Source organism: Sorghum bicolor, chromosome 9, assembly GCF_000003195.3.
Source record: "Sorghum bicolor cultivar BTx623 chromosome 9, Sorghum_bicolor_NCBIv3, whole genome shotgun sequence".
Taxonomy (NCBI): Eukaryota; Viridiplantae; Streptophyta; class Magnoliopsida; order Poales; family Poaceae; genus Sorghum; species Sorghum bicolor.
This window is the reverse complement of record NC_012878.2, coordinates 12,978,698-13,050,269: the sequence shown is the minus strand read 5'-3', so window position 1 is coordinate 13,050,269 and position 71,572 is coordinate 12,978,698. Positions and strand designations below refer to the sequence as shown.

The 71,572-nt window shown below is 41.9% G+C and overlaps 1 protein-coding gene across 2 annotated transcripts; it reads right to left on the bottom strand.

Annotated features, from left to right (window-relative positions):
• Positions 11,414 to 30,254, bottom strand: LOC8058269 (DNA (cytosine-5)-methyltransferase CMT2). Of its 2 annotated transcripts, none has more exons than XM_021446859.1 (21): positions 28,165 to 30,254; positions 21,014 to 21,045; positions 20,828 to 20,921; positions 20,138 to 20,245; positions 19,834 to 19,953; positions 19,655 to 19,748; positions 19,187 to 19,380; positions 19,033 to 19,098; positions 18,571 to 18,807; positions 18,235 to 18,293; positions 18,104 to 18,170; positions 15,590 to 15,919; positions 15,446 to 15,514; positions 15,170 to 15,256; positions 14,840 to 14,927; positions 13,511 to 13,626; positions 13,328 to 13,432; positions 13,199 to 13,242; positions 13,038 to 13,107; positions 12,843 to 12,946; positions 11,414 to 12,161 (listed from the first exon to the last, which is right to left on the bottom strand). In XM_021446859.1, the coding sequence occupies exons 1-21, from the start codon at positions 30,175 to 30,177 to the stop codon at positions 11,975 to 11,977; spliced, it is 4,284 nt and encodes a 1,427-aa protein (XP_021302534.1). In that variant the 5' UTR covers positions 30,178 to 30,254; the 3' UTR covers positions 11,414 to 11,974. The 2 variants fall into 2 exon arrangements, with proteins under 2 accessions (XP_021302534.1, XP_021302533.1); XM_021446858.1 differs by having other exon boundaries at positions 13,511 to 13,629; positions 28,165 to 30,253.

The following is a 71,572-nucleotide window of genomic DNA, read 5'->3' as shown; positions in this document are numbered from 1 at the left end:
TGAACTTGCGGTTTGCCTTAAGTAGAGATGGTATGAATCCTTTCGGCGAGCAGAGCAGTAGTCACAACACTTGGCCAGTTACTCTATGTATCTACAACCTTCCTCCATGGCTATGTATGAAGCGGAAGTTTATTATGATGCCCGTGCTTATCCAAGGACCGAAGCAACCTGGCAATGACATAGATGTCTACCTAAGGCCATTAGTTGAGGAACTTCAACTTTTATGGAGCAAACCAGGAGTTCGCGTGTGGGATGAGTACAAACAAGAGCACTTTGACCTGCGAGCATTGCTGTTTGTAACAATCAATGATTGGCCAGCTCTGAGTAATCTTTCAGGCCAGTCAAACAAGGGATATAATGCATGCACACATTGTTATGAAGACCTTGACTGTGAATTTTTGAAAAAATGTCGAAAGGTCGTGTACCTTGGCCACCGTCGGTTTCTTCCTGTGAACCACCCAGTACGAAAGAAAGGCAAGCATTTTAAAGGCAAGGCAGACCACCGGACCAAACCTCTCAATCGAACCGGGGATGATGTACTCGAAATGGTCAAGGATATAAAAGTGGTATTTGGAAAGGGACGAGGCAGCGAACCTATTCCCAAGGATGCTAAGGGACACGTACCCATGTGGAAGAAGAAATCCATATTTTGGGAGCTACCTTACTGGAATGTCCTAGAGGTCCGCAACGCGATTGACGTGATGCATCTGACAAAGAATCTTTGTGTGAACTTGCTCGGATTCATGGGAGTCTACGAGAAGTCCAAGGATTCACTTGAAGCACGACAAGACTTGCAGCGCATGAAAGAACGAGACAACCTGCATCCAGAAAAGACAGATGATGGACGCCATTACTTAAGCCCTGCTAGCTACACTCTGAGCAAAGAAGAGAAGGAAAGCATGTTTGAATGTCTTAGCAGCATCAAGGTCCCATCTGGATTCTCCTCCAATATCAAGGGAATAATTAATGTGCCAGAGAAGAAATTTCCGAACTTGAAGTCCCATGACTATCACGTTCTAATGATGCAATTGTTGCCGATGGTTTTAAGAGGAATTTTACCTCCACACGTATGTCTAGCCACCGTAAAGCTATGTGCATTCCTCAATGCAATTTCTCAGAAGGCAATCAATCCAGAGCAACTAGCTACTCTGCAGAATGATGTCGTTCAATGTCTCGTCAGCTTTGAGTTGGTGTTCCCTCCATCCTTCTTCGATATCATGACACACCTCCTAATTCATCTGATCAAAAATATTCGTATTCTCGGTCCTGTGTTCCTACACAACATGTTCCCCTTCGAGAGATTCATGGGTGTCCTAAAGAAATATGTCCATAGTCATTCTCGGACAGAAGGAAGCATTGCCAAGGGCTACGGAACAGAGGAGGTCATAGAGTTCTGTGTTGACTTTATTCCAGACCTTGACCCAATTGGCATTCCTGAATCTCGACACAAGGGCAGACTCAGCGGAAAGGGAACACTTGGGAAGAAAACATATATTGGTACGGGCGACGATTACTTCAATAAAGCACACTACATAGTTCTCCAGAACTCCTCATTGGTGGAACCATATGTTGAGGTACACAAAGATTTCCTACGGTCCCAGTGGCCCGGGAAGAATGAAGCTTGGATAATGCGTCAGCACATGGAAACTTTTGGCGATTGGTTGCGCAAAAAATGTCAAGGTGATGAAAACATTGATGAGCAGCTTTATTTGTTGGCCAGGCAACCATCATGGCATGTCATCACGTACAAAGGGTACGAGATAAATGGTAACACATTTTACACACTTGGCCAAGATAAAAGGAGCACCAACCAAAATAGTGGTGTACGCGTGGATGCCACGGATCCAAATGGGAACAGACAAACATATTATGGACGCATAGAAGACATATGGGAACTAGTCTATGCAGCTAATTTTAAAGTTCCTTTGTTCCGGTGCCAATGGGTGAAGATGACCGGAGGTGGGGTAACAATCGACAAGGAGTATGGGATGACAACCGTGGACCTTAACAATAGTGGGTTCAAAGACAAACGATTCGTCCTTGCTGCAGACGTGAGTGAGGTGTTCTATGTCAAAGATATGTCTACGAAACCAAAGAGAGGAAAAAATGATGACCACTCAATCATCAATGAGCCAAAGCGCCACATTGTCCTTTCTGGGAAAAGAAACATTGTCGGAATTGAGGACAAGTCAGACATGTCAGGCGATTACAAAAGGGATGATCGAATTCCGCCCTTCATAGTCAACAAAGACCCAAGCATTCTGTTAAACAATGAGGATACTCCATGGTTACGGCAGGATCATAACCAAGGGTCATGCGTCAAGAAGAAGTTCATTGTTGTGTCGGCTTAACATAAAGTCATGTTTAATAGTATGTGTTGTAACAAACTTTGTATGAAACTATATTTGAGAATTGTGAATTTTGATGAGTGTAACAAACTTTGTATTCATGACTTTTCCATTCGAGACCATCTAGGGTTCTGAAACCGCTGCGTGGCTATGAATTCTTTGAAAATTTAAAATTTAGTATTTCAAACTTTTCCAAAAGAAAAGTTGACCATTAGACAAAATGTAGAACTTGATGAGTGTAACAAACTTTGTATTCATGACTTTTCCATTTGGGACAATCTAGGGTTCGGTCAAAGGGTGTTTTTGTAAAAACCAATTCTTTGACTTTGGTCAAACTTGATCAAATGGCCCATTTGATGACTTCAAATGAAAAAATTTTGAATACAAAGTTGTTAGAGATTATTCAAGATCTACATTTTATATATTGTCCATTTTTCTATTTGGATAATTTTGAGCTAATCCTAATCACATTTCTATAAAATCCAAGACGGGTTTTGGTCAAACTTGGTCAAATGACAAACTAAATTACTTAAAATGAAAAAATTTTGAATACCAAGTTGTTAGATATCATCAAGATCTAAACTTTTTATAAACATAACTTTTCCATTTGAGAAAGTTTAAGTTAACAATACCCACCAATTCTTGAATCTCACACAAACTATATGAAACTATATGTGTCAATTGTGGATTTTCAACTATACCTTCCCAAAACTTTGTCAAATGCAAAAATGGTCTATATATGAAATGTAGATTTTGATGAGTGGAACAATATTAGTATTCATGACTTTTTCCATTCGAGACCATCTAGGGTTCCGAAACCGCTCCGTGGCTATGAATTCTCTGAAAATTTAAAATTCAGTGGTTCAAACTTTTCCAAAAGAAAAGTTGACCATTAGACAAAATGTAGAACTTGATGAGTGTAACAAACTTTGTATTCATGACTTTTCCATTTGGAACAATCTAGGGTTCGCTCAAAGGGTGTGTTCATCAAGATATATATTTTTATATGATAAATAGATTTTTTATTTGATGAAAACTATACCCTACTAGCATTCCGAGTAATAAATAACAAAAATAAAAAGTTTCACTTGAAAATAGATTTCCAGTTGATTGGATATAGTTTTTGTAAATTTATTGGAATAATATATTTTTGCATTAACAAAATACTAAACATTTCTTACAAAATTATTGCAAATTATAAAAATACAGTTAAAATTTTTCATGTGTACATTAAAAAAAATTACAATATATGTCACTGTTTAAAAAATATTATGCAAAATATTTAATTTACTATACAATTTATAATATAAATTGTATATATAAACAATTGAAAAACCCTAAAGTAAAAAACAGGGTCTTTAGCACCGGCCCATAGTGGGAACCGGTGCTAAAGGGTCCTGAAAATTTTCAGGACCCCGCCCGAGCCCGCCTAGGACCCTTTAGCACCGGTCCGTGGCTGGAACCGGTGCTAAAGGGTCTCTTTAACACCGACTGGTTTTACGCGCCAGTGCTAAGGGGTCACCCTTTAACACCGGCTCGTGTTACTAGCCGGTGTTAAAGACCCTTTAGCACCGGTTCCAGCCATGGACCGGTGCTAAAGGGTCCGCCCCTATATAAGCCGTGGGCGTCCTGAACAGTTTCTTCGTCTTCGTCGAGCAGAGCCCTTCGTCTTCGCCGCCGCCGTTCGTTCGTCGAGCAGAGAGCCCTTCCTCGTCGCCGCCGCCATCCACCACTGTCTCCGGCGCCGCCGTCCACCACCGTCTCCGGCCAGCGCTACTGCCGCGCGCCGCCGTCCACCACCGCGCGTCTTCAGCCCGCCGTCGTCCGGCCACACGTATAGACGACTCTCTCTCTCCGCCGATCCAAAACCGAGATAATCACTGCGCAGTTTATATATATATATATATATATATATATATATATATATATATATATATATATATATATATATATATATATATATATATATATATATATATATATATATATATATATATATATATATATATATATATATATATATAGCACTACTGCGTAGTTTATATATATATGGCACTCTACAATTTTAGTGATTTGTATATATATATACACTAAAAAATAATAATGAATGCTAGTATATGTAATAGTTCTAGTAATATAAACATTATAGTATACATAAAAATTATAGTATACATAAAAAATAATAATGAATTCTAGTAATAGTTTTTAGTATATTATTCTAGTATACATGTAGTGTTTTGAATTGTTATAAATTATAGTATATTTGTAGTATATTAATATTATTCTTGTATTATTTTGTAGTATTATATTTTAGTATATTATTCTAGTCTATTACTTGGCTTAATAGATTATAGTATTATTTTTTGGAGCACTCTAGCACTTTGTAGTAGTACTAGTAGTAGTATATAAGTCTCTAATATATATTTTATTTTCTAGTTTAGTATATTATTCTAGTGTATTTCTTATCTTATATAGAATATATATGTATGGTTACAGACATAGAAATGGCTGACCGTCCTCATGATGATCCTGAATTATATGGAAGATGCTATTCAAAATATGATCGACGATGGTAGTCAGTACTTTATTGATTACAACGAGATCATGCAAGGCAATCCGACTGAGCAACAAGAGGGCAATGTGCCTGAGCAACAACTTGTCGTACAACAAGAAGAAAATACTGGCGAGGTATGTAAATGTAAACATATATAATTAATGCATCTCTTACATTAGTTTTTAGACTTACTTGGTTATTAATTTAGTATTTTTGTTTCTATATCTACGTGTAGCCTTCTAGATCGACCTCTACGGGGAGAAGCGTACCTCCACGAGGGCCAAAGAAGTCGTTGGAGGGCCGCTATGTAATCTCTGAGTTTGAGATAGCTACAGGCAGACCACTTGGTGAACATGCAAATAAATATGTTAGTCACTGTGGATATCTTGTGAGAGATCAAATACCGATTAGTGCTCGTGAATGGAGAGAGAAGCGAGGTGCTCCTGAGATCAGTTTTGTCTCTGATCGTGACAAGGAGTTAGTTTGGAAAGCCGTCACAGATGTTTTCACCTTCGACACCAACGATGAAGAGTTGAAGGTGCGAATTTATGACTGGACTATCAAGAAGATGGTAGTACTGTTCTAGAATTGGAAGAAGACTTTGTACAATAAATTTGTCAAGAAAAACGAGACTCCAAATTTCAACTTCAAGCAATATGTAAAGCTGAGGGCCTTCTGGGATGACTTCGTGCAGTACAAAACATCATAAGAGGGCGAGAAACGAGCCATTAGAAACAAAGAGAATGCAAGTAAAAAGACATACCACCATCATATGGGATCACGTGGTTATAAGAGTGCTGTTCCCAAGTGGGACCGAATGGAATAGGAGATGCTTGCTAGGGGGGTAACACCCGAGACAATAGCAAAGCATTGGAGCGAGCGCTCCAAGCATTGGTTCTACGGTCATGGGGGAAGCGTGGACCCGGACACCGGAGCGCTAGTTTGGGGCCAAGAAATCTCTAGAGCAGCAGAGAGACTAGTCCGTACATGAGAGGCGGTTCAGTCTGGTGAGTTCAGACCTAACAGGGAGAAGAATGAACTCACCTATGCGCTTGAAAATCCTGAGCACGGTGGGCGTACGAAAGGCTATGGGGCAGTTCCGTGCCGCCAGAGAAAGAAGGATGAGGAGACAGAGCGGATCCGCTGCCTGGAAGCTTTTGTTCTGCAATCAGAAGAGCGCGAGAAAGCTCATGAAGAATGCATGCAGGCGGAGATTCAAAGGCAAGTGCAAGCAGCACTAAGTCAAATGACGAAAGGGCAAGGTACATCACAGCCTGAGGTCAACGTTAGCCCCCCAGACCAGTTGAAAAGCAGCTGCGCATCTACGGAAGTACCAACCATTCAGGATGACACGAAGCTACACTTCTCCGTGGATGATGTCACAGAGGCTTTTACTACCTGTGAGCTGCATGTACCAGATGGGAATGAAACAAAAAAGGTGGCTATCGCTGTTGTCAACCCTATCGACCGAACTCCAAGAATCCATAATCGACCAGTACCTGGTGGATATGCTAGCGTATCGGTTGATAGGGTTGAGAAAGGTTGTGGCAATGTGCCTCTAGACATAGAAGGGGGAGACGGAGAGAAGACCTTAGGTGAAGCTGAGAAGACATTTATTTGTTGGCGCAAGCGCTTCATAATTATTCCTCAACATAGGTTTGTGTGTGATTTTACTTCTTATATTATTTATTAAGTATTGAAATTAAAAAAAAGTTTGCTCACAAAACTTGTAATTGTTTTCTTTGCAGGGACTCCTCCAACCTAAGTCCAGTTCTCTCCCCAGCGTATCATAGTGCTGCGGGTGGTGACAATGCTGGATCTCCTCCAACACCTGCGGCGGCCACACCGACCCCGCCACCGCCTCCACCACGGTCTCCACCTCCTCCACCGAGGTCTCTAACTCCTCCACCGCGTTCTCCAACACCGAAAAGATCGGCCCCACCACCTCCACCGCCTGCACCGCCCTCTCCAAAGAGTACACGGTCGGTCCCCTCACCTCCAAAGCGAGGTAGTCAGAAGCGGTCCGCCCAAGAACGACCGAAGTCATCGGTCCCACCTCCAAAGAAGGCTGCCTCGGCAAAGAGAGCTAAGACACCAGAAAAATTACCTTACGAAAAGAGTGAAGAGGAGGTAATTGCTGCATCCAAAGCTGAGGTGAAACAATTTTTTGATAAATTGAAGGAGGATAGAAAAAAATGGCTAAACCCAGAAAAGCCGCACTTTTATGTAGAGTCATCGGAACTGAGGGCAGAAGGTGGCGGACCAGCAAAAGAAGCAACGCGAAGCTCAGAAAAAACCAGCACTTTCGGACTATGAGCGGTCTCTGGTCAAGTCTTCACAGCCTAGAAAGAGAGTAGGAAAGGAGGTCCCACAGCTCGGAGAAGTATCAAAACCGGTGCCTCCTTTGATTGTGCCAAATCAATACGGCTCAAATGAAGACTTGATGCCAAAGAAATCCTTAGCGTTGTCTGAGCTAGACTCGCTTGAGCGTTACTTTGGACAGAGCGGTTTAAATATGGAAGAAATTGCCGCCATTCTTGGATGCCAAATATTTGAAAAAGCTGAGGTAGTTGATCAATGGAGGGCAAGATATGAACCGGACAGGAGTCTATTCGACCCTCAGCGTTTACATGAGCTCGGCACACAAATGTTTGAAATAAACAAATGGTGCATTGAGACGTCTAAAAGGGGAGAGAACTGGATTTCTCTTCGTATTAGACAACATCACTACTTCCGTGGAGATGACCTCATATACGTGCAGTTCGAAGAATTGCACCAATTATGTCACCTCGACGCTCTCGACAAATCTCTTGTCAGCTGCTTTTGTCTGTAAGTATTTTTTTCTTTTTATTATACTTCTAACTTCTTTAATTACATGTATATAATCCTTACACACTTAGAATTTGTATGTATATATGCAGACACCAAATGAGAGAGCTCAGAATCACAAATAACAATAGTATTGGGTTCGTTGACCCTTATATTGTTTTCAAAGCTCCGCAGGTAGTGTGGACAGCAGCTCATGAGACAGAAGTCTGCACCAATCTTATGAGGTTCTTTATGAACCAAAAAGAAAAACAAAAAATACTCTTCCCCTTCAACTTCGAGTGAGTTATATAGTTATTAAGTGCATGCATATTTTATTTTAATAATTATTACTCGAGACAAGTTTTATATAGTTATATATAGGCCTGACTATATATATATATAAACAGCTTTCACTGGATACTCATGGTCATTGAAATTTCCAAGAACCGGTTGATAATCTTTGACTCAATGAGAAAACCACAAGAAAATTATCAACAAATGGTAAACATTATTCAAAGGTACGTAATGTCGATCTCAACTAGAAGAATATCATAATATGACTCTGTAATTATTAGTTTACGATCCACAATGGCTGTGTGTAGGGTTTGGGAAAGATTCATTGACCGTGAATATCTCAGTGGATGTAAAGCGCCGCTTAACATAATACATCCACAAGTAAGTTCTACTAGCTAGCAAACTTTCGCTAAGTTTTAGCCTTCTTATTGTCGTGGTCGTGAATATTATATATATATATATATATATATATATATATATATATATATATATCGTACAGTGGTGTTTAAGACAAGAAGGGGGAACAATCTATGTGCATATTACGTGTGCAAATTCATGATGGCACAAGTCAATCAAACACCCACAGATCTTTTCATTATCTCCTGAATTATATTGAATAACTTAGATAACTAATAACTTTTTTATTTATTTCAAATTAAAGACGGAATGGTTGAGGGAAAAGGGTCATACAAAAAGAACAAATCAAAGCTATACAAGAGATGATAGCAGGATTTCTCCGCGAGCAAGTGATCAATCCAAACGGCGAGTTTCACTTCAACGGCAACGAAACTCTTATTCCAAACAACGATGATCATTTGTAACGTGTGTAGACATTGGGAGAAAAAACTCTATGTATATATGTGTCACGAATTTTGTACATATAAAACTATATATATAAAGCTTTTTAAATATCTATTTAATTTTTTATGTGACCTATTCATTTTATTATAGGCAAAGCTTAATTATAAAGCTAAGCCTATAATTTTTATTTATATATGCTTAATATGCGTGTAATATAAATATACTATTGTATCAGCAAAAACATGTATTGAATATTAAATAAAAACAATAAACAGAACCGAAGAAGTGAACCAAAAAAAAAGAAACCCTTTAACACCGGTTGGTAACCGGTGTTAAAGAGTCCTGCAACGTGGCAGCTCTGGCAGGACCCTTTAACACCGGTTGGTATTACGAACCGGTGTTAAAGGGGATGCTTTAGCCCTGGTTCCCCGAACCGGGACTAAAGGGTGGGCCTTTAGTCCCGGAAGGGCAGCACCGGCTCGGGAACCGGGGCAACATGCCCTTCCCGACCGGTGCTAATGCCCGATCGTCCAGCAGTGCTAGGTTTATCACTTGGCATGGGAATTATAATTTCATGTCTACACACTTAGCACAATGATTATTTCTTAGATTTCATCAATTATCCAAAATTAAACTAGAGCTTTCAAGGGGCCCAAATGAGGATTAGAAGGAAGCGTGAGCTTCTCTATATCTTCAGAATAGATACCATCATCGATCAATGGGAGTTTACATCTCTAACCATTTAAGCCTCCACACTTACATTACTTTTTTAGGTTATGTGGTTATCTTTTCTAGTTTTGCTTACTAAGCTAGTTGATAGGATATATTAGCTAGAACTTAGGTTGCATAACACTTTTAATCGTACTACACATTTAGACAGAAATCTTGCATAGTTTTTTATAAGTAAAATTAGAGACCAAGTAGAGTTTTAAGAAGCTTAATTCAAAACCACCATTGCGAATAATTCAAAACCAAGAGTCGACCAACACCTTTAAAGGATTTTATTTAATTTGCAAATAATTTTATGGGGTTTGTTTTTTAAACAAGGTAAGGGAGGTGGATGTTTTACTTAGTTTGACTTCCAAACTACATGCGGCAACACAGTTCCGAGCAATGTTTAAGAAAAAAAATATCACGCCACACAGTTACCTGAAGAAGCCATATATATAGACTACCACGATCCTCAAAGCAAGTGCAGCTTTGCATCCTACCATTCAGCCAAAACCGGCATAGCTCAAGCAAGCTCAATCTACATTGTTTGGGTCCTTCCCCCGAAGTTTAGTCACTATCTCATCGAATGTTTGGACACATGTATAAAGTATTAAATATAAACTAAAAAATAACTAATTACACAGATTATGACTATTTTGCGAGACGAAACTTTTAAGTCTAACTAGTCCATGATCTGACAACGTAATGCTACAGTAAAGCTATAATAAACATATGCTAATAATGGATTAATTAGGCTTAATAAATTTGTCTCAGAAGTACTGAAAACTTCTGTAATTTATTTTATTATTAATTTATTTTATTATTACTATCTGAACACTTTCATGTAATACCCCAATATGACTATCAATATGACACCTCAAGACTTTAAACGCTGAATTTAAACAAGACCACATGCCAAATTCTATATATCGAGCTATGCGTCCTTCCTTCTACTCCTCTGTACAAGACGCAGAAACCAATCACATGTATAACACTGCATTGTATTTTTTTACTATGAAATGTGAATAAACAAATCTTTTAAAAATTCATGGAGAGATTAATATCACAATAAAATATTTGTTTTCTTAAACGAAACAGTAAAACATTTTTGAAATGTGAATCCATTAATACATCATCGTAAATATGCAAAAGTTTGATGATTCAACTTTATTAAATCACAATACCTTATATAGTTATATTATAAAAAAAATAAGAGAAGCTAATAGCATCGAGGTACAGATTCATGGTCTGAACAAACGGTAGTTTCACAGCAAGCCAGCAAGGGCTTCGTGAGTCCAAGAGACTAATGACATGTTTAGATCTGTTAGCACTAATAATTAGCTAGCTAAGAGCAACTCCAAGAGCTTGGCTAAAATTGGTAGCTAAATTTTATTGTTTAGCTATTTTATAAAGTAGAAAACTTATTGAAAAAGAAGATAAAAATGCCCTAAATGGCAAACCTAGTCTGTATAGTATAACACTAGCAAAAATGGCGAAACGCAGGGTCATGGGCGCACGTTTTCACTTCCACTTCCAACTATGGCATCAAAGATTCAATAAATATAATGGAGCCTACTGCACACCAATCAATTTACATAGTGTATAGACACTTCATCATATATTTTTTGCTAAAGTCGAGATCAATAAAAGAGGTGAACCAATTTAATAAAAAAAGTAGGTATACATAAAAAAATTCTATTGAAATTAAGATTCCTATTCCTATTTAGTTTAATCAAGCTCGGAGAGATATGCTTGTCCTAACTATCTAAGGTCATATAAGTCTATGCAGAAGAACCTCTCAACTACCGGCAGTTAGTGAGAGGTAGACGAAAAAATAGATGGACGAAAAAAATGACCAAAAATTTTGTCTCTTTATTATTAGGTATAAAGGTATAGATATAGATATGTGATCCCTTTAGAGAAATTCCATAAAATGTCAAATTACTAACCCTTTTGAAAGATCAGATTAACAATACATATCTGCGACTGAACGAATTTACTGCATTGTAGTTCTAGAGTCTAGATTCTAGAACAAAAAAAAAAAAGAAGATTTACTGAAGCTACTATACCCATGTCGACTCACTAGCCTAATACAGCAAATCAGATGATGTACAACATTTTGTTTCCCTGGTATACCCAGCGTTACACTACATCCTTTTGATTTTTTGAACAAGGGTCCCAGGGGACCTTCGTTCTGGGACCCTTCACCTACCTATCTAAGCTTCTGATAACTTAGTACAATGAATGATACAACTTACAACATGACAATCAAATGAATGAGAAAGAACAACAGACAGGATAACCCATTTGATTGGGGGACATCTAACTGGGGAATCCAGACTCCTTCCATCTGACTCCGGCAGATAAATGAGTATAGGTCCTATTGATATTCACAAAGCATGAGTCACTGAATTGGGCTAGCAGCTTTCCAACCGGAGCATGACTGGAAATGAACTCTTCAACCGATGGGCCTGCCATGCAGACCGTTCACACTTGAAAGACCTTGTACATCATGAGAGAATGCAAACTTGGGTGGAAGCACCATGAGAGGGTCATCTCCAGTCTTGTTCAGATAGGCCATGGCCAGGGCATACCCAAGCGCACGACCGACAGGTACAGCCACTGCATTTCCAATCTGGCGGTATCTGCAACCAGGTTCATCGCATTATAACTTAATCTACTTACTGAACAGCTGAAAGAAAACAAAACGGCCAATGCTACGGTTTTCCAGTTACCTATGTAATAAGTCAAAGCAATTTGAGCCATCGATTTATTAGATGAACACAAAAACGGGGTGTGTGTGTGTGAGTGGGGGGGGGGGGGCTCTTTTTCTGTTCATGCGTAGCTCAAAATGCAACATGGGCAGCAGCTAGCGCGCATGGTATGGGAACCAGTCATGTACAGCAGGAATGGAAAGTTACATGCTAAATCAAATTAAGGTGAGAACAAAAAGTTACATGTTAATAAAATTACTTTAGGTACTAAGCTGTCATGGCGATGGGAACGAAAAGTTAGATGGTAATCAAATTATTTAATGTATATATCTGTCATGACAGTTTATGCTAATCAAATTATGTCATGTCCAAAGTTACAAAATTAAAAGATTTACCATATCCAATAGATCACACATGTATCAATTAGATCTAGCAAAAAAATATATATCTATAACTTTTCTTATTTATCCTATTTTACAAAATTTAAAATTAAATAGGTATATATTTCACATATTACCTCCTATGAAGTAATAGATCCTAACCACCAGATCTAATTAAATAAATGGCTCACATTCATTTAAGAGTACCACAGCAAAGCCCAACCAAAAATACCTGTCTTTGACTGTTCCACGAAACCTGAAGCTGTCAGGAAAACCTTGCAAACGAGCACTTTCACGAATAGTTAGCAGTCTGTCTTGTGCAGGATGTATTAAGGCCTGGCAGTAATGTGTAAGAGTTATATTTTGAAATCATAAGCAAAATGAAAGAGGGGAGAGGGGGGAGGGGGATGTCAGAGTTACAGCTCACCTGCATGTGAGCATTTGGACATGTCAGCACAGTTCCCACTACCTCGTCCCACCAGAGTCGACCATATGGTCTGCAACATATTACAAAAGGGAACCACTAAAATATGAATGTGGAAACAGGCATATAAATATATAATATAAATTGAAATCCATGAAACTAACCTTAATGATTTACCATTCTTGTAGGCTAGGACACAATCAACCACCTAATGTACAAGGGAAATTTATCAAAACTTACATGTAAAGAAAAGTATAGTGCATCTCTGAGGTGTTTTGTCACAAGCATCTTACCAGAGGATTACCAGATGGCAATAGTATTCTCTCCTTAGTTGGATCTAATCTAGCTATGTTGTCAGGACCTACTATGACTCCTGGAAGGTCTCTAAAATTAGCTCCCTGAAAAAAGACTGATGAGATTGTAGAGATTTCTCTAACCCAGAGTTGAATTATGTTCATACAAGCATCTTAGACAACCTTTTTCTTGGGAATCTGCAGTACTCTTAAGTAGTTATCAACATCCAGTGCCCTTGGTCGATGGTCAAACAATTTTGATTTAGACACTTTTATGACATGAGCTCTGGATCCAAGCACTTCTGGGCATGGAAGAAACACGATTTCATGTGTGAGTTTTGCACCATAGCTATCATGAAGTAATGCCGACAAACATGGTCATTGAAGTTGAAAATAGCAGTGGTCACCCATGTTTTCAGATCGGACGACTAATCACGATTAATCGTGATTAGTCGTCCTTATCGTAACTGCGTGCTCGATAAGTTTCGTCGATTCGATCAGGTCGATCAGAAATCTTATCGTCCGATTAGATGCGATTAGTCACGATTAGTCGTCCGATAAGTATAGCAGGACGATAAGTTGGGCCAGTACAGGAATATTGTATTTAGGCCTGTAGGAAGAATTAGGCCCACCTTAAGCCAGCCAATTAGGGTAAGAAAAGAACAAAAGTGAGTGAATGAGTGTCCAGGAGGCAGGAGCTCATGTTTGCGGCCAAATCAGGCATCAGCAGGCTGGAATTACATGTAAGTGGCCAAATCACCATGATAATGATTCATTATGCCATGAATTCATATATTTACATCATATATATATAGTATATACATGGTCGATCAGGTTATCTAGGCATAAGGACGACTAAATGTCCGATCAGCCCGATCAGACCGATCAGACCGACTAATCGACCCTGATCGACGACTAATCGCGATTAATCGTCTGATCGGTGGTCAAACAACTAGATTCGATAATACGATCTGAAAACATGGGTGGTCACAAAAAGAAAGAAAGAAAAGGAGTCATTATATCTTTCTTTTTCAAAAATTTTGATACTTTTGACTAAAGTTTCTCCTCTTAGCACTTTATCAATCCAAGGAAATATTTCGTAAAAACCCAAATTGACATGTTAACAAAGAAAATTTTGGTAACACTTTTGGCAAAAGTTTGATTTCCTTGATATATGGTCACAGTAACAAGCACTTAGAACTGAGGTCATATCTCGTGCATGTTGTTTCCTGTTTCTTTTTCAACTATATTTATGAATTTATACTTATTTTATTAAACAAATTCCTACCATTTATAGTAAATAGGTTATGTTCAAAACAATTTTAGTAAATGCAAAATACCATTAGAAAAGCATACAAGCTAATTTATTGTCCCTCAAAAATGGAAACCGTCATCTTAATATTATTCTAGTGTACAAAATAAATATTTCTAGCCATCAGAACCTATTATTCAATGACACCGAATAAAAAGAAAATCCAAGTCCTTTCCACACCAATGTAAGCAATCACACACCAGAATTAAATGACCGAATATATCTTTGGAATTCTGTCTGAGGTCCCTTCATATATAGCATTTCTTCTCGTTTTTCTCCATTCTCCACCTACAAAAGATTTACACAACAGCTTCTGAATTAAAGGACTGTTAAATTAAGTGAAAATTGCTTATACCTAACCCAAAGTCAGCAAATGTACCCTCAAAAGTAAACTACCATTTAATGCTGGAACATAGTGTAGCCACAGGCCCCAGTCCTACCGACTTGATTTATTTTTCCTTTGGGTGACGTGGACAAGGCAAGGTAGAACATGGACTGATAGGTCTGAAATCTTTAAGAGTGTTACTTACTTCTGGAAGATCAGATAGAGCATCTTCGAGAACAATTGGTTTTTCTAGTTGCATTGGCATGCTGTCGGGCCATCCAACTAAATTACGCTACAAAAGAGATAATGATGGTATTGTTACTTCAGACATACTAATTCTCAGTATTAGGGGAAAATATTAGCATAAAGAAGTAGACTACAATAAACAGATCAAGTAGGAAATGAATTTTCAATAGAAATGGATGTCCAGAGCAGAAATAAGCCATCCCTGGATCGATCAAGTAAAGCAGGCCATATTTACCTCAAAAGCCAAGGGGCAACCATTCTTCACAATTGCCTCATGAGTAGGTAGAGGAAACGGGGGTAATTTCTACAGGGTAGAGGTATAGAAATAAGGGGAAAACAGAAGAAAGTGACTTCATAATACAGGGGAACTATTACTTGCCTCCTTTGGATGACAGCCCACCAAAAAGACACGCATTCGGAATTGTGGGAGGCCATAACATCCAGCAGCCATGACCCCTAGTTTTGCTTGATAATGCATAGAAACTAGCCGACTTAGAGCATATCTTGCAAGTGTTGCATCAGCAAACTTCAGTATATCAAGGACATTTTCCATGTAAATGTATTTGGGCTTCAAAAATTGCATTACATCCATGAAGACAATGATCTGCTTATTTCTCTCACAGTTGAATGGTGCATCAAATTCTCTATTGCGGTTGTAGCCACTAATTCCTTGGCATGGTGGTCCTCCACATATGACATCCACATCACCCTGAATTCATACAAGATATCAGAAGTGTTGAGTAACTGTAGCAAGTCACAACAGTACCACAACGGTGAGAAAATTGCAGATATAGGACTCCAATCAACGCGCTTCGCAAACATAGGACTCCAATCGTCGTCTTCGTAAAAATAACTCTCGAAACGTTGTCTTCTTATTTTCCATGACATTTAGTGTATTTTATCTCTTTTTAATTCCTAATACATGTATTTATGTCCAAAGTGACCTTTTTGCCCTTCTGTCATCTACACAGTTTTGATCGACGTTTTCTCTACCTCCCGACGCTTTATGTTCCCGGTCCTTCGTCTCCCTCCCGACGCCACCCTAACCCTCGACTCCGACGTTCCTCACGCCGCCGTTCGTCACGTCGCCCATGGATGGAAGGCCGCCGCCCGATGTAGATGATGGACGCGGCGCTCTGAGCCCTGTTCGCGGTGCCCTCAGCCCTAGCCGCGCGTCGTCCCTGTCTGCGGCACCCTCAGCCCTAGCCGCGCTGGCTTCTTCCGGCCTGGCCGTGCAGGTTACAGGGCTGGCCGTGGCGCCTTCAGGCTTGGCCACGCCGGCTTCTGTGTAGCTGCGCCATCATCTAGACTGGACGTGACAAATGCCTTATTTTTTATTAATTTTTATTATATATAAACCTGTGCATCTCAATATATGCCTGCAAGCCAAAGGCGGTGGCGGCAGCCAGCCAAGGCGGCCAGGCAACCAAGGCGACCGACCAGCCAGAGCCAGCCAAGGCAGGCGGCCATCCAGCCAACCAGGGGCGGCAGCGGCCAAGCCTGTGAGATGAGAAAAAAAAACGTAGCTAATCACCATGTAGATGATGAAATACACTAAATGTCATGAAAAACAAGAAGGCAACGTTTTGAGGGTTATTTTTATGAAGACAACGATTGGAGTCCTATGTTAGCGAAGCGTGTTGATTGGAGTCCTATGTTTGCGAAGCGCGTTGATTGGAGTCCTATATCTGCAATTTTCTCCACAACGGTAACATTAAATAACCAGTATTAACAAGAAAGACTATTTATGTAAGGAGTATTACTTCCATGCAGGAGGCAGCATGTTTCTGAACCCAACTCGGGGTGTCCGTTAGGGAGGGGCTTTTGGGGGCCCTGGTCAGAGGGGCTTTGGGGGGCCCTGGTCAGGTCCTTCCCTTGTCTCAGGCGTTTCTTTTCTGTCAGTTTTGTGAGTGGGGTTTAGATTGTGTCCTTGCGTGTGTGTGTGCGTGTGTGTCAATGTGAGAGAGAGTTTGTGTGTTGAGTGCTGAGTCTCTGTACGGTTCCTTTTTCCTTCTATTAATACAATGATACGCAGTCCTCCTGCGTATTCGAAAAAAAAGGAAGCAGCATGTTGGCAGCTTGATAACATCGACACAAGGAATATTATGGTCTATGACTGAACTGCCCCCCCCCCCCCCCCCCCCCCGCCCCGTGGCTGCATGGGTGGTGGCACCGATGCGGCAGCAGGGATCCTATGGTCAGATACGCTAGGTGATGCAGGTGGCGCTGGCAAGGAGAAAGTGTGCATTCATGGTACCATTAGTTCGCCTTGCATCTTCACTTTTAATTTATTTTAATCTACTTTCAACATGTGTGGAGGCGACTTCCAGTTTCCCACATATGATTTTTTTTTGTTCACATATACAAGTTTGTCACCATAAATATAGTAATATACTATTTGTCATGATTTTTGGTCAAAGAAATTTACATAATATTATCAATAGAATCAAACTATAATTTTGAGTAAATGACCATTTACTAATGCTATCAAAATATTAAGATATGCAGTGGCTGTCAAATGCCAAAAGTTCCACATAAACGAAGGAAACAAGGTATTCCATCAAGCCTTTAAGAGAACCATGACAGCACCGAGTGGGGCATGGTCACAAAGTGCAATTCTGCATTATTGCAAAATTGCTCACCTTACACCTGCTTTAATTTGTTAAACTCTATTTATGACAAATTGAGATTACATTATATTTTAAATCTAGAGTCCATTATGTCTTTTTTTCCTTTTCTTCCTTCCTTTCTTTTTTTTCAGTTTGGAGAGGATATAGAGTTCAGTTGACAAGTTAACATCATATGCTCTTCTGAGTCATGCTAGCATATTGTTCATAGCATCAAGGCTGACTGGCTGAGATTCATACTAAACTCAAGCATGAATAACACTTACAGGAAGTGGTAAGATCTTTTTATTGTGCCCTTCAATAACAAAATCCCTAATTGCATCTTTGCAGTTCCTGCAAAAGCCAAATTGTTCAAATCATGGTGACATTGGTAAGTTTTAAAACCTTTAATTCTTACTTTAACCCTTCCATTGGCTCCCATGTGTCATCATTAGGGCCATAACCTTTCCAGCGGACCTACACATATGATATCACAATTGTTTCAGTACAGATCAATACAATGATCAATGGAAAACCAATGATATGCACATGTCATTTGTAAACATACAGCCTTCACCAGAGTTGAGGCAATAGAGCCAAACTAATTATTGGATCAAATAACAAGGAAATTCTTTATGTATTTAACAGCATTGAGTTATATCATTAACCATTAAAGAGTAGAAGGGCAGATGACAAGTAATTAAGTTGGTACTTTGTAACTACAAGAGTACAAAGCAAGCAAACCATCACAAACCTTAAAGTACAAGGCACGCTTTCTGACACCATTTGGATCACCGAAGCAAATATCAACTAGCTTCCATACTTCAAATTCTTCAGTAGAAAATGTAGAACAATCTGGAGTTCCATTACTGGATTGTGTTGGAACGTTGGACTGAGACTTTACTTTACTGCAGGGTTTCACATAGGTTTTGCATAGCTTTTTCCATTCCTTCAACAACTCAAGGAAATCGTCGGTGGTTTCGTTTCGGACCTATGCAATGAGTAGATGTGCATAAGTGAGCCAGAACTGACATTTGAGAACTATATTGGAATAACACAGCAGCAGATCCAATTAAACTAAGAGGAAGATAGGGGAGGAGGAGGTGAGGCCATAGAAAGGAAGAGAGGAGTTGAGGAAGGAAGAAGCACACCCCCCCCCCCCAAAGTTTGCTGCTGGGTCCACCCCTGGAATAACATAAAGCACCAAGGTCAGTACCCGAGTTTCTGGATGATTTAGCCTGAAGGTTTCACATGCAACTTCATCGCCATCAACAGCCCATCTCTACTAATGATAAGGAAATCATTAAAAAAATTTACTATACTAAGCAATAAAAAGCCATAGCACATCTAAGATGTTAGCATATAAGTACCGCTACAAGATTCACACCACCACCACGAGCCCCAAGACAAAGTCCAGTAGACATTCCCCCACAACCACAGTACAGATCTAACAGGGAAAGCTCCCTCATCTCTGATGTGGGAGACTTCTGCTTTTCAGTGAAATCAATCCTTTTCACATTGTTGCTACTAGTGTAATGTGAATGTAACGTGTCATTTGGATCTCCTGCATTTTATAAACCTTAAGTTAGGCTAATAAGCTCATAATATTATCAAAATACATAACAGAATAAAAGCTATAACAATTACAGACTACAAGATAATACACATTAGAATTAAAGTATGATCAACATGATAGAAAAATAATAAGAGAAAGGCGCTTCAATATAAATTATAAATTATAAATGTGAAGGGTAGATCTCAAATCTAAGTGATTGATTCACCAATATTGCGAAGAATTTGGCATCACATGTGAACCACTGTGTTTTAAGAGCACTTACCCATTTCCATTGTAGAAAATGTACTATAGTCCAGAGAGTACTTCATGTCATAGTAATAGTGGAATGAAGGAATTAACCGAGGCTTTTCATTTAGCTGTAGCAAAAATTGAAAATCTACTTTTCATACAAAGAAGTATCATTAAACCAATACAAGAAAATGTATAATTAAAAGTTCCTACACTTGGAGAAACTGGCATAATGGTAACTTTAGAAACAATGCAGTCTAGTAAATTGTCATCCTTCAGGTCTGAGTAAAAGAGCCTCCTTGGGTCATGAGACTGTGCTTGGTCTTCCATGACCTGAGATTGAATAAGAGGTCAAAAGCATGATTAAGTACCCTAACATAAACACGCTTATCAGATTTTAATTGTGCAAGCTGAAACATGAAGTTATGTTTCATTAATTCAGGCCTCCTTACAAGATCTCATGTTTCTTTAGGCATGCATAATTTCTAGGACAAAAGGTCAGGAGAACCAAACTCACTGTGTCTTCAGCTCTGAAAAACCACTGAACAGTGAAGTAATATTCATCAGCAGTTGTTTCAAAAAACTCTAATAACCTGCCTATATAATGTGGTTTTCCTTCTAGACCCTGCAAATATTAACCATACTAAAGTTATGCAACCGTAAATCATGTGATATCAAGGTAAACACTGTTTTATACTACACAACACAATAATCATGCAAGCTACAGTGTGCAATCAAGCAACAGATATAGATAAACACACATACTCCTTCCGTCTCTAAATAAGTGTCGCTATGGTATTCGTGCCGGTCAAACTTTCTTAAGTTTGACTAGGTTTGTAGAAAATATTAACAACATTTGTATCTTCAAATAAGTTTATTATGAAAATAGATTTAGTGATCTATCTAACGATACTAATTATGCACTACAAATATTAATATTTCCTTGCATATATTTGGTCCAAATAGAAATAGTTTGACTCCTTGGGAAGCAAGAACGACACTTATTTAAGGACAGAGGGAGTACACATGAACATGATAGCCAACATACACAAATCCACATACGGGCCACATGAGGTTGATCAATAATTTATTTTTCTGATTACTTGTGAGCACTACTAATTACTCCATAGTTGAGAAGTCCTCAAATGAAGACAAAGTAGGCCAGGGGTATCAAGAAGAAAGCTGGACATCAAAAATCTTAACTCACCTTAATAAATGCACAATCCCCAATACATAAAGTTGAGCCACATATACTAGCTTCCAAATAGTGGCATTTGACATCCAAGACAGCCTTGCCAACACTGTAAACGTAGAGCATTTATCATGAGTAACTTCAATTCTTCAACAGATGTACACACTGAGCTTTAAAAGTTAATGCATTTCTTTTGCTCACTTGGAAACTGTTTGGGTATTGCTCCTCTTATCCTTCAAACAAAAAAGCCACAAGTGAAATAGGTTACTTCGATGATGCCAATTCTTACGAGTTCAGCATAGTACAAATCATATAAGGTCGTAATATTGCAAAATGAAAGATATAAGTTTCATATGAGGACTTGCTACTCGACTTCTTATATGGTGACACATATATGTGTATGCACTGCCAGACCACTAATGTAGCACACATATGCACAGGTAAACTAATTGCAAGATAGCATTATGGCACATAAAGTAGAAATCATTAGTTTCTTCCTGTCTGTTTGTTAGCAGTAGGCGCCCTAATGGGCTGTAATGGGCCGGTGCGGTTAAGCACCTTAGGGATTAAGATAGATTGATAAGGCAAGGATCACCGTTGATTGGGTGTTTCTATAAACCCTTAGGGATCCTTGCCTATATAATGTACCCATGTACCCCTTAATCATCTATCTAATCCTGAGGCTAATTGCTCTCATGGTATCACGCCTAGGTTAGGTCAGTTTCCGCTACATCATGCACGCTGGCCTCCAGCCGCGCCGACTCCCGCGCACCGGCCCCCGTCGCACAGCACCCGCCCACTCCCGCGCGCCAGCCCCTCGCCGCGCAGCGCCTCTTCCCCTCTTCACGCGCCTGCCCTGCTGTGCTGCGCCCGCCTGCCATGTCGCCCGCTACTCCCAACGACGGGCAGGACAACACCGGCTCCTCAGGTTCCGTTCAAGACGACGAGGTCGCCCAACGGACCGCCAAGGAGTAGGCTAACGCTGCCGCCGCCGCCGCCCAGCAACTGGAGCGCGACCGCGCTGCTGCTTGCGATGCTGCACTGGCCCGCGCACTCGAGGCCGAGCAGTAGGCTGAGGCCACGGCCCAGGAGCGCGACAACGCGGCCAAGCGCGCCTCGGACGCCCTCACGCGCGCAGCCCTGGCGCGGGCGGCCGCTGCTGCCGCCGTGGCTCCTTTGTCGTCAGGGGGTCCACCCGGGGTGCCTCTGCACCGACCGATGGCCCTCCACCTGATCTCCGCGCCGCCATGCTTCAGCACGAAGCCGTGGCTCTGCTTCAACTTCACTCCCAGGCTGTCGCCGTCAGCAACATCTGGAACCACGTCACCACCGTCCTCGACGTCGACTCCGGTAACTTCAATCGCTGGTGTGATCAGTTCCTCCTTATCCTCGGCAAATTTACCCTCCAGGATCACGTCGCGAAGACCCTCCAGTCCCGATTTCTCCGGATTGGGCCTGGATGGACTGCGTCATCAAATCCTGGATCATCGCCACACTCACGAACGATCTGGGCGAGATCATCCGTGCCCAGGGCTCGACAGCACGGCATGCCTGGCTCGCGGTCGAGTCGCAGTTTCTCGGCAATCGGGAGGCTCGCTCCATTCAGCTAGAGACGAAGTTTCGCAACTTCGTGCAAGGGGACCTCCTCTCCATCACCGACTACAGCCCCAAACTGAAGAAGATGGCTGATGATCTCACGGCCCTCGGCGAGGTCATCACCGACCGCACCCTCGTCCTCAACCTCATCCGCGGCCTAAACGAGCGCTTCACCCACGTCGGCACTCTCCTTCGCCGCGCCAAGCCCTTCCCCACGTTCCTAGAAGCTCGTGAAGACCTCATTCTTGAGGAACTCACCATGATGGATCGCAAGGAGACTCCAGCAGCTGCCCTCGCCGCCTCCACTACTCCCGCCGCGGCGCCTCCACCTTTTGCAGGTTCCGGCGGGGGTCCTAAGGCCTCCAACAACCGCCGCAGCAAGCGCAGTGGCGGCAACAAGGGACAAGGCAACAGCAGCGCTACAGGGTAGGGCTCCCAGCCTCCTTCCGGCGGCGCACAGCAGCAGCAGCTAACTGGAGGAGGGCGCCCTTGGCCCAGCTTCTTCAACCCCTGGTCCGGCTCCATCCAAATGTGGCCGGGAGGTCCTCGTCCGCCCCTGGCACCCATCCCGGTGCCTCCTCACCTCCAGGCGCAGCACCAGGCACAGCAGCATGCCCTGCTCGCTCAACAGCAGCAGCAGGCGCTTGTTGCTCCCCAGCAGCACGCTGGGCCCCATGACCGACCTGCCCTCCTAGGACCCGACGGATCTCGCTGCCTCCTTCAGCACGACCTCGCTGACGCCTCCTTCGACCAATGAGTGGTACTTCGACTCAGGTGCTACTTCACATATGACATCTCAACCCTCCTCTCTTTCACATGTTCTTCTCCCGCGGTACCCTACTCCTTCATCTATTGTTGTCGGTAATGGCTCTCTTATTCCTGTCACTGCCACTGGTTCCACAGAGTTAACTTCAAATTTACGTCTTAATAATGTTCTTGTGTCGCCACAAATTATTAAGAATCTAATCTTTGTTCGCCAATTTACTCTCGACAATAATTGCTCGAGTTTGACCCCGCTGGTTGTTCTGTGAAGGTTCTTCCGTCTCGGAGAGAGATCTTCAGGTGTAATAGCTCCGGGCCCTTGTACCCACTTCGCCTTCCACCAGCACTCTCCTTTGCCGCTCAGGGCTCCTCTCCACTGTGGCATCGACGTCTTGGGCATCCTGGTCATGAGACCTTGTCAAAGCTCGCGTCTACTTCTAGTGTTTATTTTCCTATTCAGGATTGTTCAGATTTATGTCATGCTTGTCAGCTAGGGCGTCATGTTCGTCTGCCCTTTCATGTGTCCACATCTCGTGCGTCTAGCAAGTTTGATCTTATTCATTGTCATTTATGGACCTCTCCAGTTGTTAGCATTTCTGGTTATAAATACTACCTGGTCATTCTTGATGATTGCACTCATTATTTGTGGACTTTTCCTTTACGACTTAAATCTGACACTTTCAGCACGCTAGCTCAATTCATCACCCATGCCTCCACTCAGTTTGGCGCCCGCGTAAAAGTTGTACAGTGCGACAACAGGAAAGAGTTCGACAACTCTAGCACCCGACATTTTCTTCTCTCCCAGGGCATTCACCTCCGCATGTCCTGCCCTTACACATCGTCCCAGAATGGTAAAGCTGAACACATTATTCGCTCTATCAATAATGTTCTTCGCTCCCTTCTCTTTCAGGCGTCCATGCCTTCCCGGTACTGGGTAGAGGCCCTCTCCACGGCGACTGTTCTCCTCAACATATTGCCCACCAAAACTCTAGAGTTTTCCACGCCTCATCTTGCCTTGTTTGGTAAGCCAGCCACATATGATCATCTGCGAGTCTTTGGTTGCAAATGTTGTCCCAATATGTCTGCCACCGCCATTCATAAACTTGCTCCTAGGTCTGTCCTGTGCGTCTTCCTAGGCTATTCAGCTCATCATAAAGGGTACCACTGCCTTGACCTCTTCTCCAACAGAGTCATCATCTCTCGGCACGTCATCTTTGATGAAACGGCCTTCCGCTTTGTTGAGCGCTATGGTCCTAGTACTCCAGCAGACCTCGAGTTTCTTATAGATATTACTGATGTTGCACCCGCTCCTATTGGACCGTCGCACAAGTGTTTTCCTGCAGAAACTTCTCCCAGTACCTCCGACGCCGCTTGCGCCCCTGCCGGTCCCCGTGAGGCCGTGCCTGGGGCGCCCTCTGAGGATGCTGAGGATCCCCCGGCACCCGCGCTCTACATTCCTCCTGCGCTGCGGGCGGCAGGGCCACCTCCTTCCGCGCCACGCGCGGCCCTAGAACTGCCTGACGCTCTGCGTCATGGCTCGGCTCCCCCTTCGTCGCCCGCGGGCTCTTCAGCACCCTTCTCGGCGCCCCGCGGGCCACCACCCGGATTCCCTCCTCCCCAGTCGGCTCGCTACTTCACGCACGTCTACGAGCGTCGACCACGTGAGCCGTTGGCGACCGCACCGGTTGCCCCCGCCCCTGCTGCCTCTCCAGCAGCCTCGCTGCCCAAGGGTGCGGTTGTTGTCCCTCCAGTGACCAACCAGCACTCCATGGGCACTCGATGGAAGAGTAGCTACAGGATGCCCTCTATCTACCCCCCCGCCCCTGCTGCCTCTCCAGCAGCCTCGCTGCCCAAGGGTGCGGTTGTTGTCCCTCCAGTGACCAACCAGCACTCCATGGGCACTCGATGGAAGAGTAGCTACAGGATGCCCTCTATCTACCATGTTGTGCCTCTCTCTCCGGTGCCGAAGACCTTCCGTAGCGCTCTTGCTGATCCCAACTGGCGAGCAGCTATGGAGGAAGAACACAGTGCTCTTCTTCAGAATCACACCTGGGATCTTGTGCCTCGCCCTCCTCGGGCCAATGTTATCACTAGGAAGTGGATCTACAAGCACAAGCTTCAGTCTGATGGCTCCCTCGAGCGGTACAAGGCGCGTTGGGTTCTCCGTGGATTTACCCAGCGGCCTAGTGTGGACTTTGATGAGGCTTTCAGTCCTGTGGTGAAGCCCGCTACTGTGCGCACGGTGCTCTCCTTAGCGCTCACACGCCACTGGCCCATTCACCAGCTAGATGTGAAGAATTCCTTTCTTCATGGCAACCTGACTGAGGCAGTTTACTGCCAGCAGCCATCCGGGTTCGAAGATTCAGCTCATCCAGATTTTGTCTGCCTTCTGAAGAAGTCGCTCTATGGCCTGAAGCAGGCCCCTCGTGCTTGGTACAGCCGGATGGCTTCTTACTTGCTGTCTATTGGGTTTGTTGAAGCCAAGTCAGACACCTCACTCTTCATCTACCAGCGCGGATCCGACACAGCTTATCTGTTGCTCTATGTCGATGATATTGTCCTTACAGCCTCGTCCACAGATTTTCTTCAGCGGATTATCTCAGCACTTCAGTGGGAGTTCGCCATGAAAGATCTTGGTGAACTTCATCACTTCCTTGGTATGCATGTTCAGCGACGTGGTGATGGACTCCTCCTTTCACAGCGACAGTACATGTTGGATATCTTAGATCGTGCCGGAATGACTGAGTGCAAGCCGTGCTCTACACCAGTTGACACCAACTCCAAGGTTGCTGCAGCTGAGGGGGCCCCTATGTTTGATGCGACAGACTTCCGCAGTCTTGCTGGAGCTCTTCAGTACTTGACATTCACTCGCCCAGACATTGCATATGCTGTTCAGCAGATCTGCCTTCACATGCATGACCCTCGAGAGCCTCATCTTGCTGCTCTGAAGCGGATTCTTCGCTATGTTCGGGGCACACTTCACCTTGGTCTTCTGCTGCGACCGTCTACTTCGACTGATCTTGTTGTTTATACCGATGTTGATTCGGCTGGTTGTCCCGACACTCGCCGATCCACCTCAGGTTATGCAGTGTTCCTCAGTGACAATCTCGTTTCCTGGTCCTCCAAGCGTTAGAACACAGTTTCAAGATCAAGTGCTGAAGCCGAGTATCGCGCAGTGGCGAATGGAGTTGCAGAGGCAACCTAGCTACATCAGCTTCTCTTGGAGCTACATGCCCTTCTTCGGTGCGCCACACTGGTGTACTGCGACAACATCAGTGTTGTCTACATGACCTCCAATCCGGTGCAACATCAGCGAACCAAGCACATCGAGATTGATCTTCACTTCGTCCGAGAGAGAGTCGCCATTGGAGATCTACGAGTCCAGCATGTTCCTACCGCCCTGCAGTATGCTGATATCTTCACCAAGGGACTGCCTACCTCAGTGTTTACGGAGTTTAGGTCCAGTCTAAACGTGCAAAGTGGCTGACGTTTGGACTGTGGGGGAGTATTAGTAGTAGGCGCCATAATGGGCTTTAATGGGCCGGTGCGGTTAAGCACCTTAGGGATTAAGATAGATTGATAAGGCAAGGATCACCGTTGATTGGGTGTTTCTATAAACCCTTAGGGATCCTTGCCTATATAATGTACCCCTGTACCCCTTAATCGGGCCGGTGCGGTTAAGCACCTTAGGGATTAAGATAGATTGATAAGGCAAGGATCACCGTTGATTGGGTGTTTCTATAAACCCTTAGAGATCCTTGCCTATATAATGTACCCTGTACCCCTTAATCATCCTCTCACTGTTCATACTATTTCTTTGATACTTTTCTGTTTTCCTGTCACATGCAAATTGACTATCGAGCATTCCTCGATTCTAAAATAGCATTGTTGAGCATAGGGATAAATATTTGTTTTTGAACGTAACTAGAGATAAATATTTGTTTCTTGCTGGTTTTACAAAAAGTAACTTAAATTGGCTCTAAAATTACATATTGTGCATAAAATACAAATACTGGTTTCTTGCAGCTTTTATGACAATTCTTTAGCAAGTCTCTGTTTTCCTGTTAGACCTAAATTGAATCCCAGTCATTCTTCTGTTAAATTTATCATCTATTCAACCTCATGAGAAGTGCCTAAAATAGAATGAATTTAACACTATTCGTCTGTCCGTATAGTCATGTTAAAATCGCTATTAGTTGTTTTGGAAACCTTATCCAGACATATCAGCAATTTTCAAGTCCCTATCTGCATACACAGTAAAGCCTCAAAACCTGCAATTAGGTCATTATTTTTTTTTCTTTAGGTTAGAAGTTGAAACTTCTCTTTGACTCCAATTCTGACTTCCAATTTATATATATTAGGCAAAATACCTTGACTGTCGTCTAAAGAAATGCAATTATAATGTACTCTGGAGCACATAGATAGATTAATGCTCTCCGCATCTATAGACCTATAGTTATTAAATTAAAGCAGCAGATATTTTAGGGCGTTAACACATTTCTTTAGTACAACTTTCATGCTGGGTTGGTCAGGTGACCTGAGCTGGCAAAGTAAATTAAAGGCAACTTATACGAAAAGGCCTCTAGGTGAGTTGGTTAGGTGGCCTGAGTACCCCATAGGAGGGAATTTTCAGGCTAGGGTTAAAAAAATCCCCTCGCCTGTCCTACGCCAAAGCACGGGTCTAAGGCCCGGCCCCAGTCGTGGTTGTTCTCACATAGGCTATGGTGCCGGTGTGTATTGGTGGGGCAGAGGTTAGGGGGTTTTCTCGACCTGCCCCTGCAGGTTGAATTTCTTTTGTGTGATAAAAAGATGAATGTTGTTTTGGTAAACAGCTACTTCTACTCTCCCTAGATGGCAAAAAGTTTGATAGACTTTCAAAGAGCCATTTCTCCATTATCAATCTATAATACTTCATATCCCATTCTCATATTTTAAATAAACTATATAATGATGCATCCATGCAGAGAGCAGTAACAGTTAAACCCCATGCCTACCTTCTTCAGAAGGCAATGATTGTTCTGGTAGCGGTGAGGCCATCTCTTCTGAGCCTCCTCATCAGGCACTGCATCACCCACAAAGAAATAGGAACCATCCATGCTATCCACCATTTCAGAATCAGTACAGTGAGTATCCAATGGTTTATTCTCTGGAGCTGAGATCGGTTTATCCTCCGGAGCTGAGGTCACTGTGACCATTGGTAGTTCACAGATAGAGCTACTACTGTTCTCTGCGCTCTTCAAATTCAATGAACATTTCCCTAAGCATATCCTGGGCTGCTTTGCCTTTGGAGGTTGAGATAATGCTGCCTCTACCTCTAGGGGCGTCCCATGGACCGCTTTGTTAGCACTTATTAATCCAGAGTTGTGTAACATAGCATCCACTCTCTCCAAATTGGGCAAGCACTTCTCAGAAGCAAGCTTATGCTTCCTAGGAGGTATACTAGAACTGGCTTTATGCACAGCAGGCACACAATTCATCACTTGCGAAACAGCTGATACCCTGTTGGAATTCACCACCACCTTTGAGGATGATCTAGTCTTCCTTGGAGAAGACGACACTACTTTATTCTTCAAGGACCTTTTACTTACCACTGGTAAAGCCACCACAACATCCGTAGAGGAGCAGTGTATGGCAACAATCTCTGGTGATCCTTGCGGCTTGACCCCATCGGGCAAGTGAACTGGTTTTCCTGAAGAAACAGTAGTCTCCTCAAATAACCTAGCAGATACAGGTTGTTGGCTCCCTTCACTAACGGTGCTCTGCTGAGAAACCGCTAGGCGGTGCTTGGAAGCTCTAGATGATTCTATTTCCTGTTCCAAAGATGCAGCATTTGCTTTGGTCTTGATTGACACTACTTTATTCTTTAAGGACCTTTTACTCACCACCGGTAAAGCCACCACAACATCGGTAGAGGAGGTGTATATGTCAATGATATCTGGTGATCCCTGTGGCTTGACCCCATCAGGCAAGTGAACTGGTTTTCCTGAAGCGACAGTGGTCTCCTCAAATAACCTAGCAGATACAGGTTGTTGGCTCCCTTCACTGGTGCTAATCTGCCGAGAAACCGCTAGGCGGTGCTCGGAAGCTCTAGATGATTCTATTTCATGTTCCAAAGATGCGGCATTTGCTTTGGTCTTGACTGCCATTATCCTCGGAGAACTTCGGAGCGGTGTGCCATCTCCAGTAGCAATATCCGACATACACATGCTGCAGTTAGCAGCATTGTCCCCAGGACGTTCCGTCGCAGCCATATCAATAACTGGCATGGATCCTGATAAAACTTTCAGTAAGGAGGACCAATCGTTGGGACCATCCTCTGCCCCTAAATCAGGGCGATCTGAAGAAGGCAGAGCCGGTGGCGACGGCACTGAGTTGAAGGTGCACTCGAGAGTTCCCTCTTCAAGTATGGCTTCCGAAGAAGCCACTGGTAGCGGCAGCGGAGGCTCCGAGCCGGGGATCACCACAGGCGCACGCTCCTCTAAAGCCACCGGAATTGGGGAGCACGAAGGCGACGGCACCGGTGAAGAAGAATCAGGGCCGGAATGAATCGGCATGACCTCTAGCACGGCTCCCTGGGAAATTGCCGTGGTGGTATCGGAGGCGGCGATCGAAAATTCGGAGAATCCGGCTGCCAGCGTGGGGTTCAGCAGCGTCGTCGTGCACGTGGCCAGGCCCTCGCCGGCGACAACCCCGGTGGACCTCCAGGGCGCGCCGTCCCAGGGCCCTTCCGCGTCGTCCACATCGGCCTCCGCCTCCGGGTCCGGGGCGGCGAATTCCGCGCCGACACCAAACTCCCTCGGCGGCGACCACATGGGCTCCAGCTCCGCTGGGTCGCCGAAGAGGAGCGACCATAGTGGCTCCAGCCCAGCGCTGAAACCCCCCGCCTCGTCGCCCTCCGCCCTGCCGTCGCCGCCCGCCGGAGAACCCTCAGAGGCGGCGGCAGCGGGGCCTGTCGCCAGCGGCGAGGAGGGCGAGGTGGGACCGGGGGGCGGGGGCTCGGGCTCCATGGAGCACGGGGGAGTGGGGACCGGACTGGAGGGCGGATGGAAATGGAGCAACCCTCGAGGAAGTTTGGTGAAGTCAATGGATGCGGCCAGTCGGCTGATGCACTTTCGTGCTATTTTCACGCACGCACGGCACGGGCACGGGCACGTCACGACCGGCTGACTCGCGAGACACTCCAACTCTCGATTTCCATATTCGGCTGCATGCCTACCCCACATGCCAGTGTCCATCCATTTTCAGCATAGGGGATCCACAAATCTTTCTAGATTTATGCAACAATTACAGACTTGTTTAGTTCAAAATTTTTTTGCAAAATAGACACTGTAGTACTTTTGATTATATTTGACAAATATTATCTAATTATAGACTAACTAAGTTTAAAATATTTGTTTCGCTAATTACAGATAAACTATGTAATTGATTATTTCTTTTATTTATATCTAATGTTTTATATATATACTGCAAGATTTGATGTGACGGTGAAACATTTTGCAAAACTTTTTAAGTACTAAAACAAGGCCTACGTTAGTTAGCTCATACTCCTACATCGTACTCTACGTCTCTGCCATAAAACCTCGGCGGCAAATTTAAAGATACACAAGAAAGTGCCGTAAACTGTTTCAACCTCTCCATACGACTCTGTTATATATAACTTGCGAAAATGTTTCCAGCAACAATCAGCACGTTGTGAAGGGACGATCGTATCTCTTTGTAGTGGAACCTGAAACTAATGCGTTTAATGCGTTTATATAAGGCACAATAGTTCGTCAACTATTACTCGAGGTTCAATTTCATCTCTAAATTTTTAAAACAGTTATTTTGGTTCTTAAACTTTAGTTTAGGCTCTATTTTATCCTACAACTATTAAAATGACCGTTTTAGTTCTTAAGTTTAGTATTTTGAGCTCAATTTTATCCATAAACTATCAAAGTGCATTTAACTTTTTATTTTCAACTCAGTTTTGTTTATTCAAAAATAAAATATTATATTTTAAGCATAATTTTATCCATAAATTATCAAAATTATAGATCTGCTATTGTTTTCAATATATCCATGTATTCTTGAAGAATAAATATGTTTGATGTAACTATAATTGCTCCCACAAAATCAATTTAGTTGGATATATATAAATGGTACAATTACAAGGTAACACTAAAAATAACAGCTTGGAATTATGAATGACCATGAAAGAGTTTTTGGATAAATATTATTTCTCTATCTTCAATTGTTGGTGGTGTTGGAGCTAATGATGTGCAATTGTGCAACGTTCCACGTACAACGTAGACGAAGTTGAGGCCTTGTTTAGTTTCTAAATTTTTTCAAGATTTTCTATCACATCAAATTTTTGGACACATGCATGAAGCATTAAATGTAAATAAAAAAGATAACTAATTGCACAGTGTAATTTGCAAGACGAATCTTTTGAGTCTAGTTAATCTATGATTAGACAATAATTATCAAATACGAATGAAAGTGCTACGGTAGCAAAACCCAAAATTTTTCGCGAACTGAACAAGGCCTGAGTTAAAAAATAAAAGTTTAAATAACAAAATACACTTTAATAGTTTTAAAATGAAATTGAGGTCAGAATATAAAGTTTGAGGACTAAAACGACCATCTCTGTAGTTCTAGGATAAAGCTGAACCTAAAAGTATACTTTGAAGACTAAAACAATCGTTTTGAAAATTTAGAAACGAAATTGAGCCTGAAGTAATAGTTGAGAGACCAAAATAACTATTATGTCTTTATATAACAAACAATTAAGCAATTCATATAGGCAATAATTCGTCAGGATCATACCTAGGTTTCTATCCATTATAATGGTAATAGTTATACTCCTTTCGTTTTCTTTACATATCTACGGTCCAAAGTTAAATATTTCTATGTGTGATTATTATTTTAAAAAATCTACATAATTTCACAATGGACTATTATAATAGTAAATCTAAAAATATGAATCTTATATTATCAACCAATATATTTTTTTAAAAAAATAATGATAAAAGAGAATATTTGACTTTGAACAACTAACATCTATATCTCTATCTCTATATCTATCTCTATCTCTATCTAATAGAAAAAGTCTACGTAAACCCCTTCAACTATAGAGGGTAGACTACTTCACTCCCTCAACAATAAAACCATATTTTCTATCACATAAACTTTCTAAAACCGGTCAAATAAACCCTTCAAATGGATCTTAAAGGTGGTTTTGCTATAGTGACAGTGGTTTTGTCTTTTTCTTTTTTTATTTATTTTTACTAAATCTTTCAAAATCATACTAAATTAGAGAAAAATTATAAAATAAAAAAACCAATTTTGTTGAACTTCACGTGAGTAAATCTACGTACTGAACATATAATATTGTATGATTTAGTATAAAGTTTTTGATATAACTTTAGATCTATGCTTTTCTGCAATTAAGTGGAATAATTCATAGATCTAAAGTTACAACAAAGAAGTTATACTAAAGCATACCATATTATATATTAACCGTGTAAATCTACTCATGTGGAGTCAAAAAAATTGAATATTTTTATTTTATTATTTTTATGATTTACTATAATTTTTAAAAGATTTAGCAAAAATAAATAAAAAAGAAAAACATAAAACCACTATCAATGTAGCAAAACCAATGCCCGACATTATCCCCGAGGCGTTCGCGCACTGACCTGGGCTTGTCTTGCTTGCGTGGGGGCTCGGGGTGAACCGCGGCCTCCCGTTCCTCCCGAGGGGGTGCTGCGGGCCATTCGCCATCTAGCTCATGTCGTCGAGACACAGAGCTTTCAGCCTACTATACCGCTGCACACTCCAGGAGCCCGCGAAGCTCATCATGGACCTGCCTCCCCTCCGAAGTAGATGGCTCAGGCATCGTCTGAAGGAGGTTCGCCGCTGCAGCGACATTTTGACTGGCCCTGGTGTAGACTAGGGGTTGTTCACCTCTCTCATCCTCGTTAATGCGACGTTGGACATCGCGGGCTCTAAGACGGGCTTCTCTGTTGTCACTATGGCCTGTCCGCTCTTGTTTGAGGGTGGCTCACAGTTGCTGCAAACACCCACGGTCTTGCTCTAGCTTGACCTCGAGCTCTTGGTGCTGCTGAAGCTCGACCCGTCGGTGGCCCTAAGGAACGGACATCATGGCCCGATTTCTTGGGGGGCCGGCGGACAAAGCCTGCTAGGGTGGTGTATGATCGTCTTGCCTCACAGCAACATCATCCTTTGGCTCTATCTCCTCCATCTCAAGGTGAAAACACTCATGAGAGGGATCATAGTCTCTCCCATCGGGGTCGGAGTAGCCGAAGTAATAGTCGCTTGTGGCGAGGAATCAACATAGAGCCTTAGGGCCACGGAGCTCAAAAAAGTCCGCGTCGACCCATGCATCATTGTCCTTCGTGGAGTCAACATATGTTGAGGCTAGAGTGGTCGCGATGAGGTCGAGGGTGGAGCCACTACTACAACGCAGTGATAAAGTAACACCAACTTGTGTTACTATAGGTTGGAGAAAGTGTTGCTAGCTCTCTTAGTAACATATTTTTTGTGTATTCCAATTGGCCGTGTTACTATAGAATAGTTTATTGTAACACATCTACTTGTCTACAGGAACATTTATTTACTGTTACAATAGTTTTGGAAAATGACTGAATCTTTGTACCCTCATATTGCATCATATTCTTGAAACATGATATTTGGAATAGCAACAGATGGTTTTAACCCAAATTGGAAGTGAAATTCTACCCATAGTTGTTGACCAGTTGTATTAGTACCATACAACCTCCCACCATGGTTATGCATGAAAGCTCTTATGCTCACTCTAATAATCCTGGTTACCCTGGAAAGGACTTCCATATATTTATGCAACCAGTTTATGATGAGCTAAATGAATTGTTTGACACTGGTATGTCTACATATGATGCATCTCGAGATGATAGATTTCAACTTTATGCTACAATATTACATACTGTGAGTGACTACCCTGGGACAGGGATACTGGCACAGTACAGTGCTATGGGACAGTTGGGTTGTGTGTCCTGTGAAGGTGAAACAAGTTCAAGACGCTTAAAGTTCAAGCAATGTTTCATGGGACACCGATGATTTCTACCCACTGGTCATGAGTTTTGTTATGATGCTAGTTTATTTGACAGAACCAAAGACATCGGTTGAGACCTATTTCTTATTCTGGAGTATCTCTTTTGGAAAGGATAAGACTTTGAGAATTCCAAAACCTAGAAGGGTGTTAGTGGCCTATTTAGTTTGTCTTACTAGAATCATAATTTGCTACGACACAATCTTGACTTTATGCATATAGAGAAGAATGTGTGTGAAAATATTTTTGAGACACTTTTAGAAATGGATGGCAAATCAAAGGACAATCTACATGCAAGGAAAGACTTGCAAGAAATGAACATCAGGCTAGATCTACATCCACAAAAAAGGCTAATGGTAAGTATTACTTGCCTCATGCTTTTGTATAACATGTCTAAAGAGGAGAAGCAACAATTTTGTAAAGTCCTTCATGACATAAAAGTTCTAGATGGTTATTCTAGTAACATCTCTAGATGTGTAAATGTTGGTTAAGCAAAAATTTTAGGCCTAAAAAGTCATGACTGCCACATACTAATGCAACAACTTATTCCACTTACTCTGAGAGGTCTTCTCCCCGATGAAGTTACATCTATCTTATTTGATCTTTGTGGATATTTTAGAGAACTGAATGCAAAAGTTCTCCACATTAGTGAACTTGAGAAATTAGAGGACTGAATCATAATGATGTTATATCAGATGGAGATAATATTCCCTCTCCGGCTTTTCACTATCATGGTGCATCTAGTTCTTCACTTAGCAATAGAGACAAAAATAGGTGGTCCAGTATGTTATCGGTCAATGTATTTTGTGGAAATGTATGTTTTCTTATAAAAGAATTAAGATCCATGTGTTGGTACCTTCTCTTTGCATGCTAAATTATAATTTTTATTAATTTATACTAGTTTGTGTAGGTACCTCGGTGATTTGAAGTCAAACATGAGAAATAAAGCTCATCCCGAGGGCTGCATTGCAGAATCAGTTCTTGCAAAAGAGGCTATGCACTTTTGTTCAACATTTCTTGATGGTTTCCACTGTCTAATAGGCTTTCATGGAATAATGATAATGAGGAGTCACTTGGATGCTCTACTAGACATGTATTAACTCTTTTTCCTCATTCTGGGAAACCACTTGGGAAGCCAAGTAGTTATTTCCTGAGAGAGGTTTGGCTAAAGTACAAGCACATAGATATGTGCTTTTCAATTGCTCTGACGTCGATCCATACCTTAGGTAAAAATTGTAAGCTTAAATTTATTTTTTTGCCTCCCATAAATTTTCTTATATTTAAAATGTAGAGCTCATGCTGAAGAGATCATTGGAAATGGTACTGGACATAGAGCCAGTTATAGAGATATTGAGAAAATCCAAAATGAGAAGTTCCACCAATGGTTTACAACTCATGTAAGTACCTTAACTCAAAATGCTTATGTAGCACTAACATGGAGGACTAAACATGTATAATTGTACAGATAATACAATTAGAGAGGAAAAATGGCATTCATGGTATTAAAGATGACATTAGATGGCTAGCTTGTGGGCCAGTTGATGCTGGGAAAAGGTATCGTGCTTTCAACAGTCGAGGTTTCCATTTTAGGCCAAAACGATTGGATAAGGTGACACAAAATAGTGGTGTAGTGCTAACTGCAAAAACATCAAGTTATGCCAGTGCAAGTGATGGTAGGCCAGTTTTAGAAGATGTGACTTACTATGAGAGGATAATTGATATTATTGAGTTAAACTACTCTAGGAATTTTTCTGTGGTACTTTTCAAATGTGAATGGGTTGATGTTATTTCTAAAAGAGGAATAAAGAAGGACAAGTATGGGTACACACTTGTTAATTTCTGAGAAAAGATTGTTCATGAACTGTATATTTTTCCTAATCAAGCCGACCAGGTGTTTTATGCTGATGAGAAATAAAACCCTAGGTGGTCTGTAGTCATGAAGCTGAAACCAAGAGATATATATGACATAGGTTGTGATGAATGGGAAGACGATGTAGAAAATGAGCCATTCCATGTCACACACCTTGCAGATATGTTTAATAATGTAAATGTAAGACATTGAGGGAACAACAGTGGATGCTAGTGGCAATGGATTGAATGATCATAGTTCATGAGGTACAGTACATGGACTCTTTATTGTGCAAGCTCATTTCTTCAATGGTACACGAAGGTTCACTAGAAGGTAAGGAAAATTAACACATTTATTGTGCAATAAATTTTATTATACATCTAATTGTCGTACCATACTTCTGTGCAGTCAGCTTACGTTCTTATTAGGAGAGGGCGGCTCTGCATAAACTGACACCACTAGTACTGTGAGGATGCATGGTGTTTACATGAAAAAATATCATACTAAAGAAAAGGCTACATATTGGATGAATGATTTTATTTGTGATGAATCCTGAATTTTTATTTGATATATGATGTAACTCATTTAAAATATAACTATGGTTTTGTGAGATTAACTTGTTTATGCTAAATTCATGGATTTGTAAGATGAACTTATGATTACTGTGCTTATTATTGTGTCATATGCCAAGAATTTTTGTGGAAATTTTTTATTATGTTTAATATTTTAGAATTTTTATTTGGTCATTGTTCTATAATTTTTATGTCCGGCGGCACCGGCGGCCAGCCAACCAGCAGCCTACTTACCAGGGGGTAGCCACCCTGCTTGCTTGCCTATATGGGCCATGGTGCTACCTGCATCAGTATGTAATGTGCAAAAGAGTAAAAGAAACGTTAAAACAAGCAAAAGGGCAAAAATATTAGTTCATATGCCAAATTAATGGAGGAATACTATAAACGGAGGAAATATACATAATAGCAAGAAAATTAAGTGTCTACCCAAAATTGTAAAGCGTGGTGATTGTATTCCTAAATATGCATTTTTCTCGCGCCGAGGAAACGAGCAAGTGGGAGCATGATTCAAGGATCTCCCGAAACCACTGCACGTGGATGTGTACGCATGAGCACGGGTGCGCGGGAATTGAGCGAGCGAAGCAAAGATCCCAGGTAACAATTGCTCTACGAATCTTTATAACACCTGGACTGTAACAATATTTTGTGTTACTATAGTGCATATATTTGTAACACATTTTATATGTTCCATTTATGTGTTACAATATAATACATTTATGTAACATTTTTCTTGTAACATTAATTTTTTGTTACTAAAATTTTTGTTAGTAACACACTTTTATAAAAAAAGTGTTTTGTGTTACAAGCAAAGTCTGTAACTTTTGACGGTAGATAAGTACTCTTTTTAACCGTCAACCTAGCATGAGAAAGGACTAAAATCAAAATACTATCCAGCTATAGGGGTTCTCACTAACATAATTCCATAAGTTTTGGTGATTGTATATTTCTATAGGGGGTTATCAGAATAAGAACAAAAGAAGATCCACATGTCAGATTTACATAGAGAGAATACATAAAACGTCAACTTAGGAATACACCAGAAGACTCGGGAAGACACCACCTAAAAGGTGGGACCCACCTACCATAGGGCAGGGGTGGGCGCCCCACCTTGTCAGGGGCGGCCGCCCAGAGAGTTCAACCAATCAGGGTGAACCTCGCGGATCCTGCCTCCACCGAATTTGAGGATTAATCTTAAGTGTACGTTTAAGTCGGTTTGATCTAAGGGCTGTGGTGCTTCCTAGGGGCTATAAATACAAGCCTGACCCCCCTGGAGGTGGAGTTCATAATTCTCTGAGAAGATCAAGAGAAGAAGAATTAGACAGAGAGGGGTCCCTCGAATGGATCTGTCTCTATAGGGTTCTTAGCCACCATCTTCTATAGTTCTTTAGCATAACTACATAGGAATAGATCTAGAAGGAGTCAAGTCAACCTTGGAGTCCAAATCTATCTTTAATTCTTGGTAAACTCTTATTCTCTTTATATTTATATTAGTTCTTACTACTATGAATATGACTTTGATCTATTTGATTATATCGGAATTGACTTTATTCTATTTGCTTATGTTCTTAATTATATTGTTATTAGTTTACCTTGATTATATGCTTAGTGTAGTTAGATTAGAATTATGTTTATGCATAGGATCGTATAGCACTTACTCATTAGATTGATTGGTAAGTGGTAAATATTGTGTAGGCATGGTTCCTAGACCGTATTTACCTGCGATTACCCCTTATAGTCTGGAGCTTGAGGTAGATCACGGGAGTGACAGTCCTGTTAAGTCCTTTGTATTCTTTCTCCTAATTATAAGGATTGTAGAGCACCATTATTACAGGGAAGTGATTGCTATGTTCATGATCTTTCTTGCTAATATCACTATGCATAGATATAACCTATTCTTGCGATGATGCTAGGTGTACTTGCACTAATCAAAGTATGCTTTGACAATATAGTTAGAATACTTAGGATTTATTCTTGTAGATTATCCTAATACCATGCTAGTGCTATAGACTTAGAGTAATCTAATTGACATGATTATCATGTTTATCTTATGGCTATGAATTCTTATTTATCATTTGTCACTTATTATTCATATTCATATATTTATCTTATGTGACACTTGCCCTACATGAGAGATAGATAAAAGACATGGTTAAGGTCTCCATGATTACATGCAGTGCTTATTGCGCATTATCCATTACAAGTCTCTTCCTAGTGGTAAAAATATAAATAATGATACCTGGAATACTCTTGGTTAAAATGCTACATCGGTATTACCTATGCTTGTGGATCCTTTATTTATTTATTTCCTTGAAAACATATAGATTTAATACCAGCACTTCTACATCATGTTAGAGATGACAACCTAGCTTAAGTGATGTTAAGTAATTTGACGCCATTGCTAGGGATAGGTTTAAGAGTCTATTTTTAGTAGTTGTGTTAAGAAGTGTCAACAAGCATTTTTGGCGCCATTATCGGGGAAGGTGAAAGCATCAAAGGATAATGAGCATCACTGCATCCACTCATAAATTAAGCACCATCCACCCTTCTCACTCATGCAACTTTACCCTTGTCTTTTTGTCTATTTTTATCAATGTAGGGTAATGTATGAATAGGTTTGATCTCCCAAATAACTTCATTGATAATCCAGAGACATTGATCAAGAAGATGAAGGCTAAGTTGAAAAGGAATCAATCAACATCATCAACATATCAGCTTGCCAATCCTCCTGAGTCAGAAGATCAACCTACTCAAAGTTTGACACCAGAGATTGACGTCATGGCTGACAAGTCACTTTGTGAGTTCTCAGCTCCCACTACGGCCAACATCTGTACTGGACCAGCTGTGGACATTAATGGGTCATTTGAGCTCAAGCCAGTGCTAATCAACATAGTGCAAACAAGCCAGTTCTATGGGAAGGCCCATGAAGATGCTAGTGCTCATCTCCAACACTTTGTGGAGATAGCACTTTCACTATCAAGGATGTCTCTAGAGATGCTATATTACTTCGCCTTTTCCCATTCTCACTCTTGGGGAAAGCGAAGCAGTGGTTCTACATCAACAAGGAGAAGAATACTACGTGGGCATTGTTGGGTAATTTAAACGCAAACAGAAAAATCCGCAAGCGCACGGATACCGATGTAGCCTTCACCCGGGAGTATTCCAGAGTATCGATTTTCCACAGGGAACGTGAGTGTACTAATTAAGATTCAAGATCTCCCAAAGATAACTTATATAATTATTTTTAGTGGGAAGAGAGGAAGTTTCCTGAGAGTTCTCTAGTTGATCTAAGAATTACTTCAAGATTAGCTATTTCAGGACATCAGAGCACTAACCATAGAAAGAGATGAGAAGGGGGCTAGGAAGGTCTGACTACGGTCCTACAAACACCGATCCGAACGAGGTGGAATACATCGACCGTTAGGGCTGTCACTACCCTAGGGCTACCACAACAATCCACAGGATTGGGTGCAATTCCAGGTAATTGCAAGACTAAACACCACGTCTAATCTATTAATTACTACTCTAATGTTTCAAAGATTAGAGCACTTGATGCAAGCGGGAATCCAATAAATAACTTGAATGTAAATAAAAGTAATTAAAGAACTCAGGAATTATGAATTGAAGAACCTGGAGAACGATGAAGAACGAACCAGTTGCTGCAAAAGTACAATGTTGAGGAAGATCTGACAGATCCGGCTCCTCCTCCTCCGCTCTCCTCTTCTCTCTCCCTATTTTCTAGATTACAACTAGAACTAACTAGAACTAGAAAACTAGAACTAGATGAACTAGAACTAGAACTAGATGAACTAGAGGGATCCTCTCTACTTGGATGAAGAATTGAAACCCTAACTTTGATTCTGTAGAAGAGGTATGATCTCCAGGGGCCAGGGGGCTTGCTTATATAGTCTTTTCAGATGAATTTGGGCCGTCGGATCAAACCGACATTAATCGCACGGTTTTCCTTGATCCATTAGGTCGGTGGAGCATAATCCCCGAAACGTGTCCTGATTGGACTCTGTGTGAGGGCGGGCGCCGAGGAGAGTAGGACGGGCGCCCTGCCCTGAGCCCTCTCGGCCTCCGCTTCGTTCCCGTGGCTTCTGGAGTCCTCTAGATGATATAAAATTGTTTGGCACGTTAATATCTCTATGTAAACCCGACGTGTGGGCCTTTCTTCCGTATTTCCTGATAACCCCCTGCAGAAATAGACAAACACCAAAACTCGTGGAATTCTGTCAGATAAAACCATAAGTCTAGGTGTTGGTTGCATTTGGATCCTTTTCCATGATTAATTGATGGTTAAATATGAGCATTAAGGACCGTCAACAAGCTCCCTCAAGCTTAAACTTTGCTCGTCCCTGAGCAAAGATGAACTCAAGAGCTTCTGCAGTGGTTTCATGCCTTAAAGATACACATGCGTTCAAACAAGATCTCATCTTTGGGTTAGGGTAACTGTTAAGATTTAAACTTACTCATTTTACCTTCCATCATGGGGCTTGCAACCGTCACTTGTGTCTTGAGCAGTTAAAAGATAGAATGGTCTAGTCAAGCGCCATGTCTCTTATTCTTGATCAACTATAACTCTGGAGTTTTTGCAGATTTTCAAAATAAAACTCAGAGATTCCTTGTATGACTCTCTCTAGTCTCTCTTTTGTGGTATTTCTGGATCCTTACCAAGGCAGTCATGGTGTATACCTTCTCTCAAAGTATGTGGTATTTTTGGTATGAGGCATAGTGGCATTGCTTTCTCTCTCACCCTACTCTAATAAGGTTTTGATATCTGGAGCTCATAGGTGGGAGACAGCTAATACATACTTACAAGACATTTATTGCATAGTCAAACCATGGATCCAGAAGAACAAGTCAATAAGTCAAATCAAGATGTGCATGTGTGGCGAATGAATGATGCATGGTAATGATGATGATAACAATGGTGAAAGTCTAATTCTACTTGTGCTCTTTTGAGGGGATACATATCTTTCTTGCTCTTTGGAGCTTTTTGAGGGGGAATGAGATGCTCTATATTTTCTTTTTCTTTTTCTTTCAGGTGGGTATCTTGTACCTCTAATTCTACTGTCGAACACTTGTCCATTTTTACCTCTCGTCTCACTTTTTTTTTCTTCGAGGTTCCGGGCACTTGCCCCTTTTTATTTCCTCATATTTCTTCTTCTTTTTTTATTTTTTTTAGAGCACTCATCTCTTGAAATAATATAGCAAGTGGTAGTAACCAAGATAACTTGAGCATTTATTTCATAGAGAATAATAGGGATGGAATAATGTTTTTGGCTATTCTCTCCTAGATAGGAGTAGAATAATTTTGGGTGAATTTGGAGATGGAAATGAGTGGATGTATGTGGATGCGTACTTCCGGAGTAGAAGCAGCATGTATGAGTGAACGTGCAAGTGAATCTTGATTTAACCACATGACAAGCTCTTAAGGGTCTAAACAGCTTGACCACACTTAATGCTCATAAGCAGTAAAAAGTAAATGTGTGGCTCAAAGTCTAGCAAGCTTGTATATATGGCTGTGATAGGATTTTAAACTCTCATCATACAGGAACTCATCATGCAACATTTTAAAGATTTTCAAAGATAAAATTCTCCAGAATTCTAGCATCTCTAGTAACAGATAAACAGCAGCTCAACCTTCCCATATCGTATCCGTTAACAATTAGACTTTAGATCAAGTACTCTCCCCACAAGTCAGGTTTAGATCAAATCTTAATTCATAACAGTCAAGCCTAAACTTGAGAGAGATTTCAATTTTGAGAACTAGTCATGACAGAGCAACTATTCATCATTTCCATGTGAGAGCTTATCATGAGAGTTCATAGCAAACTTTATTTATTTATTTATTTAGCAAACTAAACAACGCAGAATCTTTATTTGGGTTTTCATGATTATGCATCTTTTTATTATTTGAGTAAAGTATAAATGTGAGTAGAAACACTTAGCTAGATAAATGGGAGTGCTCTCCCCCAAGCTGGATTTTGACGTAATTTCTCCTGATGTAGCTAGCAGGTGGCGGAGGTTTATTTGAATGTCGACAGCACCCTGACAGCGATTAGGATGTCCTCCGTCTGCTAGTCTTCTTTGATCCTTGAATTGTGCGGAGCTCAAATAGACAACAAAGCTTTGTGGAACTAATTAAGTGTTAGCATAAATATCTAGCCTTTATCATGTTGAGCCTCCTCAATAAATGTTATACTCTTTGGTAGGATCATAAATTTATTTTTATATTTTCATTTTTATAGGATAGGAATATATTTATTTTATGTTTATGCCACCACAGTGAATGTACTTATGGGTTTTATGCCATGAGCATACTCACATGGGGCTTACTATTTTTAACATTTTCATTTCCTTTTCAAGATGATATGAACCTGATTAACTAAGCAAACTATTTTAAATAATTGAAAGGAAAAGGATAATTACCAAGTTTACCTCTTGGCAAGGCGTTTGGTGTTTTTAAGTCCTCCGAACGGGACTCTCCGTTTTCTCAATCGTCCTGGGATTCGCTGGATGGCGTAGTCGGTGGTTCCGGCGGCGCCTGCTCTTCGTGTATAACTATCTTCTCTCTCCACACCTGACTCGGTGCTACGGTCTCCTTAGGACAGTTCTGTTCAAGTTGTATGTCTTCAAACCTTACCACTTCTCCTTCGTAGTCTGCCCATCCGTCCTTGATGATTTGCCTCCTCTGGTTGGGGTTGCGTCATCTTCTTCTTGTCCTGACCTGCTTAGAGTCTTCAACTATATAGTTAGGGTCAGTAAAACAGTGGCGTACCTTCTCAGAGGGGAAGTGCATGTGGACTTCTCTGGTTCCAATGTATATGATTGCTTTAACGGTGCTAAAGAACGGTCTTCCAAGGGTGATGGGTGGATTGTACTCGTCTTCTCCCATGTCAATAACCTTAAAATCATCTGGAGCTGAATGTATGTCAGTTTTAGTGGCATGGTTCCGAATAGGAGTTGATAGGTGACTGCGGCCATTATGTTCACGCCTGACCCGATGTCGCAAAGCATCTTCTAGAAGTTGTATCCATTAATGGAGCACTGGATGCTTGGCATGCCTGGGTCGTCCTTTTTGGTCAGGAACGGTGACTTAAATAGATGATCTTGACCTCCTTGAACTGCAGTGACCATCTTAGCTGACTCGGTCCACACTTGCTTGTTCCTGTTCCTCCTGTTGGTCCTCTTCCTTGGTTCATGTCGGGAATGCTCTGAGATTTGTGTAGTCTTGTTCTTGAAGGAAAACGTCTCCTTCCTTCCCTTTATGTAGAAACTGATCTTGGCAGCACTAGCGTAGATGACAGCTCCTGAGGTGTTCAGGAATGGCCTCCCTAGGATGATGGGTGCCCTCTCATCAGTACCAGTCTCTATCACCACGAAGTCTGCTAGAGTGTATAAGGTACCAACTCGGACGTAGAGGTTCTTCAATATTCCCTTTTGGAAACATAGTGTCTGATCTGCAAGCTGCAAATACATGGTTGTTTCTCATAAAGGATGTGTAAAGAATTTTTCATAGAGTACCCTTGGCATAATGTTGACGCTGGAGCCAAGGTCGCAGAGTGCTTCTAGGAAGTCCACCATGCCGATGGAGACCGGGATGACGGGGCGTCCTGGATTGTCTCTCTTGACCGGCAGAAGGTCAGTAATTACTTTCACAACGGGGTTACTCCAGTAGTTACGTCCTCAAGCATCTCAGGGCAGTGATTGCCTGAGTGTCCAGTATCTTCAGTGTGTTTGTGCTCGTAGATCTAGGTTCTCACTTGGTGGAGTCTGGGAGTTGAAAAACTCTTTCATATTTTGCTCAAAGTGTACCTGCTCATAGAGACAAGGCAGAGATCAAGTGTATGGGCCCTGTTGGTGGAAAACACCAACAGAACCAAAAATGTATTTGTTCTTCTCTAACCTTTAGCATAGTGAGCAAGACAAAGTTGATGGATAATAAGATCATGAGTATAACATTTAAAACAATTGTCAGATCAGATCACTCAACCTAATGGAAAGATAATCTATCTATATTTATGTTGTTTTTTTATATATCTTCCAAAGATTGAGTGTGCAACATTTTACCTCATATGATTAGGAGTGTGGGATCACAAAGGTGGAAGGACTAAACATATTGAATCGATTGGATTGGTTAATCTAGAGTTGTAAATCATACATGTTTGTCTCTTTTATTCATGTGAACACCAGAACCAATGAGAAGCTTATAAAAAGTGATAGTCAAGTACCTTAAGATGTTACCTTACTTGAAGAGTGATGGTACAGTATCACCTTGTGGAAGCTTGAAAGGTCCTAATATGGCTAGAGGGGGGGTGAATAGCCTATTTAAAAATTCTACAAACTCACTAGAGCAAGAGGTTAGTAAATAACAAAGCGAAGCTTTTTGCTCTAGCTCTAATGGGGTGATTGCAAGCCACCTATCCAACAATTCTAGTTGATATAATCACTAGGCACTCAAGAGCTATGTCACTACTTACAATAGAAAGCTACCTAAAGTTTCTATACAAATAAGTACGCTACTCTAGTTTGCGGGAATGTAAAAGAGTGGATGAGATAATTATACCACCGAGTAGGGGATGAACCAATCACCAATATAAACAATCAAGCACCGGGAGAATGTCAATCAAACACAATTGAAACACCGATTTTTCTCCCGAGGTTCACGTGCTTGCCGGCACACTACGTCCCCGTTGTGTCGACCAACACTTGGTGGTTCGGTGGCTAAGAGGTGTAGCACGAACCTCGTCCTCACTAGGACACCACAAGAACCTACCCACAAGTGAGGTAACTCAATGACACGAGCAATCCACTAGAGTTACCTTTCGGCTCTCCGCCGGGGAAGGTACAAGACCCCTCACAATCACCGAGAGATGGCCACGAACAATCACCAACTCGTGCCAAAACTCCTCCGCTGCTCCAAGCCGTCTAGGTGGCGGCAACCACCAAGAGTAACAAGAAAACCGCAGCTAAAACGATCCCCAAGTGCCACTAGATGCAATCACTCAAGCAAATGCACTTGGAATCACTCCCAATCTCACAAAGATGTTTAAACTAAGAAGGAGATGAGTGGGAGGTGTTTGCTTAGGCTCACAAGAATGTCAAGTATGCTAGAATGCCAAGGGAGTGAGCCCCAAGCCGGCCAAACACGTATTTATAGCCCCTCAAACAAATAGAGCCGTTGGCTCTTTCACTGGGCGAAATACGGGGTCACCGGACGCTCTTAAAGGGGCACCGGACGCTCAACACCAGCATCCGGTGCTCCAACGTCAGCCGTGTGTCAGAGTCTAACGGTAACCTGCAGAGCACCGGACGCTGAGCAGGCGGTGCACACCGGACCCGTGCGCAGAGAGCTCCGCAAACTCGCAGGGTCACCGGACGCGAGCCACCAGACCGTCCGGTGCTCACCGGACTCACACCCAGAGAGGGTCGCAAAAAGCCCGCACACCGGACGCTCCCCACCGGACGCTCCAAGCTGCGTCCGGTGCCTATCGTCCGGTGCCTAACCCTAACCGAGTCAGGCTGCCTGCTCACCGGACGCACAGGAACAGCGTCCGGTGCTTCTGAGTCAGCGTCCGGTGAGTGTTCCTCAGCGAGAAAACACTCCCGCGACTTCTCCAAATTTCCCACCGGCGCAATAGAAAATATGCACTTCATTTTCTCGAAAAGCGCCGAATCCCGCCTCGCAAGCTCGGCCTCCTTCTCAAAGTGTGCCAACACCACAACGTGTGTACACCAACAAGTGCACGTGTGTTAGCATTTTCACAAACAATTTCTTCGAAGGAGTTAAGTTAGCTCACTAGGTTCTAAATGCATGCACATGAACAATGACACCTAGTGGCACTTGATAACCGCTTAGCCAAAGAATTCCCCTCTTTATAGTACGGCTATCTATCCTAAATGTGATCACACCCTCTATGGTGTCTTGATCACCAAAACCAAAACCCTAAGCAATACCTTTGCCTTGATCTCCATAGGGTTTTGTTTTTCTCTTTCTTCTTTTCCAAGTTGAGCACTTGATCATCTTGTGGTCATCACCATCATCACCATGATCATCACTTGCTCCATCACTTGGCATGTACCAACCTCATTAAGTCTACACACACTTAGTATAAAGGTTAGTACTAGGGTTTCATCAATTATCCAAAACCAAACTAGGGCTTTCAATCTCCCCTTTCTTAGCGGTTGTGCATCGTGTTTGTGACACCCTCCATGGATCATCTCTTGTGAGTTATGCCTTCCTTGTATAAATTGTTAACCTTCATGCGTCTCTCTCTTTGTCTCCAATGTGAGTTTATCTCAGGACTTCCCAGGTCAATATTGAAAGTTTTCCTACAGGGGTTAGTCCAACAAAATATCCAATATCTACTATAGCATACTATCGGCTCAAAGATCAACCTAGACACCATGTCTAATTTGATTTAGGAGGACATTTTAACCTAAGCATCATGCTTAATTTAAACTCCCTTGGAAGTAAGATCATCAGCCCTAAACTAAGCACCATGCTTAATTAAGAGATAAATGAAACTACTCCAAACCTAGACATATACTAAAGCAAATAAAGGTAGCATGAGAGCATTTATAGAGATCTACTCAAGTGGAGATGAAGTAATGTGATTAGTATTTAACAAATTGAGCATGTCTCAAAGGTAGGGACAACCAACATAGCAACATGGCAAAGGATGTTTTTAATGTAAAGTACTCCCTCAAGCTTAATTTTTGCAAAATTCAAGTTTGGATGAATTTAATTCAATGTTGTATGATGATTGGTTGGACATACCTTGTGCTTGTCATTCATCTGATCTTCTTGCTCCAATCCTGGAAAGGTTAGTGACAAGAATACCCGAAGGAATTTTTTTACAATTATCCTTATATGGTCAATACACAAGGTAAGGTTGCAAATAATTAAAAGCTCATGTTATGATCTGATGAGTGCTTATTTTAGGACACTAAGCTTGTCCTTGGGAAACCATCAATTGATGTCGGCGAAGTGGTTTCCCCTCCAATGCTGACCTATATCAAGATCAACTCAATGAGATCTGCAAAAATTATTATAGACATATGCATCGACAACCGCCCTTTTAAAGTTTTTATAAATAGAAAGGAAGAGGGGGTTGGAGATCTCGAATGTGGTGATGTTGGAGAGACCAATGGATTGTGAAGATATTACATATGAGCATGGAGTAAATGAAGTGGCTATGAAATAAATTCCATGCTCATTAATGTTTGGAGTGAAATCCATGTGGTATGGTGAAAATGGTAAGGTGAGTGTGGTAAAAAGAGGAAAAGAAAAAGGATACACGGACGACTTGGTTCGAAACTAGCACAGCTACCGTTCCCCGGCAACGGCGCCAGAAAGCTTGTTGGGTATTTTAAACGCAAACAGAAAAATCCGCAAGCGCACGGATACCGATGTAGCCTTCACCCGGGAGTATTCCAGAGTATCGATTTTCCACAGGAAACGTGAGTGTACTAATTAAGATTCAAGATCGTCCAAGGATAACTTATATAATTATTTTTGGTGGGAAGAGAGGAAGTTTCCTGAGAGTTCTCTAGTTGATCTAAGAATCAAGAATTACTTCAAGATTATCTATTTCGGGACATCAGAGCTCTAACCACAGAAAGAGATGAGAAGGGGGCTAGGAAGGTCTGACTACGGTCCTACAAACACCGATCCGAACGAGGTGGAATACGTCGACCGTTAGGGCTGTCACTACCCTAGGGCTACCACAACAATCCACAGGATTGGGTGCAATTCCAGGTAATTGCAAGACTAAACACCACGTCTAATCTATTAATTACTACTCTAATGTTTCAAAGATTAGAGCACTTGATGCAAGCGGGAATCCAATAAATAACTTGAACGTAAATAAAAGTAATTAAAGAACTCAGGAATTATGAATTGAAGAACCTAGAGAACGATGAAGAACGAACCAGTTGCTGCAAAAGTACAATGTTGAGGAAGATCCGACAGATCTGGCTCCTCCTCCTCCGCTCTCCTCTTCTCTCTCCCTATTTTCTAGATTATAACTAGAACTAACTAGAACTAGAACTAGAACTAGATGAACTAGAACTAGAACTAGATGAACTAGAGGGATCCTCTCTACTTGGATGAAGAATTGAAACCCTAACTTTGATTCTGTAGAAGAGGTATGATCTCCAGGGGCCAGGGGGCTTGCTTATATAGTCTTTTCAGATGAATCTGGGCCGTCGGATCAAACCGACATTAATCGCATGGTTTTCCTTGATCCATTAGGTCGGTGGAGCATAATCCCCGAAACGTGTCCTGATTGGACTCTGTGTGAGGGCGGGCACCGAGGAGAGTAGGGCGGGCGCCCTGCCCTGAGCCCTCTCGGTCTCCGCTTCGTTCCCGTGGCTTCTGGAGTCCTCTAGATGATAGAAAATTGCACGGCACGTTAATATCTCTATGTAAACCCGACGTGTGGGCCTTTCTTCCGTATTTCCTGATAACCCCCTGCAGAAATAGACAAACACCAAAACTCGTGGAATTCTGTTAGATAAAACCCTAAGTCTAGGTGTTGGTTGCATTTGGATCCTTTTCCATGATTAATTGATGGTTAAATATGAACATTAAGGACCGTCAACAGGCATTATGTTCCACCAATTTCCTGGCGAAGTTCTTTCCCACAGGCAAGACTGTTGATGTAGATAAGTACTCTTTTTAACCGTCAACATAGCATGAGAAAGGACTTAAATCAGGATATTATCTAGCTATAGGGGTTATCACTAACAGAATTCCACAAGTTTTGGTGGTTATCTATTTCTGCAGGGGGTTATCAGAATAAGAACAAAAGGAGGTCCACATGTCAGATTTACATAGAGATATTACATGAAACATCAACTCAAGAATACTCTAGAAGACTCAAGGAGGTAAACCTGCAAAGTGGGGCCAAGTTGGTAGCCACATAGGGGCGCCCGCCCCACCTGGCATGGGCGGCCTCCTGGGGCTCTAATCCAATCACAGCCAACCTCGCGGATCCTACCTCCACTACCTTTGAAGAGTAATCTTGAGTGCACGTTTAAGTCAGTTTGATTCAAGGACTGTGGTGCTTCCTAGGGGGCTATAAATACAACCAGGACCCCCTAGAGGCGTCTCCTTCATTAGCTACATCTACAATAGAAATTAGGGTTTCATCTAGTAGAGAAGTAGAGGTCCCTCTAGTTCATCTAGTTCTAGTTGTCTAGTTGTCTAGTTGTATCTAGAAAATAGGGAGAGAGGAGGAGAGAGCTAAGGAGGAGCCAAATCTATTGGATCTTCCTCAACATTATACTGTTGCAGCATCTAGTTTGTCATTCAGCAATCTCCAGGTTCTTTAATTATTATTATTTCTAAGTTCAGTTCTTACTTAATTCTTGCTTTATTATACTTACTAGATCTCCACTTGTATTGAGTACTCTAGTTATCCTAGGTAATTAGAGTAGTAAACGCTAGCATAGATGTGGTGTCTAGACTAGAGGTTACCTGAGTTTGTGCCCAATCCCACGGTTAGTTGTGGTAGCCCCATGGGTGACAGCCCTGTTAGGCCTTTGTATTCCACCATGTTCAAATTGGTGTTTTGTAGAGCTTTTTGGCAGCCTTTCCCCGACTACTTTCTTCCCATTCTCTTTCAAGAGTCGGAAAGGTACTGTTGCTCCACAGTAAGTATAGTATAGTAAGCCTGATCTTGATCACCCAATCAACTTAGAAAACTCTAGAAGGTTCCTCTCTACCCACCAAAAATATATATTTCTTCTCTTACCTTTATCTTTGGACAGCCTTGATTCTCTAGTACACTTCACGTTCCCCGTGGAAATTCATACTCTGGAATACTCCCGGGTGAAAGCTACATTGGTATCCATGCGCTTGCAGATTTTTCTGTGTGCGTTTAAAATACCCAACAAGCTTTCTGGTGATATTGCTGGGGAATGGTAGTTGTGCTAGTTTAGAACCAAGTTCATCTGTGTATCCTTTTTCTTGTACCACCATTGTCACCTCACCACAAACTCCACCAACCAAATGGATTTCACTCCTATCTATAAATTGTTTGCTCCAAAGGGCGACTTGTTGGAGCCTCTAGCATCATCACACCCCATTCTTATAGATGGCTATGAGCTTCGTCCTACTCTTATAGCCATGGTTCAGGAGCAATCCTTCTCTGGGTTAGTAGACGAAGATCCATACACCCACCTCAGGGAATTCAAGCAATTGTGTTCTTGTCGGACTATTGCTGGCACAACACAAGGGACCATTAAATGGAAATTATTTCCGTTCTCCCTTTTAGGAAGAGCGAAACAATGGTATGCTCATTCTGTAGGAGGCCTAAATGGAAATTGGGAGGAACTTTGACAAAATTTTTGTCTTGCTTTCTTCCCTCTTTATAAAATTGTTGACCTTAGAATCGAAGTTCTTCCATTCCAACAAAAAGAGAAGGAGACACTTGGAGCAGCTTGGGCTAGATTCTCAAGCCTTACCAATTCTAGTCCAAACCTTGCCTTGCCTGACCATCTCCTACACTATCACTTTTATCGTGGTCTTAACAAGGAAGCTGATCTACCCCTTGACATTGCTTCAGGAGGTTCATTCTTGCATAAACTCGTTAGTGAAGGGAAAGCCATTCTTGAGAAAATCCTTGAAAACACCCCTTACACTGACATCTTTGATGAGTTTCCTGAAGAAGAAAACAAAGTCGAGCCAAGCCCTGACCAACAAGAGGAGATTCATGCAACCGAATATGAAATAAAATCAAATCCTTCTAATTATTTAGTTGCTAAAGAATCCCCCACTATGGGAACACAACCCACACTAGAAGATGATGAGCCCCATCCTTCCACATTCCTCCCTAAAATTGAGGATGGTCTTTTTGAAGATTTTGGGAAGGCCTCAAATCTTCCACTTCAAGTGAAGCCTCTAGTGTACCCTACATCATTTGAGGATGGCGATGGTCTACCTAATGGTCCCTTATTAATGGAACACATCAAAGGACTCTCAGCCATAATGAGCCGTGAGTGGTTGGCAGAAATGGAGTTATCCATTGAGGTAGCTCGAATCACTGCCCCCTTAGAGACTCTTTCTTGCACCCTTATGAAGACAACCACAGAGGCTAAATATAGTCCTACTGTTGGAATGAATATTATTTCTAAGGCTTTGGCGGAAGAACTTTGCCCCAACAAGTCCTTGATCCCATCTTATAAGCTTTTAATGACTCCACCTGAAGTTACTTTAGAAAGTTATGGGGTCATGAGGTCTATACCTTTGCGCATAAGATGCTATGCGTATCATCTAGACTTTCACATCTATGACATCCCAGACATATCCATCTTAATTGGCGTACCCTTAGGAACACTCTTTCGAGAGCGACCAAGATAGGGTCTCTTGAATTTAAAGTTGGGAAACTCTACTGTCAATGTTTCACTTGCACGATCACATAATGCGATAGTAGAACCCAAGCCTAAAGAAGGCCATATTGAGGAAGTCTTAATGGCATCTCTAGAAGACATGGCCTAGCCTCAGTTTGATACTGAACAGTTCATTGAAGAAGAGGAAGGGCTAGCAGAAACTATTGAGCTAGATCCCCTAGAGATGCCTCCACCCTCAATTGAGCTAAAACCTCTTCCTCCTAGCTTGAAGTATGTCTTTCTCAATGACAATCCAGAAACTCCTGTTATCATTAGTGACAAGCTTTCCCCACGATGAAACACATAGGCTTGTCACTGTCCTAGAAAGACATAGGTCAGCTATAGGCTACTCACTCCATGACCTCAAAGGGATCAGTGCTGCTATTTGCACACATAGTATTCCTACGGATCCCGATATCCCCCCATCAAGAGAACATCAACGTAGGCTTAACAATGCTATGCGGGAGGTTGTTAAGAAAGAGGTCCTTAAGCTTATACACGTAGGTGAAAGCCCTAGTTTGGTTTTGAATAATTGATGAAACCCTAGTACTAACCTCTATGCTAAGTGTGTGTAGACATAATGAGGTTGGTACATGCCAAGTGATTGAGCAAGTGATGATCATGGTGATGATGGTGATGACCACAAGATGATCAAGTGCTCAACTTGGAAAAGAAGAAAGAGAAAAACAAAACCCTATGGAGATCAAGGCAAAGGTATTGCTTAGGGTTTTGGTTTTGGTGATCAAGACACCATAGAGGGTGTGATCACATTTAGGATAGATAGCCGTACTATAAAGAGGGGAATTCTTTGGCTAAGCGGTTATCAAGTGCCACTAGGTGTCATTGTTCATGTGCATGCATTTAGAACCTAGTGAGCTAACTTAACTCTTTCAAAGAAAAATGATTGTGAAAATGCTAACACACGTGCACTTGTTGGTACACACTTTATGGTGTTGGCACACTTTGAGAAGGAGGTGGAGTTTGAAGGGTAGAGAGAGGATGGGTTCCTCTCTCCCTCCCGCCGAGCTTGCGAGGCGGGATTCGGCGCTTTTCGAGAAAATGAAGTGCATATTTTCTATTGTGCCGGTGGGAAATTTGGAGAAGTCGTGGGAGTGTTTCTCGTTGAAAAAACACTCACCGGATGCTGGCTTCTGGAGCACCGGATGCTGCGTCTGAGCGTTCGGTGCAGACAGTGCCTGGCCCAGTTAGGGTAAGGCACCGGACGATAGGCACCGGACGCTGGCTTGAGCGTCCAGTGGTACGCGTCCGGTGTGTGGGCATTTTGCGACCCTCTCTGCGCATGAGTCCGGTGAGCACCGGACGCTAAGGGTGCGTCCGGTGGCTTGCGTCCGGTGACCCTGCAAGTTTGCGGAGCTCTCTGCGCACGGGACCGGTGTGCACCGGACGCGTCCGGTGCTAACTTGCTCAAGCGTCCGGTGCTCTGCAGGTTACCGTTAGACTCTGACACGCGGCTGACGTTGCAGCACCGGACGCTGGTGTTGAGCGTCCGGTGCCCCTTTAAGAGCGTCTGGTGACCCCGAGTTTTGCACAGTGAAAGAGCCAACGGCTCTATTTGTTTGAGGGGCTATATATACGTGTTTGTCCGGCTTGGGGATGACACTCTTGGCATTCTAACATACTTGACATCCTTGTGAGCCTAAGCAAACACCTCCCACTCATCTCCTTCATAGATTAAACATCTTTGTGAGATTGGGAGTGATTCCAAGTGCATTTGCTTGAGTGATTGCATCTAGTGGCACTTGGGGATCGTTCTAGCTGCGGTTTTCTTGTTACTCTTGGTGGTTGCCGCCACCTAGACGACTTGGAGCAGCGGAGGAGGATTGGCACGAGTTGGTGATTGTTCGTGGCCATCTCCCGGTGATTGTGAGGGGACTTGTACCTTCCCCGGCGGAGAGCCGAAAGGTAACTCTAGTGGATTGCTCGTGTCATTGAGTTACCTCACTTGTGGGTGGGTTCTTGTGGTGTCCTAGTGAGGACGAGGTTCGTGCTACACCTCTTAGCCACCGAACCACCAAGTGTTGGTCGACACAACGGGGACGTAGCGTGCCGGCAAGCACGTGAACCTCGGGAGAAAAATCTTGTGTCTCCATTGTGTTTGTTGATTGGATTTCTCCCGGTGATTGAACTTCATAATATTGTGATTGGTTCATCCCCTCTACGTAGTGGTATAAAGATCAAACTCTCTCTTACTTTCTTGCAAACTAGAGTAGCTTACTTCTTGTATAGAAACTTTAGGTAGCTCTCTAGTGTAAGTAGAGACTTAGTTCTTGTGTGCATAGTGATCATAGCAACTAGAATTGTTGGGTAGGTGGCTTGCAAACACCCCATTAGAGCTAGAGCAAAAAGCTTCGCTTTATTATTTACTAACCTCTTGCTCTAGTATTTTTGTAGAATTTTTAAATAGGCTATTCACCCCCCCTCTAGCCATATTAGGACCTTTCAGTAGGGATTATTTATCTCGTTCCATATAGTGAGTGGGTTAGCCCTGTCCAAATAGTGCCAAAGAAAGGAGGAATGACAGTTGTTGAGAATGAGAAGAATGAACTCATTTCTCAATGTATCGTCACTGGGTGGTGGATGTGCATAGATTATCAGAAGCTTAACAAGGCTATAAAGAAAGATCACTTCCTGTTACCGTTCATCAATGAGATGTTGGAACGGCTTGCAAAGCACTCTGTCTTTTGTTTCCTTGATGGGTATTCTGAATATCACCAAAGCCCGATCCACCCTGATGACAAAAGTAAGACCACTTTCACATGCCCATATGGAACTTACGCATATCAACGAATGTCGTTCGGATTGTGTAATGCTCTAGCTTCTTTCCAATGACGCATGATGTCTATTTTCTCTGACATGATCGAGAAAATCATGGAGGTGTTCATGGATGACTTCACTGTCTATGGTACAACCATTGATGACTGTTTGGAGAATCTAGACAAAGTCTTACAAAGATGTGAAGAAAAGTACTTAGTGCTGAACTAGGAAAATGCCATTTTATGGTTCAAGAAGGAATAGTGCTAGGACACAAGGTGTTTGAATGTGGGACAGAAGTGGATAGAGCAAAGATAGAAGTTATTGAACAACTCCACCTCCCACAAATGTGAAAGGAATCCGAAGCTTTCTAGGCCATGCGGGGTTCTGTAGGCGCTTTATCAAAAACTTTTTTGAAATCACTAGACCCCTCACTAGACTATTGGCTAAGGATGCACCTTTCATCTTTGACAATGAGTGCTATGAAACTTTTCAAACCCTCAAACAAGCACTCATTTCAGCTCAAATTATCCAACCACCTGATTGGACGCTATGTTTCGAAATCATATGTGATGCTGGCAACTCTGTTGTTGGTGTCGTTCTTGGCCAAACAAAGGATAAAAAGCACTATGCTATATCCTATGCTAGCAAAACCTTGACTGAACCACAACTCAATTATGCTACCACTGAAAAAGAGCTGTTGGCAGTTGTCTTGCAGTAGACAACTTTAGATCTTACTTAGTTAGAGCAAAGGTAATCATTTATTCAGACCATGCTGCTCTTAAATACCCGCTCACTAAGTAAGATGCTAAACCTCGGTTGACCTGCTAGATTCATTTACTCTAAGAATTTGATATAGAAATAAAAGATAAGAAAGGAGTAGAGAATTCAATAGTCGATCACTTGTCTAGGCTCTAGTACAAGGAAACACATGAGTTACCTATTAATCACTATCTAAGGGATGACACACTCCTTGCGGTAACACACTCCAACCCATGGTACATGGATATTGTGAATTATATGGTTGCACGATATGTTCCACTAGGAGAAGATAAAAGAAAGCTCAAATATGAAGCTCGATGTCACTTATGGGATGACCCATATCTCTATCAGGTTTGTTCTAATGGACTATTACAGAGATGTGTCCCAATGGTTGAAGCAATGAAAATCATAGAGAGATGTCACGTATCACCCTATGGATGACATTATGGAGCATTCTATACGCATGCAAAGATCTGGCAAAGTGGATTCTTTTGGCCTACGATGTATCAAGATACAAAGGAGTTTGTTAGAAGATGTGCCAGATGTCAGAAACATGGAAACAATAATGCTCGGGATGCAATGCCACTCTAGAGCAAACTCCATGTAGAATTGTTTGATGTTTGTGGAATTGACTACATGGGACCATTCCAAAGATCTAGAGATGCTGAATTCATCTTGGTGGCAGTTGATTATATGTCCAAGTGGGTAGAAGCATTACCATGTCGAGCTGCCAACTCCAAGCACACTAAGAAGATGTTCCATGAAGTGATATTCCCAAGATTCGGCACACCAAGAATGGTCATAAGTGATGGAGGATCACATTTCATGAATAAGAGATTCAAGCAATTCCTGACAAAATATGGAGTTAAACATAATGTTGCAACTCCATACCATCCTCAAACCAGCAGTCAACCAGAAACATCAAATAAGCAAATTAAGAACAGTCTACAGAAGACTGTGGATGAGATGAGAAAGAAATGGAAGTACAAGCTTCATGATGCACTATGGGCATACCGGACTGCATACAAAAGACCCATAGGCATGTCACCTTATCAACTTGTATATGGAAAAACATGCCACTTGCCTGTTTAATTAGAATTCAGAGCTCATTGGGCAATCAAGAAATTGAACATGGATCTCCATCTAGCCAGGAAAAATCGTCAAATGCAAATATCTGAGCTAGAAGAATGGAGATTAAAGGCTTATCATATCTCCAAGATCTACAAAGAGAGAACCAAAAGATGGCATGACAAGAGAATAAAGCACAAGGAGTTCAAGCTTAGAGATAAAGTTCTATTATTCAACTCAAGAGTAAAGCTCTTCGGTCATGGAATGCTTAGAAGCAAATGGAAAGGACCATTCAAAGTGACTGATGCTGCATCTCATGGTGCCATCACGATCCAAGACGATACAGGTAACACATTCAAGGTAAATGGTCAACGTTCAAAAGTTTTTCTTGAACCTGAAAATATAGAAGAAATAGATGTGATTGAGTTCTTGCAATTTAAAGATCCAATCTAAAATTTCACAAGGGCTCTAGACAACTAAAACTTCTTGTACTAACGCTTAATCATATCCACAAGCTTTGTTGTCTATTTAAGTTTACAGGTTTTATAGGATCAAGAAGAGCTAACAGGTAGAAGGACGTCCTCTCCCTTGTCGAAATGATGTCCACATCAGTCAAGTGTTGTTTCTAACAGTAAGTACCTACTACCCTCTAGGAGGATCACTACAACTTCATTGTCTGTGAGTAACTTAATAGATCATGTCAACATCCAGCTTGAGGGAGAGCAAACCCCGTATACCAAGCTAAGTATCTCTTGCTTATCTGTTTATTTTCAGTGCATTATGATAAGATAAAACTAAGAAGATGAATAACTTTAGAAATTCAATAAAAACTTCTTCATTTATCTTTCCTGATTAATCTTGCTAGCTAAGGAGAGCTCTTAATGAATATGTTATAACGAACCTCTAGAACAAACTCTTATATGGAGATGATGAATAATTGCTTTGCCGTAATTCCTTGCAAGTACCTAGTTTTCAACCTTGTACTCTTCTGAGTTTTAGACACAACTGTTTAGAGTTAAGATTTTGCTCTGAGCCTAAAACTTGTGGGTAGCGAATGCTTGATCTAAGTCTAGGTAGTTGATGGATATGATATGGGAAGGTTTTGAGCTGCTGTCAATCTTGCTCCTAGAGATACTAGAGTTCTAGAGAATTTAATTTGAAAATCTTAAAATTACTACATGATGAGTTCCTTTATGATGAGAGTTCAAAATTCCTACCACAGCCAAATATGTATGTTTACTAGATTAGGAAAGCCTCTTACTTATATTTCATCCTATGAGCATTGAGGGTAGTTAAGCTGTGTAGACCCTAAGGGACTAGTCATGCAGTTAAAGTCAATACTATGTGCTCTCCATCCATTGATCTTAGCTACTTCTATCCTTAGAAGTACACAACCACTTATATCCACACATTCTCCATGTGCTACTTCTATTCCTGGAAGTACCACCCACATATACACACTACACTTTATGCTGCTCCTACCCTAGCGGTAGCGGCATAACCAGAATCAAGGTAATTACCAGAATCAAGCCTGGAGCCAGAACTAGCGGCCTAACTACTCAGGTAACTACTCAAATAATTACCAAGGTAATAATTCTTATAATAACACTAATCAACCACCTTTAAGAGAGTTAGTGCTTAATCAGGGCAAGTTAATGGATAACCTATCTAAGAAGCTAGCATCTAATGATGAAACTTTAGAATCAATTAATATTAGAATGGAAAGTTTTTCTAATGCTATCAAGAATCAGCTTAGCTTTAATAAGATGCTAGAATCTCAGTTGTAACAACTTGCTCCCTTTGCTGCCACCAATGATCAAGGTAAGATTCCTAGACAGCTAGGCGAATTAGAAACTGCAAATCTTGTAGACATCTTTAATGCAAGAAGCTAGTGGAGTGACCTTCTGAAAGGAACATGGTTAGACTCGTCTCTACCAACCAAGAAGGGTGATCTAGGGAGACCGGTTATTCCAATCTCCATTGGAAGTGCAAACTTTGATGAGGCAATCTGTGACTTCGGTGCAAGCATCAACATCATGCCTAGGGTGATATACGAGAAACTTTTCAATTATCCTTTACCACACACAACCATGTGTTTGTAGCTTGCAAATCAGTCACTCTGCTACCCTGTGGGAATCATGAAAATCATGTGCGTGCGAGTAGGCAACTCATACATACCTACAGACTTCACAGTGGTGAACACTGGTACCAATGAGAGGTTCCCCTCGATTATTAAGCACATAAGAAGTTCCTGTTCGGAGGACTTAAATCGCCGAACGCCACGCCAAGAGGTAACTTGGTATTTATCTGCATTTTCCTTTATGCATGGTTACTACTCTTAATTGCATTAGTAGTTGCATCTTTTATATTGCTGCATTAGAAAAGAAAATAAATATGTTTTGCATTGCATCTAGAAAATATTATGCCCCATGTATTTAATATGTGATGCAACAGCCCACATACTTATCTACTGTGGAGGCACAAAAAATTTTTTTAGCATATTTATTTCCCTGGCTGCATATCATAAATATGAAAAACATAAAAATATATTGATCCTGTTAAAAGATAAATATGCATAAAAAAGTTCTAGACTCCTAAAGCTTAGAGGTTTATTATTAATGCTTAATCAGTTCCATAAGCTTTGTTGTCTTTTTGAGCTTCATAGGCTTTAAAGGATCAAGAAGAATTAACAGGCAGAAGGACATCATATCCCCTGTCGGAGTACTGTCCACATCAGGCAAGTGTTGTTTCTAACAGCAAGTACCCATGATACTCCATGAGGATCAGTACGCCTTCACTGCAGTCAGCAATCTCAGCAGACTATGTCAACATCCAGCTTGGGGGAGAGCAACCCCCGTATACTGAGCTAAGTATCTCTTACTTACTTATCTATTTATTCCTAGTGTGTTATGACAAGATAAAAATATGAATGATCTTAGAAACCTAATAAATATTTTATCTTTCATAATTAAGCTAGGTTAGCTAAGGAGAGATCTTAATGAATATGTTAAAATGAACCTCTAGAATAAACTCTTATATGGAGATGATAAATAGTTACTCTACCATAATTCCTTGCAAGTATCTAGTTTTAACCTTGTACTCTCCAGAGTTTTAGACACAACTGTTTAGACTTAAGATTTTGCTGAGCCTTGAACCTGTGGGTAGTGAATGCTTGATCTAAGTCTAGGTAGTTGATGGATATGATATGGGAAAGTTTTGAGCTTCTATTAATCTTGCTCCTAGAGATGCTAGAGTTCTGGAGAATTTTATTTAAAAATCTTAAAGTGCTACATGATGAATTCCTTTATGATGAGAGTTTAAATTCCTACCACAACCAAATACTCATGCTTGCTAGATTAGAAAACCCTTCCACTTATATTTCAACCTATAAGCATTGAGGGTAATTAAGCTGTGTAGACCCTGAGGAACTAGTCATGCAGTTAAAGTCAATATTATGTGCTCTCCATCCATTGATCTTAACTACTTCTGTCCTCAGAAGTATGCAACCACTTGCATCCACCACATTCACTATATGCTACTTCTATTCCTGGAAGTACCACCCACATATACACACTACACTTTGTGTTGTTTCTATCCTAGAGACATGCATCTATGCTGCTCCTACCCTAGGAGTATGCATTCCTTCATTACCCATATATATTCCACATTCACTTAGAAAATGTTCTACTCCTACACTGGGAGAAGACAACCAAAATATTTATTATATCTTATTCTACTTATCTAATAAATCTCAAGTTATTTCAGTTGATACTCCCTATTGCTATTAGTGCATTAAAAGGGTTGGCTGATCTCTAAAAAATGAGAAAAAAAGAGGACAAAAGTCTCAATGCAAAATAAAAGAAAGAGACAACCAAGTCCTTATTCTTAGATTAGGAAGGTATGTTATCCCCAAGGAACAATTGTAGAGTTAGATATTCACCATCAGTTATCACCCCTCATAACCACTTTCACTCACTTCACTACACTCACATGCACATATGACTTGATTGTATAATTAGTTTCTCTGGATCCATGGTTTAACTATGCAATACATGCAAGTAGGTTTGAATAGTCTTTCCCACCTATGAGCTCCACATAAGATAATTAGAAGTAGGGTGAGAAAGAGAAGGCAACTGTGCCTTAGTCCTACAAATACCACATATTCTGAGAGCTGAGAGAACGCATATTCACTTGCCTTGGAGAGGATAAAAAACACCACAAATGAGAGACTTGAAAGTGTCATACAAGAAATCTCTGAGTTTTATTTGAAAATATTGCAAAAACTTCAGAGTAATAGTTGATCAAAGAGTAAGTAGCATAGTGCTCAACTTAACCATTATGTCTTTCAACTGCCCAAGACCTAAGTGATAGCTATAAGCCCCATAGCAAAAGGTAATATGGGTGAGTCTTGAGTTAAGATAGTTCACTCTAATCCGGAGGAGAGTCCTTGTTTGAACGCATGTGTACTTGTGAGGCGTGAAAGTAATGTAGCAACTCCTGATCCATCACTGAGTCTATCTTTGCTTATGGACGAGCAAAAGGTAAGCTTGGGGAGTTTGTTGACAGTAGATAAGTACTCTTTTTAACTATCAACATAGCATGAGAAAGGACTAAAATTAGAATACTATCTAGCTATAGGGGTTATCACTAACAGAATTCTACAAGTTTTGGTGATTGTCTATTTTTGTAGGGGGTAATCAAAATAAGAACAAAAGGAGGTCCACATGTCAGATTTACATAGAGAGAATACATGAAGCGTTAACTTAGGAATACTCCAGAAGACTCGGGAAGACACCACCTGAAAGGTGGGCCCACCTACCATAGGGCAGGGGCAGGCGCCCCACCTTGTCAGGGGCGGCTGCTCGGAGAGTTCAACCAATCAGGGTGAACCTCGCGGATCCTGCCTCCACCGACTTTGAGGATTAATCTTAAGTGTACGTTTAAGTCGGTTTGATCTAAGGGCTGTGGTGCTTCCTAGGGGCTATAAATACAAGCCTGACCCCCCTGGAGGAGGAGTTCATAATTCTCTGAGAAGATCAAGAGAAGAAGAATTAGACAGAGAGGGGTCCCTCGAATGGATCTGTCTCTATAGGGTTCTTAGCCACCATCTCAATTAGATCTCTATAGTTCTTTAGCATAGCTACATAGGAATAGATCTAGAAGTAGTCAAGTCAACCTTGGAGTCCGGATCTATCTTTAGTTCTTGGTAAACTCTTATTCTCTTTATATTTATATTAGTTCTTGCTACTATGAATATGACTTTGATCTATTTGATTATATCAGAATTGACTTTATTCTATTTGCTTTTGTTCTTAATTATATTGTTATTATTTTATCTTGATTATATGCTTAGTGTAGTTAGATTAGAATTATGTTTATGCATAGGATCATATAGCGCTTACTCCTTAGATCGATGAGTAAGTGGTAAATATTGTGTAGGCGTGGTGCCTAGACCGCATTTATCTGCGATTACCCCTTATAGTCCAGAGCTTGAGGTAGATAATGGGAGTGACAATCCTATTGATCCTTTGTATTCCTTCTCCTGATTATAAGAATTGTAGAACACCATTATCACAGGGAAGTGATTGCTATGTTCATGATCTTTCTTGCTAATATCACTATGCATAGATATAACCTATTATTGCGATGATGCTAGGTGTACTTGCACTAATCAAAGTATGCTTTGACAGTATAGTTAGAATACTTAGGATTTATTCTTGTAGATTGTCCTAATACCATGCTAGTGCTATAGACTTAGAGTAATCTAATTGAGATGATTATCATGTTTATCTTATGGCTATGAATTTTTATTTATCATCTGTCACTTATTATTCATATTCATATATTTATCTTATGTGACACTTACCCTACATGAATTTATAACACCCAAAAATTTCTTTTGAATTAATAGGGTTTAATTGGATTTATTTAAGTATTTTTGTGAGCATTTAATTTAGTAAATAAACAAATTTTTGTTGAAATTAAAATTCATCATAAGATTATTAAACTTGAGTGTGCATTCATGATAAAACATATTTTGTTCTGTGTTGATTGCTTTTGGTTTGTAGTTAATTGTCCTCAAAATCCTTTTGAAAAAGGCTTTGGAAAAAAATAAAAAAAAAAGAAAAGGGAGAAAGCCACCCCTGGTTTTGGCCCGAAGGCCTGGGTTCTCTCTTCTTTCCCCCAACCCTTCTCTCCTTTCACCCCGGCCCAGCTCTTGGCCCAGCCGAGTAGGCCAGCCAGCACAGCAGCAGCAGCAGAACCGGCCCAGCCCCCTCTCGTGGCCCAGTTAGCATTTTCCCCCCTCTCCCCCTCGCCTTAGCCCAGGGTGCGACCCAATTTCTTTCCCCCTCACGCGCTGACCTCCTTCTCTCTCTGAACCGCTGTCGCCTGGGACCCACCTGACAGCCGACTGCCTTCTTCTCAACCGGTCGGGGACGAGGCGGACTTGATCCAGCCAGTAGCAAACCTTGGTTTCTCAGGGATTTGATCCCCCTGAGTCCTATTTAAGCATTGTGGAGCCAACCGCGTATTTCCTTTCCATCAATTGCACCTCGGGAAGCCCTAGCCACATCTATCTACGTTTTTGGATCTCGCCGAGTTCCAAAATCGAGCCGCCACCTCGCACGCCATCTCTGCTCTCTCTTCGACCCAACCAAGCGCTTGGACGAGATCGTGGTGAGCTCCTCTATCGCCCGATGTCTTCCTTTCATTTTCTAGTGCTTAGAATCGTGAGAACTAAGAACTCCGGCGAGCTCGGCTCGCGCAGCCATGGCGCCACCGTGCCGGAGACCTGGAAGATGGCCGACCGGGCGCCGTTAGGTCCCCTGGCGGAATATGAACCGTTGGATCGCAGATCAAAGGCCCAGAACAAAACTTACCCTTTCGGCGATGAAAAATTCATTAAGAGTCCCTGCAACTTTTATATATTTGCTCCGTAGTCCTTGGCGTTTTGGGTGGTTTGCGCTTCTCAGTTTTGAAAGCGTAATCTAGACGGCTGGTTTGAAAATACGCTTTCTGATATTCACAGATTTGCCACTGAAAGTATTTTGCTCATAATATATTCGTTTTAACTCCGTTTTTGCCCATTCAAATTTCGTTAGATTCATAATTACGAGCTCTACATGTTAGTAGTATTATTTATCTATTTTGAAACTTTTTATTTTTGTAGTAGCATTTAATTAATTACTTATCTATAGGAAATCCTAGAAAATTCATAACTTCACCATTTCAACTCTGATTTCCATGAACTTTACATTTGTGTGATCGTAGCGCTGCGTAGAATATTTTTATAAACTTTTACATTTGTTTTATCACTGTTGGTGTATTGTTCTAATTATAACTTATTTGCTTTTGTTGACACCGATTTTGGACATGTACCCAGAGACCAGCAGAGTATAGATCGGCAGGTGGAGCAACAGTAACTAGTTTGCAGAAGAGTTGCCGATGAAGAGAAGATTGAATATGACTAGGTCCAAAGGTGGCGACGTGTTCTTGCCGATGATCAATATTGGTGTTTGCCGATGGCCATAACAGGAAGACTGCCGATGACTGAAGGAAAGCGTGGAGGTTGCCGATTGATCTGTGGCGGTGTCCCGGTCGGTTACAAGGGGGTGGTTTTATGTTTTCCTTAGTTGTTTAAATTCGTTTTGTATACGGATTCTATTTAATTTGGAATTCGAGTCCTAGTCGTGTCTGATTGTAGCTCTTTGAGCAGGGTATAAATGTGGACTTTAGGGCCTTGTAATGGACAATCTATCAATCAATCAAACACCAGTTTTTACTCATATTCTAGCATCTACTTTTTCGACGACTTCGTCATACTTTTTCCTTTTATTACGAGTTCTTAGGAATTCGTCGACTTAAGCTCGGCGTGTTCTCAAGTTCCGCGTGAATACCTCTTGGCCGTGGCATCTGGGCACATCGCTGTTGTCAGGACCAAAGTATTCGAGTTACCACCTTTGCCGATAGTAAGGTCAAATCGGCTGGCACGCCTTAACGTTTAAATCGGGTATTAGCCCTTTGTGTTTGCAGAACCGCTTTTGCATCAACACATCTTTTGGCACACCTGGTGGGACCAGATTCAAGATTCAAGATCAAGATCAACATGTCGACTACTGAGTTTGATCCGGAGAACGTCATCCCCGTGACGGAAGCCAATCTCAAGGATGAGCAGAAGCAAGCTATTGCTAAAGCCATGGAGGATTACAAGCAGCAATGCCTGAGATACTTCAGCATAAACAGGAGTGGCGAAGTGATCCAGAAGGATGCACTGCCGGCACCTCGGCAGGTTACTTTTGAAGCCAATCCTGGTAAACTTCAAGAGATGGTTGATAGTGCTATCAACCGTGCTTTGATCAACCAAGCTGGTGTGCTGTCCAATACGGTTTTCAACGCCGTGGCTAGAACTTTTAAGGAAGGACAATTGCCACCGGATTATGTGGGCCCCTCTCATCATCAGCCAGGGTCACCAGTGGTCACAGCTCCATCGGCTGCTACAGCCGCTGCGGGTGCACAGACTACCGTTCCTCCAAGTACGTTGGGAGTTACCAATGCACAATCTATGCCGATGACAACTAATCCACCGACTTCAGATGAGCAGATTAGGCTCACTACAGATCTATTGGCATCGGCAATGTCAGGACCAGTCCCTCCTCCTAACTGGTGGGGTTTTGGTATGCCCTCGGAATACTTGAAGACACCTGGCACATCTCAAGCAACTGATATGAGAGGCAAGGCTCCTATGGCATCGGCACCTCCCAATATGCCGATGAACCAGTGTCCCCAGTACACTACAACTACTACTGCAAGACCTTATACTGGGAATTCTCAAGCTCCGACGTTCCAGGTGCCTAACGCATCGGTAGACTCAATGCTGATGCAACAGAGATTTATGACTCAGCCAGGGTATGTCAATTCAATGATGATGCCCAATTTTCAGTCATCGGCAGGACCTATGCCGATGAATGCTAATAGTGGATGGCTTGGGCAGCAAGTCTTTCCACAAACGCCCCAACCAAATCATCAGGCTACAGGATTCCAGCAAAGCCAGATCTATCCTGGATTCCAGAGCCAAGGGGCCGTCAATCAGCCGATGAATCACAACCAACAGGTTGCTGGTCAGCAATTTGGAGGTCAACATCTGGGAGGCCAGCAAATCGGCGCACAACAGCTCGGTGGTTCGCAGATTGGGGGACAAATTATTAATCCAATGTTCCATGCTGATCGCACACCGCACCGACACGTGGAAGCTTACCAGCAGGCGCCAGATCCGCAACCACCTCATCGGCAAGATGCCGATGCTTATTGGGCCGATAAGATTGCCGAAGTAATGAGAGATCAATTTGGGATAAAACCCAAAGTCAACACTTATTCTTATCAGACACCGTATCCTCCCGCATATGATTTGATTCCGCTTCCAAATCGGTACAAGGTACCGGACTTTACTAAGTTTTCTGGGCAGGACGACACGTCAACCATGGAACACGCCAACAGGTTCAGCATTCATTGCGGGGAAGCTGGTAACAGGGACGAGTTAAGGGTTCGCTTATTCTCGTCATCATTGTCCGGATCGGCTTTCACCTGGTTTATATCGTTACCTCCCAATTCAGTGATTACTTGGGCCGATTTGGAGAAACAATTCCACAAATACTTCTTTTCTAGGGTCCATGAGAAGAAGATCACCGATTTGGTCAAATTGAGGCAACGCAATGATGAATCGGTTGAAGGTTTTGTGCAGAGGATACGGGAAGTCAAGAACAAATGCTATAGCCTGGTTCTGGATGATCGGCAGCTAGCCGATTTGGCTTTCCAAGGTTTGTTGCCACACATCAGGGACAAGTATGCGTCTCAGGAGTTTGAAAGCTTAAGTCATTTGGTACAGAGGATTTCTGATCAAGATATCAAGCCATTTGAACCCAAGAGAGCATGGAACAAGAAGGTGTCCTTTGTTGATGAAGCAGCAAGCTCAGATTCTGATGAAGAACCGGTCATCGGCTTGGCAGAGTGGGTGAAAAACAAGAAGCCGATGTCTTGCCCTTTTGGGCATAAGGAGCCAGAGAAGTTCGCGTTTGATATCACTAAGGCCAATCGGATATTTGACTTTTTACTTCAGGAAGGTCAGATCAAATTATCACCTAATCATGTGATCCCATCGGCTGAGGAGTTGAAAAAGATGAAGTATTGTAAATGGCACAATGCAACTTCTCACAGCACCAATGAGTGCAAAGTGTTTAGGCAACAGCTGCAATCGGCTATAGAGTCAGGGAGGATCAAATTTGACAGCTCCAAAGCTCAGAAGCCGATGAAGATTGATCAACATCCTTTCCCAACAAACATGCTGGATGCTAAGGGAAAGGCCAAGGTCTTGACGTCGGAAGCAGCTGAAAGAAGTGCATCGGTGGATCCTCAGCAACAAATCACTACTACCGATGCAAAAGGAAAAGGCCTAGTCCAGGAGGGAGCTAACTCAAGGAGGCCTCCCAGATCTGGTATTGTGATAACTCACAGAAGGCCTCGGGAGACTTGGCAGCAACGTGAAGATCGGTATCGGCACCAGCAAGAGGACTATCGCCGGGAAGAAGAAAGATGCCGGCAAGAGTGGAATCGGCATAGGGATCACTGGAATTGCCCATTCTTCATTCATTGTTGGGAGGAGAATATCAAACTTCCCACTGTCAGAGATTGTCCTGAGTGCAACGGTTATGACCGGTACGACAGGTCTGATCGGCGCTATCGTGATAATGATTGGCAATTTAATGGGCCGAGTAAGGGGAGAGCATCCGTTCATGATCGGCTGGGGGGTAGGCTCAGCGTGCACGACATGCTTGGAGATCGTGTTGAGTATTTTCCCAGGAGCTAGGAAGAACTTGAAGAGATGGCTAATGCACGGGTTCCCGATGAGTTCATATTTTGCAGGGATGCCAATACTTATCGAGTGGAATCAAGGGAAAATCGTCGCCCGGTAGTAAGATGGCAGCAACTTCCTCCATGGTGTCCAGAAGGGTTGACCAGGACACAGAAAAGAAGACTGCAGCGCGAAAGGCGAGAAGAGTTAAGCAAGGGGGAGAACTCTGGACAATCTGGGGATCAGCAACAACCAGATCCTAAGGGGGAAGGTCCATCGGCAGATGTCAACATGGTCTTTATGTTGCCGATGGAGTTCCTTACGCCATCCAGTGATGATGAGTTGGAGTTCTCTGATCAAATAGCTCAGTTGGCTCTGGATCCGATGACAGCTATCTTTGAGAAGCCTGCCGATGATGAAAGGCAACATCTTAAGGCTCTGTTTGTCAAAGAAAGGGTTGATGGTCAGCCGATGACCAAGATTTTAATTGACGGTGGGGCTGCTATTAACATCATGCCTTATACAGTGTATCGGAAGCTTGGAAAAGGAGATCAAGATTTGACCAAGACCGATATGATGCTCAAAGACTTTGAAGGCAATGTGTCTCCAGTTAAGGGAGCTATCTGCGTAGAATTGACCATCGGCAGCAAAACCTTGCCGACGACCTTCTTCGTAATCAGTGGGAAAGGTGCCTACAATCTGTTGCTAGGGAGAGATTGGATTCATGCCAATTGTTGCATCCCGTCTACAATGCACCAATGCTTGGTTCAGTGGGTAGGTGACATGATTGAGATTGTCCCGGGAGATTCTTCCTATGTTATTGCATCGGCAGAGGTAGACACCTACGAAAGGACCAGGTGTATTTCAGGAGAAGTTTGGGAAAAGGATTTCCTCAAGGTTGCTGATTATGAGATTCCACCGATCCAAGCAGTCGGTTCTGACGAAGGTTTTTAATGGATAGGTTCGTCGATGATGGAAAGTTAGGCTAGGGGTTCACATCGGCCGATGATTTGGTAGAAGTAGATATAGGTAGTGGTGATAAGCCTAGACCTACTTTTATTAGTGCTAAGTTAAATCCTGAGTGTAAGCAACAGTTAACTGATTTGTTGAAGGAATATAAAGATTGCTTTGCTTGGGATTATACTGAGATGCCTGGTTTGGACCGATCGATTGTTGAACATCGGTTGCCTATCAAGTCTGGATTTCGGCCACATCAGCAGCCAGCTCGCCGATGTAATCCTAATATTCTTCCCGACATCAAAGCTGAAATAACTAAACTTATTGAAGCCAAATTTATTCGGCAGTGTCGATATGCCGAGTGGATTTCCAATGTTGTTCCGGTTTACAAGAAGAACGGGAAGCTTCGGGTCTGCATTGATTTTAGGAATCTTAACAAAGCTACACCGATGGATGGATACCCAATGCCAGTTGCCGATCTGCTAGTTGACGCTGCGGTTGGGCATCGGATTATTAGCTTTATGGATGGCATTGCAGGATACAATCAAATATTCATGGCTGAGGAAGATATTCCAAAGACTGCATTTAGATGTCCTGGTCATGTTGGATTGTTTGAATGGATAGTCATGACCTTCGGCTTGAAAAATGCTGGTGCTACTTATCAGAGGGCTATGAATTTTATATTTCATGAATTTGCCGATGAACAAAAGGTGTAGGAATGCACAAGGAAACATGGTTTGAAAATGAATCCCAATAAGTGTGCATTTGGTGCATCGGCAGGGCAGTTTCTTGGTTTCATAGTACATCAAAGGGGGATTGAAATTAGTCGAAGATCTATTGATGCCATCAACAAAATAGTCGCCCCTACCAACAAGACTGAGCTCCAGTCCTTGATCGGCAAGGTAAATTTTATCAGAAGATTTATATCTAATTTGTGTGGTAAAATTCGTGCTTTCAGTCCTCTTCTTAAGATAAAGGCCGATCAAGAATTTGTTTGGGGGAGGGAACAACAGTTGGCTTTGGATGAAATCAAGAATTATTTAGTAAATCCTCCAGTTCTGATTCCACCTCAGCAAGGGAAGCCCTTCAGATTATATTTGTCTACCGATGGGATGGTTATCGGTTCGGCTTTAATTCAAGAATTTGAAGGGAAAGAGCGTGTAATTTATTACTTAAGCAGGAGGTTGATTGATGCTGAGACCAGGTATTCGGCCATTGAGAATTATGCCTATGCTTGTATTTCTCTTATATCAAGTTAAGGCACTACTTGGTATCGGCCGAATGCACTGTTATTTGCAAGGATGATGTGGTCCGGTACATGCTGTCTATGCCGATCATGAGTGGTAGGATCGGTAAATGGATTTTGGCGTTGTCGGAATTTGATCTACGTTACGAATCGGCCAAGGCAGTCAAGGGACAGATTATGGCCGACTTTGTAACTCAACATTGTGGTGCAGTGGAGGCTTTGGAAATTGTACCTTGGACGCTCTTCTTTGATGGATCCACGTGTGACCGGGGGGCAGGAATCGGCATAGTATTAATTTCCCCTCGGGAAAGAAAGTATGAGTTTTCCTTACCGATTATTGCCATGTCGACGAATAATCAGGCTGAGTATCAAGCTTTAATAAAAGGATTGGAGTTATTAAGAGAAGTATATGCTGATGCTGTTGAAGTCTTCGGGGATTCTATGCTAGTTATAAATCAATTGGCTGGAAGCTATGAATGCCGAAGTGAAGTTCTCATAACTTATTACGAAAGGAGTATGCAACTGTTGAAGGAATTCAAGGATTTCCGATTAGAGCATGTTCCTCGATTGCATAATGAAGAGGCCAATCGGTTGGCTCAGCATGCCTCGGGATATCAGCCTATGATTAATGCAATATCGGCAGTCGGTGCCGATGATTGGAGAAAGGAAATCATTGATTATTTGAAGGATCCATCTAGGAAAGTTGAGAGACGGGTTTGGTTTCAAGCCACCAAATATGTGCTCCTTGAAGATGAATTATATTATCGAACTGTCGATGGTATTCTTCTCCGGTGCTTAGGTGATGATGAAGCTAAGAGTTTGATGGGAGAAATCCATGAAGGGGTATGTGGAGCACATCAATTGGCTTTTAAGATGAAATGGATGATTAGGAGGAATGGATATTATTGGCCGACTATACTTGAGGATTGCTTTAAGTATTTCAAAGGGTGTCAAGGATGTCAAAAGTTTGGCAATATTCAAAGAGCGCCTGCATCGGCTATGAATCCTATTATAAAGCCTTGGCCGTTCCGAGGATGGGCTATTGATTTGATCGGCCAAATTTATCCACCATCCAGTAAGGGGCATAAGTTCATCCTGGTTGCCACCGATTATTTCACTAAGTGGGTTGAAGCTATTCCTTTGAAGAAAGTTACATCGGCCAGTATGATTGATTTTGTGAAAGAACACATCGTTCACCGATTTGGAATTCCTCAGACAATTACTACCGATCAGGGTACCATGTTCACATCAGGGGAGTTTGATGAATTTGCAATCGGTATGATAATTAAAGTGTTGAATTCTTCTCCTTATTATGCTCAAGCTAATGGGCAGGTCGAGGCATCTAACAAAGGGATTATCAAGCTTATTAAACGAAAGATTGAAGAAAATCCTAGGAGGTGGCATACGTTGTTGAATGAAGCTTTGTGGTCATACCGGATGGCTTGTCATGGATCGACTAAGGTTTCACCTTATCAATTGGTGTATGGGCATGATGCAGTATTACCATGGGAAATTAAGGCTGGGTCTAGGCGAATATCTTTTCAAGATCAATTGGCTGCCGATGATTATGCTACTTTAATGACAGACGAGTTGGATGATCTAGCAGGACATCGGCTGAAGGCCTTGATGAGTATAGAAGAGAATAAGAAGAGAGTTGCCAGATGGTATGACAAGAAAGGAAAGGCTAAGGAGTTTGCCGATGGAGATTTGGTATGGAAATTGATCTTACCGATCGGGACTAAAAGTTCGAAATTTGGGAAGAGGTCTCCCAATTGGGAAGGTCCTTATCGGATAAGTCGATCGGCTCCTGGTAATGCCTATATTCTAGAAACTCTCGAAGGA

Bases quoted from the DNA above. Each gene is read 5' to 3' on its own strand.
- LOC8058269 (XM_021446858.1), bottom strand. From the start codon at position 30,177: ATGGAGCCCGAGCCCCCGCCCCCCGGTCCCACCTCGCCCTCCTCGCCG. The intron at 19,381-19,654 runs GTAAGTGCTCTT...TATAAAATGCAG, and splicing joins ATTTTCTACAATGGAAATGG to GAGATCCAAATGACACGTTA. The intron at 18,808-19,032 runs GTACTGACCTTG...CTCATTGCATAG, and splicing joins TAAATCATCCAGAAACTCGG to GTCCGAAACGAAACCACCGA.